The following is a 72089-nucleotide window of genomic DNA, read 5'->3' on the forward strand; positions in this document are numbered from 1 at the left end:
CATGGTTTGGCTAATTCCCTATCTTCTCTCATGAGCAGAATTTCTTGGCAAATTTCTTCTGCTTGCTCCAGCATGCTGTCTAGCTTCTGGTTTTGGTGCTCCAGCATAAACTCTGAACTTAGAGCCATCATTTCTGCTTTGTCTAGCACTCGCAAGACAGTACATTCCTCAAACATCCGCTGGGTATTTCATAGATTCATAGACCAAAATTTTATCTCTTGATCTTGCACCCTCATAATCACTTCGCCTTTTTTGCACATCTACCAGAGCCTTGCCTGTTGCTAAGAATGGTCTTCCCAGGATAATGGGCACTTCCTCATCTACATCAAAATCAAGGACAATAAAATCAGCAGGAAATATAAACTTGCCTACTTGTACCAGCACGTCCTGAATTTTTCCTTCCGGGTTAACAATGAATCGATTAGCTAGTTGTAAGGTGACTATTGTTGGCTTTACTGCCCCCATTCCCAGCCTCTTATACACTGACAACGGCATTAGATTAATGCTGGCCCCCAAGTCACATAATGTCTATCCAATTTTGTGCACCGATTGATACTGGAATTGTGAAACTTCCAAGATCTTTCATTTTCTCTGGTATTTTACTGGTCAAGATTGTGCTGCACTCTTTTGTTAGACAAATCATTTCAAACTTTCCTAGCCGATGCTTTTTCATGAGCACATCCTTCAAAAACTTCACATATGTAGGCATATGTTCTAATGCTTCCATTAAAGGGGTATTATTATGTATATGTTTAAGTACTTCAAGGAACCGTCTAAACTACCCCTCTTGATTCTTTTTCTGCAGTCTTTTGGGATAGGGCACCGTAGGAACATATTCTGCTGCCTTTGTTGGAGTTTTAGGCTATTCTGGATGTATCAGTTCGTCAACCTTTCTGTGTGTGGATACCCCAGCCTTACTTGCCTTAGCTGTTTTGGCTCTTTGGCTATTTCTTCCAACATTAGACTCTTCTGCTTCTATGGTATGCGTTCCACTATCTTTTCTTTGTCCTAATAGTTCTATGTCTAGGCTCACATCATCTCTTGTTAATTTAACTGGCCCTGTCACTTGCTCATCTCCCCTAAAAGCCTCAGATTTCTTTGTTTCTCCCTCAGTGTTTCCATATTGTTGATGTGCTGGAGGTACAGCTCGGCCACTTCGCAGTGTCAATTCCTTGCACTGTTCCTTGCCATCTTGTTTTGGTTGCTCAGTGTCACTTGGCAAAGCTCCTGACTGGGCGTTTATGCTGAACGCACGCACTAAGCGTGGTAACAATTATATAGATGCAAGCGCACACCTGTCAGAGTAATATAAAATGGATGGAGTATCCAAGTATCGATCCTCAAGGACTTCTAAATAATTTCCAAACTCTAAAGTTTAAAGAATAGTGAATGTTGAAACGAGTGATTCTTGTAAAATGGGAAGTGGTCACAAATAATGGTTTTGGATTTGGGATTTGGACTTATAATGATAAAACCTAGCTCGAATTACTTCAAGTTAGCCAACAAAGAATCAAGGACATGCTAAGGATAATATGCATTTTACTTTTGAAACCAACGACTACGCTTCTCACTTGACTTATGTCTAAGCAAGTTCAAAGTCCTAAGACATTCCCTAATATGTCTATTATGAGAGATATCTTAGTTTTAGGATGGAAATAGTCGCAACCTCGGGTCAAGGTCCTATGTCTAGGCTACTTAAGCGGAACCCTTATGTCTAAGGCGCTCCTCTCCTCGGTTTAACCACTCAACAATGCAAATAAGCAACCTTTTCAGTATTGACTTGTTAAGACTTACAGTGGCCTTCTCTAAATCCTAACTTTTTGGGAAAACATGTTGAGCAATGAATGGAAAGAAAAAACACTACTTCTTAGCAACCCTTTTTAGACATAAAAGGCTAACTATCCATAACCAGGCTAGAGACGGGAATTTAGAAAGACATATTGAAGAAAATACAGCAAGTAAAATGGTTGAATGTGGAATGCATGTGTGAAAAACAAAAGTTAACTAACGGAGAGTTTTTATCGGGATTGAGAGCTTCGCCCTTCTCTTTCAAGCAAGGGGGAGTGTCACGTGCTCTTTCCTCCAAAAACACAACTCTCTTAACTAAAAATAAAGTAAAGGCAAAGGGAAGATAAGCAAAGTGCTAGATTTTTATATATTTGAATAAGTAGAAAATAACTAAGTACAAATGGAAACAAAACGAAGCTCAATAAAAGAATGTAAAGTACTCGGGATTTAAAAACGAAAAATAACTAATGAAAGCAACTCAAAAGTACTTAGAAAGCAACAAAGAAACACTAAAAATGATCAAGAGAAGGAAGCAAGGCTTGATGAATTTGGTGGAGAAGTTGCTGGAATTTATAGCTGTGCAGAATTGGTTAGGTAGGTCCTAAAACGATGGTGAATCACCCATTTCCAACTCTTTTGACTGACCAAATCGTGCTCAAACTGATAGTGGAACACTTCTTCTACACGTATGCATCGGTTGGAACCACCAAAACGCATTGGAAGACGCGTTTCATTAAGGGCAAAGTTGGAAGAAAACCGTTTTTCTGCAGGCTTCCCAGGCGCCTGGCGCCTCCCATGATGCTTTTTCCGTCTTTTTGCTTCTTTTGATTAATTTGCACTCCCAAATGGTCCTAAAATGTCATAAATACAATATAAGCCAACCACAAACCATAATATATGAATTTTGCATGAATTGGAACTCAAACGATCGAGAAAAATCCGAAACAAAACTGAAACATTGTAAAAACAGCATCTAAAACCTTCTTTTTACGCATGTAAACAAGCGTAATCAGCTCCTTTGGGTCTATTTTCAATTTTGTGGCTAACTGACCAATCTGGACTTCCATGTTTTGCAAAGATGCTGCTTCACTCCAAAACAGTGCAACTTGGCTCTGCACATTGGCATCATTCTTTGTCATGTACACCTTGAACATATCTTCCAAACTCATTGAATCTGGAGGCTTTTGAGTAGATTTCTGGTTTTGTCCTGAGAAACCTTGTGGATATTGTGTGTTTTGCGGATACACTTGAGCGTTACTTGATCCAGCGTTGTGCCCTGCTTGGTTTCCCACCCAACTAAAGTTAGTGTTGTTTCTCCAACTTGGATTGTATGTATTCCCATATACATTATTCCTACTCTACTAAAGGTTACCCAAGTAAAAGACTGATGCAGGGTTACCCGAACAGTTTTTGAAATGGTGTTCACCTTCATAGTATGGGCGGAGGTTACTTTGCATAGTAGCCACCTTGGCCTTGGGAGTTATGGTCTCACCTGTGGTTACATTCTTCATAATGATATCAGCCAACCGCAAGATTTTTAAATTAAGATCTGCCACTACATTGTCTTTCACCAACCCATTAGGGCTTGTTGCTGAAGCTGATCGTGACTTTGACCATTAGTGCTTGTTTCGTAAAATCCTTTCCAAAATGTCAAAAGCTTCCGCGTATGGTTTTGACAATAAAGCTCCATTAGCTTAGGCATCTATCACCAGCTGCGTAGCTTCATTCAGACCATTAAAATAAGTTTCTATATATATGCAGTGCGGTATTCCATGGTGAGGACATTTCTACAGCAATCCCTTAAATCTCACCCAAGATTCGCTTAAGGATTCTCCTGTTAGTTGCTGAAAATTGTCGATCTTGCTTCGAAGTTCAGCATTCTTTGACGGTGGGAATTATTTCATCAAGAATTTTTCTTGTAAGTCGTTCCATAAGGTGATTGATTCGGCTGGTAGGGAATCCAACCATGATCCAATAGCTTCAATCGCATAGCCTCCTTACTGGCCCCAGCCTCTTTAAATGAATCTGCCCCTTGCATAAAATACCTTAGATGCCTATGAGGATCTTTTGACGCTCATCCATGAAACGGTCCCACAGTTTGTAACATTTGAAACATTGCCGGCTTCAGCTCAAATCTGCCTACTTCAATGATTGGATCTACTATCATAGGATTGAAATCATAAAAGGCTGGAGCCGCATAAGCTCTGATTTCCTGCTCTGTATCATCGACGAGCAAGACAACATTCAGGGGAGGCATGGAATAGCAGCTCCGGCCCCTGGTATCCTCATTACTCCATCTACATGTGGGTTTTGCTCATTATGATTCATTGCAACTTCTCTTCTTAGTACTTGTTGTTTAGCCAATCTTCTTCTCAAGGTGCTGTCTAGTTCTAGGTCAAAAGCGAATTCAAAGGTGGGGAAGTCGTTCATTCACTACTCAACACACCTGAAACAAAAGTAGAGGGACTCTTTAAACACCGTATTTCAAAATGGCTAACCACACTTATAAAGTCTAATTTCCCCGACAATGGCGCCAAAAACTTGTTCGCTCTCTCACAAATAAGAGAAACTTAGTGCAAGTGTACACTAAATATTCAATTGTAGTACCAAACAAGGTCGTCTCCTCAGGGAAATAACTTATAAAATTGTTAGTAATTTCGAAATACCACCAAAGTAAAACAAGAAAAATATATGTTGTGCGTTGCTCTGCTGAACTTAAAGTGCATAAAGATTAAAACAGAAACTAGTCAAATCTGCTTTGATTTACTCCTAAAAGCAACCACTAAAGACAACAAAATGATAAGGGATTACGATTGGTTATAAGATCGGGGACGGGAGGTTGGCATACTATTTTCCTTCAGACTGCTACCTAAAAGTTTCCTTAAAGCACTGATTACCCAAACCTCCACAGTTCTCTTCCGAGGTACCCAACACTTGCTCTAACCCAACCCCGTAGGTGCTATAGAGTGAACCTTATCCCTGAGTATTCACTGTGTTGTTTCATAAATAAAAAGGAAACTATAGCTAACAGAAATCAATCCACTCAAAAAGGACTCTCCCGAGCCTCAAGTAAGCTAGCACCCTAAACGAGTTGGCCACACAAGTTTAGTTAGAAAAAAAGTAAACATATTTATGTTAAATCAATACTTCAAAGTTCTAAAGTGTAGCAAATTCGAAATATTACAGAAACCTCCCAATCCCCCCCCCCCCCCCCCCAAAGTTGGGGTTAAGTTCATAATGGAAAGAAGAAAAAAGAAGAAAAATGAAATAGAAGAGATCATCGTTGAAGAGAATGAAAATAGAGCAGAAAGCTTCCAAAGGTGTACACTGCAAATTCTCAGCAATCTGTCACCCTTCACCTTCTTCGATAAAAATTCCCACGTCAACACTGGAACATTCCTGAAATTGATGCTAACAAAAACGAATGAATCAATCTGTCCTTATGTCTTCCTCCTTATCGGCACCGGCCCCCTTTTCCTTAAATACCAGGCCTTAAAACTTAGGGCACCCACAAGACGCTGTACGGACGTAGAAAAAGAGATGCTAATGCTGTAAGCTTCCAAGGTTTACGCTTCGTTTCATAGTGTTCCAGCAATACTTCTTTAACAAGGCAACATCATACTCGACCTAGGTGCCCTGCTACTCTTTTTGCACAAATCCTTAGTAATTTAGCATTAAATCATAAAATTGAGAGAATCTAAGAATTATACATGCAATTTAGGGCAACTCTCGAGATTCTCACATTCTTTTTGGCTATTTGGAATAGATTCTCACATTTCGCACATAAATGTCCCTTTTTAGCCCACAAAACACTATCTATTTGAGAGTTATCAAACATCTATATACCTTGCTCTCTACCACAACTTTACATCATCAACAAGATGCATCGTGGCTAATGTGACTTTCGATTCCTCTATCACCATGCTTGTCGCCTTGAAGTACTGCTCAAGGTCAAAGATGAAGTTCTCGAGAGCTTTGGCATCTCGGACCCCAAAGAAGGATTTGGGTCTCAAAAACTTTCACTTTGTTGAACTGAATAGGTCCTCTTGTAGGGGCCTAATTTCTCATTGCTCTCATAGTGAGATTAACTCTGGTGCTCAATTCAGCAATTTCCCCCTCACATCGTCGATGGCGGCTTTAAAATCTTCGGTCAGCTTGCTGGCCATCTGAACAATAGACTTTTAGGAGGTGTATAATTCTCCAACACGCTCATCCATGTGGGCAATCGAGCTCGACAATCTTTCGCGACGTTCAAGGTTGCCAGTTTGCTTAACCTTGTCTTCTAGGATCTCAACCTGAAGCACTAATTCACGTATAGCAAGACCATCTGTGTGGGCATTCACAACATAAATGGCATCAGCTTTGGTGGAGAACTCATCCAACCGAGATTCCACATATCGGAGATTGTCAGTGACTTATCTCAAGAACAGTAGTTGTTCTTCGATCTCAATGAGCCTGTCAACTTAGGACTTGCTCAACTGTTTTGTTGCAGACATTGTTACTATTTTCCAAATCGAGGAGCCAACTAGGCTCTGATACCAACTGTCACAATCGCAATTTATCGGGACTCACAAAGCGATTGTATGGCACTTACTTCCGCCCACAAGCAAGTTAGCCAACTAGAAAACGAATATCCAGTGGCACAATGGCTATATGTCGCAACCTCTACCCTCGTTCTCAAGAAAACAGTTTTAGAAAATTGGGTTAGAGAAAAGGTTTTGGAAAACATTTGAAAGCATTTTTGAAAGCTTGTTTTGTAACTTGAATGCAAAAGAATAGATTGGAGGCAAGACAAAAATACAATACAAGGTATGGAGGAGATTAGGTGTACCGCCCTATAGTACATTCTAAGACATATTTGGTCAGACATGCATGTATGCTAAAAGTGGTGAGGAGTCACTCGCCACCAAAACTAGGAGGAAAAGTAAACAACATACAAACTAAATACATGGCATAAAATTATGTGGAAAGAGGTTGTTATGGGCATGCGGCCATAGGCAACAGGCCGTGGTATGATAGCAGGCGTGCAAACAAGATGCGAGCAGGGGAGTAGACATGCACGTGCCACTGCAATTCTAACAAGGAAGCTATGTAACACTAGGTGGCTTCTCTACCAGGATTGTTGGCCAACCCAAGGTGGCTCGGAGGAAAAGACGAAATTTGTTGCTTCTTTTCTTCAGTTGGAGGCATGTTGGTTCATTCTTTGTCTTTTTTTTCAAGCGTACCAATTTAAAAATTTAAGGACTAAATCATTATTTTTAAAAGTCTAAGGTCCAAGTTATTACTTATAAAAAATAGAGCGACAGATGTGTTTTTTAACAAAAAAATTAAGCAAAAAAGCAATGTAGTTTAAAGATGAATATTAAAAAGTAAACCAAAAAAAAAAAGCAATGTATATTAATATTTGAAAATGGGAGAGACAGAGAGAGAGAGAGGGGATGAAAAGGGATGGGAAAATAAAAAGGGCGTATTGGACATTGGAGCGCACGCACTGACGAGACGACGCGCAGTGGGTGTGGAGTGCAGAATCACTCTCTCACTAGAAAGGGGGAAGAAGAGAAGGTTTGGAGGGTAGGAAGGGAATATGTCATCAAGAGCGAACGGTGAGCAGAGACAGGGCCCACCAAGCTCCGGCCAGCGCCACCCTCAGTACTACCCGAGATCGTCGTCCTCGGCGTCCTTCAAGGGCTGCTGCTGCTGCCTCTTCCTCCTCTTCTCCTTCCTGGCCCTGCTCGCGCTCGCGGTGGTACTCGTCGTCGTCCTCGCCCTCAAGCCCAAGAAGCCCCAGTTCGATCTCCAACAGGTGGGGGTCCAGTACATGGGCATTACCACACCCACCCAGAACCCGAACCCGAACCCGGCCACCGCTTCTCTGTCCCTCAACATCCGAATGATATTCATCGCCGTCAACCCCAACAAGGTGGGGATCCAGTACGGGGAATCCAGGTTCACGGTCATGTACCGCGGAATTCCTCTAGGCCGAGCCTCCCTCCCGGGTTTCTTCCAAGACCCCCACAGCCAGAGACAGGTGGACGCCACCATCGCCGTCGATCGCGTCAATTTGCTCCAGGCCGACGCCGCCGATTTGATCCGTGACGCTTCCTTGAACGACCGCGTCGAGCTCAGAATTCTCGGCGATGTCGCCGCTAAGATCCGCGTCCTCACCTTCAATTCCCCTGGGGTTCAGGTAATCAATCTATCTAATTAAATCTTTAATCCCCTTTCCCATTTCAATTGCTGCGCCTCCAAATTTTCCGGTTCGGTTTCCCGTTTTCCGGTTTGGTTTTATTCTGCGCCTACGACGGGGGATATAGATGTAATTAACTAATTTCACCCATACCCTTCTAGTCTTCCATATTCTAGTGTTTTTTTTTTAGGAAGACTCCATATTGTAGTGTTGCGCCCTTGTAGTTTTGCCTCTTGCATTTCTCAGCCTTTTCCCCTTTTTCTTTTCTCTCTTTTTCTCCGTCAAATATATTTAGGAAATTTGAATGCTGCCTTCAAACTGTAAGCAGATTTTCTTTTTTGTAAAATCTTATGAATAATTGAACTAATTTGGATTCATAATAATTTTGATATGCAGGAGCCTTTTTTCTTTCCTTTTTGTGAAAGAATATAGAGAAGGGAAAATAAATAACAAAATTAGTCTGCTTTTCTAGGAAGTCAAACAATAGGATAAAAGGAAGAAAAGAAAAGAAAATTTGAAAGGTTTTAAAAGTAAGTATCAAAATGGTTACTTTTGGCAAAAACAATTTTTTTTTTCTTACTGGGTTCCACTATTAGCACTGTGGCATACTTGTGTGCTAAGGATTTGGTTGGATCTGGATCATCTGAATCATCTGAATTTAGTTTATGAATGTATTTTTCCATTCATTGTTTTTTTATTTTATTTGTTGTTCAAATTATTTCATATAACAATTTTTTTAAAAGAAAATTGTGTTAGGCACAGAAATTGATTTCAAAGTAGTACCAAAGGAAGTCGAAAAATAGAGAGAGAAAGCGACAAGAGAAGTGGCATCGTTTTTTCATATTTGCTTTACTTTCACGCGCATTTTTGCAACGCAATAGACCAGGATGAAAAAAAAAAGGAAAAAAAAAGGGACTAAATAGCTTTAATTTGTTTTTCAATTTTTTTAGTTATATTTGGATATAGAACTAATTTAGATTTAGATTTAGATTTAGATTTAATTTTAAATTTCAATTTAGTAAGAATTTGGAATGAAGAAGAGTTTTGTTTGTTGAGTGGTGTGAAGAGAAACATTAAGAGAGAGAAGTAATGGTGACAGCTAACGTGAAAGCCCAAAGTTCCATTATTTAGGGTGAAAGGAACTTTTGGACCATTTCCCACCCCCATGTGATTTTTGGAATTATATATATATCACACATTCAATTACATATACTTTTTTTTTTTTTTTTGTGTGTGTGGAAATGTACAGGTTTCAGTAGATTGTGCAATTGTAATCAGTCCAAGGAAGCAGTCTCTCACATACAAGCAATGTGGTTTTGATGGGTTAAATGTATGACTTTCATCCCTCTTCATTCAACCTCTCTCTCTTCATCTACTCATTTAAATACCAAACTATTATTCTTTAATTAATTTCGTCGTTTCCATTATTTCTTTTTAGTCCCTCCACAGTTAAGTAACTCAGTTCTTATGGATTGGGAACTGAAATAGTTTTGTAGTAAGGGACTAAAATGAAATGATTGTTTTTTTTTTCCCCTCAGAAGATGAAATTAATTATTGGATTATAATTTGGAAAACTGATGTATAATTTGTAGCAGTGTATGATTTCTTGAGAGAGTTTAGGAGAAGAAAAATGTAGGAAATTTTTTTTTCTTTTTGAGAATTTTACATTTGGATCGGGGTGAAATTTTGAACTTACAATTTCTAAGAGAAGTTGTGAATATTTACATCAGTTGAGAGCTTATGTTTTTAACCAATGATAGCGTGACAATTTTAAATAATCGATAACATGATCATAGTTTAACAGTAACCGACATCTATCTTTATATTGAGGTCTACATCTTCTGTAGCCCCAATTTGTTATACTAAAATAAAATTTTTGAATAATCAAAAGTGAGAAGGGAGAAAAGAAATTTCATGCCTGTTTAGTAATGTTTTCTGGTCATGTTTCTAATTTTTAATAAACATAAGCGTTTGGTAACGGTTAGGATTTCTTTCTCATTTTTTGTAAGTTGCATTTCCAAAATTATATAGAAATGTTGGAAACAACAAAATCACCCTTGTTTGGTAATCTTTTTATTTTCTATTTTTTATTTCACATTGTCAACTTTTGAGAAACATAACCATTTGGTAATTGCTCATAATTATCGTTTCTCATTTTTTAGAAACTGTCTCCAAAATTGAGTATTGAGAGTCTATTTATTAACATTCTCATTCTTTATTTTGTTTAAAACATAAGCTTTTTATAACTGTTTTTGTTCCTTGTTTCTCAATTTCTAAGAAAGGATTTCAAAATTAAACAACAAAATTAAAATTCTTTCTTCATGTTTTGATTTCTAACATTTTTCGAAAACATAAACTAAAGTACTTTTTTAATATTCTTTATTTGTAAAATGCATCATAAATATTAAAAAGTAAATCTAATGTAACATTTTTGAATATTTAATTTAAAAATTAATTTTCATATATAATTTTCATTTTTTATTAATTTAAAATCATAGAAAACATGATACAATAAATGATTACCAAAATTTTTTTTATTTTTTAATTAAAAAGAAAGAACAAGAAATAAGAACATTTAATATTTAATTTGAAAATTAATTTTGAAATAAAAATTTAAAAAAATTAATTAAAAATTAATTTTGAACCAGAAATAAAAATTTTGAAATATTTAATTGAAAAATTAATTTTTATATAAAAAAAATTTACTTTTATTTATTTAAAAGTTTTAGAGAACTAAAAGTAGTTACCAAATATGTTTTTATTTCTATTCTCAATGAAAAAGAATGAACGAGAAATAGTTACTAAATATGTTTTATTTCTTTTTTCAATCAAAATCATGAAATAGTAGTTGGGTATAATTACTCGACAAATTCTCGACAACAACATGGGTCAAGCTGTTTCTGTTTGGATTAAACCAATTAGGCTGAACCACCCAACCAAACCAGACTTGACCAGACTTGAGTCGACCCAAATCTAGTCTAGTCGATTCACTCAAACCAACTTAAGGAGACTCCCAATATAAATAAGAAAAGAGATCTAAGATATAAGAGATACTCTCACAACTCTACTTTTAACTATTACTACTCAACAAAACCCTAACTTAGGCATGAGAGTAATTCTCAAAAATTCAATTATCATCCATGCAAAACTTGCTATAATACCATTTGTTGGAAAAATTAAAGAAATCGTAATTCATGATTATTCTAAAATAAAAACCATAAAATTCAAGAATAATCAAGATCAAGAATCTAAGTATGGGAGAAAACCAAAATCTATAAAAGATTGGAATTACCCGAAACCGTAGTGGTTTGTGGTCTTTCTCAACTATGCAACCCAGATCGAATATGAACAATTCTCTCCGTCTAATGGGGAACAGGAGGCCATATATTTATATATTAATCTAAGGTTTCCCATAATCCCCTAAGATTAATAGGCTAGTTTTTACTCAACAAGCTGACACACCACTAAATGTGAAGTCATAGGTCCATGATGAAGGCCATGTAATATACCCACTAAATAGCCTAAATATAATCACTTTTTAATTTGTTACCCACATATGAATTAATTATTTAATTAATTCCAACACATTTAGCTTAGCACCATGAATAATTTTTCTGTATGTAGGCGTTCATTGGAGTTATTCACGACAGACACCGAATCCATATTCCTACCTCAATAGTTACCAAACACAATTCTATTTTTATTTATTAAAAAATAATAAACAAGTAACAACAAACATTGCAAAACAAATGGCTCGTTTGTAACGTTCCAATTTCTTGATTTTTATAAAAGAAATATGAATTGTAGGGTCCTTACATTCATAAATTCAATTATGATGAAACAATCTTTTTATTTGTGTTTTGGAACAAATTGGAAATGGAAACAAGAAACAAGAAATTTATTTTTGATTGTTTATAAAAACTATATACAATTTCGAGAATGTTTCCAAAAAGAAGAGAAACAAGAAATGTAGTTAGGTTCAATATGTTTAGATTTCTTAAGAAAGTTGGAAATGAAAAAGAAGAAATCGAAAACATGGAGGGTAACTGTTTTAAACTTACTGATACGAAAACATGCATTGTTTTTTTTCTTCTAACCCTTTATGAAATTTATTTGAAAAATATTCCGTTAAAAAAAAAGGAATTATTAGGAAAGTTTGTGGAACATATTTTCCTTTTTCTTTTTTAACGTTGTTTTCTTCCGTTGGAAGAAACTTTCTTTTCCCCTTTCTCTTTTCTTCATGTGATGTATGGCCATGAGCTTGAGATTTTCTTTTTAATATTACTATTCATAAAACTTATTTTCAAAGTATTCTCAAAATTTAAATTTATTCTAAAAATAATGCTTCATAAATTCATCTACCAACCAAGTTATTTTGAGGAGACTGCATTCAGCCACCTTATTTTAAAGGAAAAAAAATCAAATACAACATACATCATTTTTAAATAACTAGTTAATATCACGTGCATTGCACGTGGTTTTAAATATTTTAATATAATGTCTTTAACATTTAACTTATAGAATGACAACTAAACCGAATTTTGAAATGGTACTAATATTTAGTTGTTCAAATAAAATATGTTAGTATTCGTTGATATTTTATATAAAAAATACAATATTCCGACTAAAAAATAAGACAATAAAATAAGATGTGTAGAAAACATTGAATATGATCTAAATCTGAAATAATAAATATGGTTATCAACTTTTAATCAAAAATATTTTTATAATTTTAAAAATAAGTAAATCTAAGACATGATACATTAAATCAAATTATGTAACTAAATATCCAAACAATCAAGTTATTTGTTAGATAGTCAAAATTATAATAGGAATAAATAAAATTGACCGTTTATTGCTCTTAAGCACTTTTTAAATTTGAAAATTGATAAATCAAATATCATTTTTTTATTTTTAAAATGATAAATATAAATGATAGTGTACTTTTTAAATATAAAAATAAAATCTCAAATAAGAGAAATTAAAGAATTAAAATTTTAGAAAGAAACTGAATAATGCGTACTGCCATAAAATCATTAAAAAATATATGGGATAAAAATCACACGACCAAGAAAAATAAAATAGGAACAAAATATATTAGTATAAATATGAAAAATAATACTAAAATATAACATGAATATATTTTAAAGTTTGAAAAAAGACTAACTGAAAAGAACTTTAACTAAATATTAAAAGAGGAACGTATCATGAATATATATAATTGAAAATAATCTACATAAAAAGATTAAAATAATCTAAAAAAAAAACTAAAAGTTAAATCCTAACAGGGATGTATAATTTTATACTCTACCTCAGACATTAAATAGATTTTGGAATTCAGATACTATCCGTGTACAAAATTAAAAAATATAAACACAGAATCTAAAAGTAGTTAACATAACAATAACTATACATCAATCTAGGAAACAGATACTCAATACAAAATTAACATCAATTTAGAAATCCAAAAATTAATAAAAACAATATATATATATTTTAAATCTCAGCATTCTCGACCCATGAAGATGGATGTTTTTTCAGCAGACGAAATAGACAAAATCATGAGAACAACTTAGACGAACTTGTAGTCTCCTTGGACAGAGGCATTGTACAATTGCTATGGCTGAATTGCAGAAAAAAGAATGTGTTATATAGTCAATTTTTCTATCTATTCTTAAATTCATCTCAACCTGAATCTTCATTTAGAGTTAAATGGAGAATGAAGAAGGGAGATGCTTGTATCTTGGACATGAAAGTGTACTGTCATGCTTATTCCTCTCCGGAAAAAAAATATAAACATAAAATAAAAAATTCAAAATATGATGAAAAGAACATACAAATACAAATATTAAATATAATTTTATAGAGATCCAAAAACAAATAATTAAAGAGAAAACAACCTTGTCAATTTATAAAAAATAATACTCAGAATAGGATAACAATACAATAATTTAAATAAATTTATAAAACATAACGCTCATAATTCACATCAATTTTTATACTTTACCTCTTCATTGGCTAAAATTAATTTTGTATTCGCAAATCTTGATTTTTGCATGCTTCAATGTTTCCCCTACAAAGAACAAAAACTTTTAATTTCCAATCATTTTGGAAATGTATGAGTTCTTTGATAAAAGAGATTTTTGTAGACATTTTCGAGAAAATAATATATGAGTTTTTAATTTACACTCTTTCTTTTTATAAATTGATTTGTCAAGGAAGAACAGTGATACCTCTTCATCAACGGAGTATTTCTATAAATGGTTTGTAAAGGAAGAATAGTCATACTTCAACATAATACTTCTCTAAACACACACCTCATTCAAATAATAACATCCAATAGAAAAGGTACATGGGATAATATATAATATAGATGAAGGTAAACTTGGTATATCTTAAAAAGTTGGGGGCAAAATGGGGAGGTAAAGATTCTCCTCATAGCCCCATTTAGATATAGTAAGTATAGAAAAAACAAACCTTCAATCATAGATGTATGACGCCAACGTCGTCTTCATAGTTGTTGATGGAGGTCTCTAATTTTCACAACTCTCGTTACTTTCATTTTCTTTCATCATTATCAATCACCTGCACCACTTGTTTTTGCCCAGCCACACAATTCACAAGGAAGTTTTACAGTGTCTCGAACATGAGTTTTGTGCAAAATAAAAAAATATTTGGATTTCTTTTCTTTTATAAGTGGTTTCAACCACACCTATACATGAATAGATGCATCGTCGCTTAATTTAACAATCGCATCTCTTTTAGATTAATTTATCTCAACAGACATCTTCGAATAGTCGTGTCCTATAGGAATTTCAAGGGTAAAATAGATATATATTAAAAAATGGGGGCAAAAATGGAACACAAAATTCTCCCCCATCACCTCATTTATATATAGTTTAGATTATACTAATTTGTTGGAGTGATTATATATCCACCCCACCAACCTAGAAATCCTAGGTTGAGTTCTCAATATTTTTCTTTTTTAGCAAATATAATTTTATATTGCAATTTTTTTCTTTCAAATAAATTTTACTAATTAAAATTTCTGAGTCTCTCAATAGCATAAAATATTTACTATTAAAAAACTAATTTCTTTTAAAAGACTATAATTATGTACTGAATCATCTATATTGCAATGTTTTTCCTACGCTATATAGTAATTTTTTCTCTTTTAAATAAACTAGTAATTTAACATGTGCATTGCACATGGTATCTTAATTTTATCGCATCGTATATTGACGTTAATTTTCGTTATAAAAAAGTTGAATCTATCAAATACTACCATCATTCTTATTTATAACAAAATAAATTATATATCAATAGTAAGTGATTTTTCTATGTTTTTTGATAATTATTTATTATTTTTAAAATTTAGTAACACTTATTAAAATAAATAGCTCACTATTTGATTGAATAAATTAATTTATATATATTTACAACAACTTCATGGTTGGATAAACGTACATTAACTGTTGATCAACTATGCTCTAGTTGGCCTTAAAAATGTTATTATTGTGTGTCTAACAATAAAATTTACTTTCAAACAAAGTTTTAATTATGAAAGATACATGTTACTTTTAACTTTTTATTTTAAATAAAATAACTTTAGATAATGGTGTACTTGTGTTAGTAAAATTATTTTTTTACATTACATTCGTAAAAGATATTATTTAATGTTCGTTGAAAGTATATCATAAAATAAAATGATAGGATGATTATTTTTTCTTCATGTATATAAGAAAATCAAAGATTAATCATGTCGTATTTAAATAAAACAAACAACCTAATAACTTTTAAATATGTAAAAATATTTTAAATAAAAAAATGATATTAAAATTAACTACAAAATAGTCCGAACTTAAAAATAGCAATATTGAAGAACAAAATCGAGACGATTATCCTATATTTTCATAAAATATATTTACTTCTTACCGATGCTTGAGATCAAAAAAAGAATATAGAAAATGTTATTATTCTATCACTAAATCTAGAAACCACGATGAACTAAAAGAAAAAAATTTGTATAAAAAAATAGAACAATTAGTGTGAAAATGAGGAGGAAGAGAACCACTTTTATAGTTGCATAAACTAGAAAAGTTAGAAAAACTTTGAGATTCCAACACTTTTCATATTCCATCATCCAACCTAATTAATTTTTTTTAAAAACATTTAATTTTAAAATTAATTTATATAAATAAAGGCAAAACTTTTGATATTCTTAACCCTTCATGTTTCATTTATTTAATCCATGTGCATTTAAATTTCAGTATTTAAAATAAAAAATAATGATATTAAAATTAACTACAAAATAGTCGAAACTTAAAAATAGCAATATTTAAGAACAAAATAAAGGCGATTATCGTATACGTACAATGTTTAAAAAATTTCAATATTTAAAATAAAAAGTAATGATATTTAAATTAACTACAAATAGTCCGAACTTAAAAATAGCAATATTTAAAAACAAAATCAAGGCGATTATCCTATATTTTCATAAATATATTTACTTCTTACCGATATTTGAGATCAAATTGACAAATGCTTGCAAGATAAATACAATGATCAACAATTGCTAAACAACGCCAATCTACAACATAAAAAAGAATATTGAAAATATCAGTATTCTATCACAAAATCTAGAAACCAAAATGAACTAAAGATAAAAAAAATGTATAAAATAAATGAACAAATTAGTGCGAAAATGAGGTAGGAAGTAAAAAAGTTACAAAAACCTTTGAAATTCTAACACTTTTCATATTCCACCATTCAACCTAATGAAATGTAAAAAATTTAATTTTAAAATTAATTTATATAAATAAAGGCAAAACTTTTGATATTCTTCAACCTTTCATGTTTCATTTATTGATCCACTTTGTGATGCATTTAAATTTTGTTCCCTAAAGATTTAATTATAATTAAATAAGGGAGAGATAAATGAAAAAAGATGGGAGAGTCTCACCTAAAAGAGAAGAGGGTGTTGGGTGTGTTGTCCTAAACTCGTAGTTTGTATTTATGTAGAAACAAATATATATTCAATAAAGTTGTATTCAATAAGTTTATTGTTGAATTCATAGCATTGCATTGTCCAACATCCAATAAACTAAACATCCAAGGTTATTATCATGTAATCGGGACAGTATATATACTGGTTATATATTTGATATACTAGGTATATATTTGATCTACCCTTGATATACGAAGTAGATATTTGATATACCCCTGATATACGAGTGGATAATGTCCAGTGAATAACCTAAAGGGTCTATAGTATATGGATAAGGCTGATTACCTTATCCTGACAACACTATGGATACGACCCACTTTATAAATGTTACAGACGACTCGATCCAGGTCGTTCATGTAACGCCCCGCGTTACTCAGGTTAGCTTGCCTCGAGTTCTGGGAAATTTTTATAACAAAATAGATTTTTTTTTATTTATTTATTTCATTTTATTTTGTTTGATTCATCAGTTATCTTTATTTAATTTAAGTGTGGCATCTCGGCTATTGTGTATTGCTACAGAATTAGTGGTGAGTTAGTAACGTGTAGTTATTTATCAAGTTATGGTTTAGTACAGATTCCGCTATGTGACACTTGTTTTGGGCCATTGGGCCAATTACGAAATTATATTATTGGCTTGTTTTAACAAGGTGGGATTGGGTAAGTGGGCCTTAAACAAAAGGAAAAGAACCCAAGCCCAAAGGAGTTAAAGTTTTAAAACAAAAAAAAACCCTAGCCCTTGTTCTTTTCCTCTTCTTCTTCCTCCCTTTCCCTCTCTTGTTGAAGCCGCCGGCCACCCCCACTCGGGTTCTTCTTCTCCGGCGAGCAGCTTCGTTCAGGCCACGCGACGAACAGCGGCGGCATCGGAGCAGCAGGTGCGGCGTCGGGACAGCAGCAGCGTCGGGCTCGGGCAGCAGCAGGCGGCGGCGCGTGGTCTCGGGCAGCAGCAGGAGCGGCGGGGCGGTGCGTGGTGGCTGTTCACGGTGTTTTCCCTCGATCCGACAAACTCCAACGACTCGAATAGCTTAGATCCGGGAAGCCCGGTAATTTTCTTTGACCCACCCTTGTTCGAAGTTAGATTTGGATTACCCACACCTAAACGAAATCGATTTGGAATACCCACACCTAAGCGAAATTGTTTTGTAGTAACGGACATCAAATCGAAGCTGTTGGAGGTCATTTTGGGCGTTTCTCGCTGCTGTAAAAACGTGGACAGCAGTGTTTTGGGTGGTGTCCGGTGATTAACTTCATCCGTTCGAAGCCCGATTTACGCTACCCACCCCTTTGCAAGCTAGATCTAATTTACCCACACCTACACGAAGTCGTTTTGCGGTAATGAGACCCGTTGAACCCTCTTAGAGTTGTTTTCGAAGGCTGAACAGTATATTTATATTGCTGTATTTTTTCTGTTTTTGTGCGTAGGTGTGAGTTTGACGCAAACTTAAGGACGTAGTTGTGTAAGTAGCACCAGGGGGCGAGTGCGTGCGTTATTTAGCGTTAACGGAATGGTTTTGATGCTGATTTTTTGCTAAAATAATTTAATTGAGCATGTAGGGATTGTTAGTTTGATTTGTGAACTTCTAGTGATTTTGTTGCCGTCTTTCTATTATTGAATACTTATGAGGAAGCATGCTTACTATTCTTATTGTTGTAGGTGACTAGTAGATTCTGAATTGTTGTGGTTAGAAGTAACTGGCTCATGACGTTTTGCAAATTTGTTGTAAATGAAGTGCTCGCGTTGTTAAACTGATAATTAGTTTATATTGTTTTAGTTGTGAGCTGTTGGGTGTGACTTGTTTATTACAAGGAAAAGCATGCTTGTGAACTGTGTAGTGAATTGGAATGTGGGAAATATACTTGTAGGTGGTCATGGGAGGGTTAGTGAAGTGGTGAAGGGTGAAGGGTGAAGGGACAGGTTGGCAGTCCGTTAAACTATGGGTGGTCTGATCTGAAAATGCATATAAATCGCTTGGAGGTTCAAAGCCTTGAGTAGTTGCCTTGGGAATAAATGACAAGGCCGAACGTCAAATTTCTATAAATGAGTATTGGCGTCTTGGGGATAAATGTCAAGGACCAATACGCTGGGAAGTCATCGGTACCTTGGGGATAAACGGCAAGGACCGGTGCACAGTTCAGGCCTTGAGAATAAATGGCAAGGTCGAACATTAAGTTTCTGTAGAGGAGTATTGAGGCATTGGGGATAAATGTCAAGGGTCAATGCGACTCGAGGAGTTAGGCTTGAAGGACTAAAGTGGAGTGGTGCTTGCGAAGTAGTGGTGCTAGGCCTTGGGAATAAATGGCAAGGTCGAACATCAAGTACTGTAAAAGGAGGAGGGGGGGCGGTATCTTGGGAATAAATGTCAAGAGCCGTCATGCCTCGAGAAGTTAAACGGGGAGTATCACGGTGGGTGTAGAGGGAGGTTTAGTACGGTGGGACAAGGGCTAGTGAATCATTGGTTGTAGTCTCGGTAGTTTCGACGCATGGTTGTTGTATGTAAATGTCAAGTTATTGTTTTTTTATCTCTCGCTGTCTATTTAACTGCCTTGCTATCGTTTTATTTTATATGCCGTGACTGTGAGCATAATTTTTGTGTTAGTTAGGAAGTGCTACTTACGGAGTACCTTATGTACTCACCCCCCTTTTTATCCTTATTTGTTTTCAGGTGTGAACAGGGTCGACCGCAGTGATGACGTGGAGAGGGCTTGACCGAGGAGGGATCACTAGTCGAGTTAGTGAGGATAGGGGGAAGGGTCGTTTGGTACGAGTAGCGTTGGGATTTATGTTATTGCTAGGTGTGGACCGAGGAGAAATTTTGTATTCTTTAGAACTACTTTTTTTTGTGGATGTTGTTGGTAAACGCGTCACTGTTGTCGTTGGAGTTTAGGTGTACGGTTGTTTTATTTATTTAAGAATTTTAGCCACTGAGGCGGATATGAGATGTCTTTGTTTTTAAATTGCCCACGGAGAGCGAAGTTTTGACAATTTATAAAATTCATATTTCTGGTGGAAATTATAGGAGTCGAAGCTTTATTTCATTTAAATTATTTTCCAGGGAGTTGATTATCTCGTGTTTAGAGTTAAGGCTAGACAGGTGAATTATTTAGCGTTGCCTAGGATGGTATATAACATCTTGGGGCGTTACAGTTCATGTGGAGACATACGAATAGGGGTATCCTATACAATGAGTTTGTATAAGATCGGACTGCGAAATAGGCAATCTTTAGATGTAACGCCGTTGACTAACAGATTGCTATTTCATAGGATAACCAAACAACTCATTCTCAATCCTAAGTGAGTTATGGACTCCTACCCTTGAGGGCTCGTCCTTTGATCTGTATGGGTAAGAGTGGCCCGAGTTGCCGACTCAATATTCCTACCATTTTGGGGACGAGACCGAGTGGGGAGCTGGAAACATAACTTCACAAGATGAAATCCACTCCTCCCCTACTTTAGGCGAGTATATGAGTGTTCACTTAAATGCTGACTTCGGGACTTGAACACAAGGCCTCACCCTCTCATTGGCCCGAGAGGGACTTCCTGTTATTGGTCGGACCATAACCGAGTTGTTCATTAGAGGAGCAATAGTATTTAAGGAGTAAGATGTAACTCAGGGGAAGATGTAACTCAGGGGTAAAACGGTAATTTGATCCAACTTGAGTTACGAGCACTCGTGAAGGATTGACTTGTCATTAATGGTCGTATATCCATGGACACGAAAAACTCTGCAGTGAGAAGAGTGCAACTGCGGGTCTTTAGTGGAGTGACCCGTAGTTAACGAATGTTGATTAACTCGGTCAATAAGTTTGACCGATTAATCTCGTATCGTTGGAGCTTCTGATCTGTAGGTCCATTAGGTCCCCTTGCTAGCTCATAATGAGTAAAACGAAGATCAAGTTTTTGGAAGAATTTGAACTATTCAAATTGCTCAAGAGAATATATGTATATTGATACATTACAATATATAGTTAATTCTAAATTGCAACTATATATTATGAGAGAAATTATTTGAATGAGATTCGAATAAAATTAATATGAATATGATTCATATTAAAACTATAGGTTAAAAAATTAATGCACATAAGATGTACATTAAATCTATAGGTCGGAGAAAAGAGAATATGATTTAAATAAATATGAGATATTTAATTAAATGTTAAATAATTAATTGTTAATTATTTAATATTACATTTAATTAATTCATTATTAATTAATATTAATTAATTATTAATTTGATTTTGGTTTATTGCAAAAGAGTTCTGCAAAAACTACCGAGAAAAAGAAATAGAACTCCCAGCATCTCTCTCACTCAATCTCTCAATTCTCCCACTCGTTCCAAAGAAACGTTCCCACAAGCGTGTTCTCGAGACCCAAGAGGATATCTCGGAAGATTCGATGGTGGTGTTCGAGTGGAAATTAACTTGAAGAAGAGTTCTTCAAAGCTAAAAACACTTTTCCCCTGTATTTCACATCTTTACACGTTTTTTTTTGTTTTCTAAAAAAAAAAAATCATGAACGATGATCCGCTTTCGCTCCGGGATTCACATCCCATCAATTGGTATCAGAGCCAGGTTGATGTTCTGATTTTTTGGGAGCAAAACCGGTGTTTTTGGTGGGTGTTTTCATATTTTCGAAATATGGGTTTGTGGGTTGGAAAATTTTCGATTTTTGGCTTGTAGAATGCAATTTAAGTCTTGATTTGATCATGTAAAGGCCTGGTGTTTTGGGCATTGAGTTTCTGTATCGAACCTATAAGTCCGGGTCGCTCGAAAGTTTTTGTGGTGTCGGATTTGGAAAAAATTTGCAGAAAACAGTGAAGAAGACGAAGCAGATTGCATAGACAGCGCAATGGCACTATGCAGCAGCGCCATGGCGCTGCTACTGCGGCTTTTTGCTGCAGTAGCGCCAGGTGTTGAGGCGTTGTCCCAGGTGTTATTCGGCGTGTTTCCGTGGCTCCAGTTCGCGGTTCGGGAGCGGTTAGCAGTCGTTTTCTTATTATTTCTTTTTTTTTTGTATTATTTTGCTCTCTTAAGGTGCCAAAAACTGGTCCAACTTTGCTATTTAATTATTTTATGCATTATGAATGTATATTTTAAATAAAAGCATATTGCATATTGTATGCCATATAGTTTTAAAATCCCACCATAGGTTATATGCATAATATGTATGTTTGATATATAGTATGTATGTATGATTGATTACGCTTGTTTACATTCGTAAAAAGAAGGTTTTAGATGCTGTTTTTACTATGTTTTAGCTTTGTTTCGGACTTTTCTCGGTCATTTGAGTTCCAATTCATGCAAAATTCATATATGATGGTTTGTGGTTGGCTTATATTGTATTTATGACATTTTAGGACCATTTGGGAGTGGAAATTAATCAAAAGAAGCAAAAAGTCGGAAATACCTACATAGGAGGCGCCAGGCGCCTGGGAAGGCTGCAGAAAACAGTTTTTCTTCCAACTTTGCCCTTAATGAAACGCGTCTTCCCATGCGTTTTGGTGGTTCCAATCGATGCATACGTGTAGAAGAAGTGTTCCACTATCAGTTTGAGCACGATTTAGTCAGTCAAAGATGTTGGAAATGGGTGATTCACCATCGTTTTAGGACCTACCTAACCAATTCTGCATAGCTATAAATTCCAGCAACTTCTCCACCAAATTCATCAAGCCTTGCTTCCTTCTCTAGATCATTTTTAGTGTTTCTTTGTTGCTTTCTAAGTACTTTTGAGTTGCTTTCATTAGTTGCTTTTGGTTTTTAAATCCCGAGCACTTTACATTCCTTTATTGAGCTTTGTTTTGTTTCCATTTGTACTTAGTTATTTTCTACTTATTCAAATATATAAAAATCCAGCACTTTGCTTATCTTCCCTTTGCCTTTACTTTATTTTTAGTTAAGAGAGTTGTGTTTTTGGAGGAAAGAGCACGTGACACTCCCCCTTGCTTGAAAGAGAAGGGCGAAGCTCTCAATCCCGATAAAAACTCTCCGTTAGTTAACTTTTGTTTTTCACACATGCATTCCAATTTCAACCATTTTACTTGTTGTATTTTCTTCAATATGTCTTTCTAAATTCCCGTCTCTAGCCCGGTTATGGATAGTTAGCCTTTTATTTCTAATAAGGGTTGCTAAGAAGTAGTGTTTTTGCTTTCCATTCATTGCTCAACATGTTTTCCCGAAAAGTTAGGATTTAGAGAAGGCCACTGTAAGTCTTAACAAGTCAATACTGAAAAGGTTGCTTATTTGCATTGTTGAGTGGTTAAACCGAGGAGAGGAGCGCCTTAGACATAAGGGTTCTGCTTAAGTAGCCTAGACATAGGACCTTAACCCGAGGTTGCGACTATTTCCATCCTAAAACTAAGATATCTCTCATAATAGACATATTTGGGAATGTCTTAGGACTTCGAACTTGCTTAGACATAAGTCAAGTGAGAAGCGTAGTCGTTGGTTTCTAAAGTAAAATGCATATTGTCCTTAGCATGTCCTTGATTCTTTGTTGGCTAACTTGAAGTAATTCGGGCTAGGTTTTATCATTATAAGTCCAAATCCCAAATCCAAAACCATTATTTGTGACCACTTCCCATTTTACAAGAATCACTCATTTCAACATTCACTATTCTTTAAAACTTTAGAGTTTGGAAATTATTTCGAAGTCCTTAAGGATCGATACTTGGATACTCCATCCATTTTATATTACTCTGACAGGTGTGTGCTTGCATCTATATAATTGTTACCACGCTTAGTGCGTGCATTCAACATAACCACCAGTCAAGTTTTTGGCGCCGTTGCCGGGGACTTTAGTTTTAAAATTATTTTAAAATTCTTTTAGTTTTTATTTTTGTGAATTGTTGTTGGGTGTAATTTCCATCCACCGTTTTTGTTCTATATTTTTGGTCGTTTATCTCACAAGGGTAAGTTAAAGTGCATGAGCACAAGATCTTTTCTTCTACCCCTTGACCCTGAGATTGAGCGGACCCTTCGAAAAACTCGAAAGGAGCAAAGACTTCGAAAACAACTAGAAAAGCAAAAAGAGAGAGAAGGTGAAATCAGTTCTGAAAGTGAGGTACTGAGTACGAGCACATCAATGGCAGATATTCCACCTCGTGATCCGGTTGATCCACCTGCTGTTAACGGTAATATGAGGGATCACGCAAGAAATGATGAATTCAACCATATCCAGATGGCAGACAACAAAGACGTGGCAATGCGAGAATATGCCGCCACAGCTTTTCAGAACTTTGATTCAGGGATAGTCAACCCTATTCCAGCCCACACAAACTTTGAGCTTAAACCAATGATGTTCCAAATGTTGCAGACAATTGGACATTTTGGAGGGCAGGAACATGAGGATCCACATGATCATCTGAAATCATTCATTCAAATTGCGACCTCGATGCAAAACGAGATGGTTACAATGAACATCATTGGTTTAGATCATCCTATTAAGATTATGCTAAACAATGCTGCCAATGGAGCCTTTACAAAGAAGACATTCAACGAGATAGTCGACATCCTAAATGACTTAGCTTCACACAACGAACTATGGTGTTCGCAAAGATCTAGGGTAGCACCAAAGAAGCAAGATCTAGCTGGAGTTTTGGCTCTGGACATTGCGACCTCGATGCAAAAAGAGATGGTTACAATGAACCAGAGGCGGAAAGAGATGGCATTGGGAATAAAAAATCCATTAGCCACACCGATACAACCTGTGCAGTCGGATTATTGCACTCCTGCCCCTGTTTGCCAAGTCAACGATCTCATTTGTTCATTTTGCAGTGAAAACCATATTTATGATAATTGTCCACATAACCCTGCTTCCGTTTTTTATGTAGGACATGGGAACAATAGGAACTTTAACCCATATTCGAACACCAACAACCCAGGTTGGAGGCACCACCCTAATTTCTCATGGGGAGGTCAAGGAGGTTCGAGCGGTTTTAATCAAGGGCAGAGCCAGCAGAACAAGCAGCCCTATGTTCCACCTACACAGCAATACATCCCGCCGCCGCAACAGCAGTACAATCAGAGAACACAGACTCCACCAGTTCAAAATAACAACTCAAATCTTGATAATATGATGAAGGAGTACATGGCCCGAACCGACGCAGTGATACAATCCCAAGCGGCATCAATGAGGAATTTCGAGACCCAATTGGGATAGCTCGCCAATGAATTAAAGAATAGACCACAAGGTTATTTTCCAGGCCATACTGAATTACCAAAACGAGAAGGGAAAGAACAGTGCAAAGCTATCACCCTTAGGAGTGGACTGGCATATGATGGACCAACAATGCCAACAACAGATGTACAGATTCCGTCCACTGAACCAACTGTAAAGATACCAGAAAATTCAACAACACCAGGAAAAGAAAATATTAGAAAAGGTAATGAGGACACCCCGAGTGTTTCTCCACAGGTAAGACCTTCTTTTACCCCTACTCCCCCGTTTCCACAAAGATTAGTTAAGAAAAATAATGATTCCCAGTTTAGAAAATTTTTAGATATTTTAAAACAATTGCATATAAATATACCATTAGTAGATGCTTTAGAACAGATGCCAAGTTATGCTAAGTTTTTGAAAGATATAGTTTCTAGGAAGAAAAAAATAGGAGAGCATGAATTGGTAGCCATGACAAAATGTAGTAGTGAACCTGTAGGCAGCCCGCTACCCATGAAGTGTAACGATCCTGGCAGTTTTACCATTCCATGTTCCATAGGAGGAAAAAACTTAGGCAGGGCATTATGTGATCTAGGCGCTAGCATTAATCTTATGCCATTATCAGTTTTCAAATATTTAGGCATAGGAGAAGCTAGACCTACTACGGTTACCCTCCAACTAGCAGATAGATCTATCATAAGACCTGAGGGAACGATAGAAGATGTTTTAGTTCAGGTGGACAAATTCATTTTTCATGCGGACTTTATCATTCTAGATTGCGAGGCAGACTTAGACGTTCCCATTATTTTGGGAAGACCATTTCTAGCCACTGGGGATACAGTTTTTAATGTAAGGAAGGGAGAAATTACAATGAGGGTAAATAATGAAGAAGTTAAATTTAACGTTCTAGACGCCATGAAATTACCAGGAGACTTTGAAGAGTGCTCTGCTATAACTAACTTGAATCCTGTTATGTTTGATGAGTTTTATGACTTGTTAGTTACAGAGATTGAAGAAGAGCTTGATAAGATAGCAGAAGGACCGGAAGATGTGATTAATCCTGTTGAAAAAATACAAAAAGAAGAATGCAAGTCGTTACTTCCGTCCATAGTGGAACCACCCACTTTGGAGCAGAAGCCATTGTCGTCGCATTTGAAATATGTGTATCTAGGGGATAACGACACTTTACCAGTTATTATAGCTTCCAATTTATCACCTACTAATGAATATTCTTTATTGCAGATTTTGGAGAAGCACAAAAAGGCCATTGGATGGACGATAGCAAATATCCGAGGGATAAGCCCAGCCTTTTGCATGCACAAAATTCTATTGGAAGAAGATGCTAAGAACTCTATTGAGAATCAAAGGCGGTTGAACCCGAAGATGAAAGAGGTTGTAAGGAAAGAACTTCTTAAATGGCTTGACGCCGGTGTTATATACCCAATATCCGACAACAGCTGGGTAAGTCCAGTACAGTGTGTACCAAAGAAAGGGGGTATAACCGTGGTGGCAAACGAGGAGAATGAGCTCATCTCAACTCGAACTGTGAGTGGGTGGAGAGTTTGCATTGACTATCGCAAACTCAACAAGGTAACGAAGAAGGACCATTTTCCTCTACCGTTTATTGACCAGATGCTCGACCGTCTGGCAAGTAAGGATTTCTATTGTTTTTTAGATGGATATTCGGGTTATAATCAAATTACTATTGCTCCAGAAGACCAGGAGAAGACAACATTCACGTGTCCGTATGGTACGTTCGCTTTCAGGCGAATGCCCTTTGGACTATGCAATGCACCCGCGACTTTTCAGAGGTGTATGATGGCCATCTTCTCTGACATGGTAGAAAATATTCTAGAAGTTTTTATGGATGACTTTTCTGTTTTTGGAAATTCTTTTGACGCATGTTTAGTTAATTTGGAGAGAGTATTGGAGAGATGTGAACAAACAAACCTAGTCCTAAATTGGGAGAAGTGTCATTTCATGGTACAAGAGGGTATTGTTTTGGGTCACAAAATTTCCAAGCAAGGAATAGAGGTAGACCACGCTAAGATAGACATCATTTCAAAGCTACCTCCTCCCACGAATGTTTAAGGCATTAGAAGTTTTTTAGGGCATGGGGGATTTTACCGCCGCTTTATAAAAGACTTTGCTAAAATTTCTAAACCCTTGTGTCAATTGTTAGAACATGATAGACCATTTGTTTTTGATGATGACTGTTTAAAATCATTTGAAATGTTGAAAGTTGCTTTAAGTTCAGCCCCTATAATTGTCGAACCTAATTGGGATTTACCTTTCGAGCTCATGTGTGATGCCAGTGATTATGCAATAGGAGCTATGTTAGGACAACGTAAAAACAAGATCTTGCATCCTGTGTATTATGCTAGTAAGACTCTGACCGGTGCACAACTCAATTACACTACTACTGAAAAGAAACTGTTAGAAGTTGTGTTCGCCTTTGATAAGTTTAGGTCTTACTTAATAGGCACAAAAGTCATTGTTTTTACTGACCATTCTGCTTTAAAATATTTATTTGCTAAAAAAGATGCGAAACAACGTTTGATACGGTGGATTTTGTTACTTCAAGAGTTTGATATTGAAGTTAGGGACAGGAAGGGTACTGAAAACCAAGTTGCTAATCACCTGTCTAGATTGGAATCCCCGCTCTGTGATGATGGAACTATCTATTTCCTTCGTTTATGTGATAAACTCATTCTCTTTTATGTCTTTTTGATCTTTACAGACTTTAAACTTTTTCATTGCCCCTATATAGGAAGTCCTTGTCCTTTTTTCTGTTAAGCCTTTTTCATCAGATGCAAAAGTCTTTTCCCAGTGAGGACACTGTCTCTCTTAAGTTTGGAGGGGACAGTCGTTGAGTCAATCATTGTTTCAGAAAGATAAAGTGTTATTATATTTGAAAAATCATGCTATTTTCTTTTGAAAAAGAATTAGTTGGAAAGAAAGACAGTGTTGAAAAGCACTTTGCTTAAAAAAAAAAAAGGACAAAAGTTGCAAAAGAGTAAAAAGAGTCTTGTTGAGAGAAAATAAGAGTGAGGAAAAGACTTGTGTTAGAAAGAAAAGAGTGGTAAAAACAATGAGAGTTAAAGAAAATGTATTTATGATTTCCAAGTCCTACTGTAGACACCCATTTAGTTTTAGGTTGGGTGTTGACTTTGAAAATAGCAGTAAGGATGGTGATAAGTGACTTCGTGTTTCTCATTGTCGTCGTCTTATGACCTAGCTGTTAGTTTCAAAGTTTTTCTACGAGTAGCTGTGGTTGAAATCGATGTTAGTGTGTGGAAACCTCAGGGGCTAGTAGCCGGTCATTCAGATGTAAAAGTCCTAACGTAAGAAGGGAGTGTGCAGATTCCTTAGGGGTATTTGAAAACGTTTTCTGTTTTTGAAAGGAAAAAGGATTTTGAAAGCGAAAGTTTTTATCATTTCAAACTTGGTTTATAGTGACTAAGCTTACAAAGGCAATAGAATGGTAGGCTTTGACATCTTTTCCTTGAGACAATTTATGATTGAACATCTCGGTTGCTTTTGCTTTTCCTTGTCCATGTGTTAGAAAGCTGATTAAAGTTGCTAAGTTTTGCTTGAGGACAAGCAAAAAGTTAAGTTTGGGGGTGTGATTACGCTTGTTTACATGCGTAAAAAGAAGCTTTTAGATGCTGTTTTTACTATGTTTTAGCTTTGTTTCGGACTTTTCTCGGTCATTTGAGTTCCAATTCATGCAAAATTCATATATGATGGTTTGTGGTTGGCTTATATTGTATTTATGACATTTTAGGACCATTTTGGAGTGGAAATTAATCAAAAGAAGCAAAAAGTCGGAAATACCTACATAGGAGGCGCCAGGCGCCTGGGAAGGCTGCAGAAAACATTTTTTCTTCCAACTTTGCCCTTAATGAAATGCGTCTTCCCATGCGTTTTGGTGGTTCCAACCGATGCATACGTGTAGAAGAAGTGTTCCACTATCAGTTTGAGCACGATTTAGTCAGTCAAAGATGTTGGAAATGGGTGATTCACCATCGTTTTAGGACCTACCTAACCAATTCTGCACAGCTATAAATTCCAGCAACTTCTCCACCAAATTCATCAAGCCTTGCTTCCTCCTCTTGATCATTTTTAGTGTTTCTTTGTTGCTTTGTAAGTACTTTTGAGTTGCTTTCATTAGTTGCTTTTGGTTTTTAAATCCCGAGCACTTTACATTCCTTTATAGAGCTTTGTTTTGTTTCCATTTGTACTTAGTTATTTTCTACTCATTCAAATATATAAAAATCCAGCACTTTGCTTATCTTCCCTTTGCCTTTACTTTATTTTTAGTTAAGAGGGTTGTGTTTTTGGAGGAAAGAGGACGTGACACTCCCCCTTGCTTGAAAGAGAAGGGCGAAGCTCTCAATCCCGATAAAAACTCTCCGTTAGTTAACTTTTGGTTTTCACACATGCATTCCAATTTCAACCATTTTACTTGCTATATTTTCTTCAATATGTCTTTCTAAATTCCCGTCTCTAGCCCGGTTATGGATAGTTAGCCTTTTATTTCTAATAAGGGTTGCTAAGAAGTAGTGTTTTTGCTTTCCATTCATTGCTCAACATGTTTTCCCAAAAAGTTAGGATTTAGAGAAGGCCACTGTAAGTCTTAACAAGTCAATACGGAAAAGGTTGCTTATTTGCATTGTTGAGTGGTTAAACCGAGGAGAGGAGCGCCTTAGACATAAGGGTTCCGCTTAAGTAGCCTAGACATAGGACCTTAACCCGAGGTTGCGACTATTTCCATCCTAAAACTAAGATATCTCTCATAATAGACATATTAGGGAATGTCTTAGGACTTTGAACTTGCTTAGACATAAGTCAAGTGAGAAGCGTAGTCGTTGGTTTCTAAAGTAAAATGCATATTGTCCTTAGCATGTCCTTGATTCTTTGTTGGCTAACTTGAAGTAATTCGGGCTAGGTTTTATCATTATAAGTCCAAATCCGAAATCCAAAACCATTATTTGTGACCACTTCCCATTTTACAAGAATCACTCGTTTCAACATTCACTATTCTTTAAAACTTTAGAGTTTGGAAATTATTTAGAAGTTCTTGAGGATCGATACTTGGATACTCCATCCATTTTATATTACTCTGACAGGTGTGCGCTTGCATCTATATAATTGTTACCACGCTTAGTGCGTGCGTTCAGCATAACCACCAGTCAATGATCATGCATCATATAGTTATAAATGTTATAATGTATGAATGCATGTTTTATTTTCATAATTCATATAAGTGTTGTATTAATTAGATGAAAATAAAGTTTCATTGAGCATACTATTACTTTGGTTAATATAATTGTTATATTAATGTATGCTTACAATGCATGATTATAGTTTTAATTTCTTCACTTTTATAAGAGTTATAAAATGTGGTAGATAAAATTAAAATCTATAATAAAGAATTGTATGCAAACATAGGGTCTAAGTTAATTAATTTTAAAGGGGTTTAAAATTAATTAGACCTTAAGTTATATCTTCTAATATGATTAGGGGTAGTATTTTATTTTGTTTTAACTAGGTTTAAAATGAAATGATAAAAGACTAAATATAAAATATTGCCTATAAGGAAACCCTGTTTAAAGAAGGTTCTGTCTAGGTTGAAGTATTTAAGCTAACCGTAAGGGAACGCCTTTACCTGGGAACCGACCTGAGGGTTGAATTAGTCAATATTTTATACATGCAATAATTTTGTTGGTTAATTAAAATGTTTAATGAACTAAAACATTAATGTACAACTACCAATATAATAGTTATATTGGGCCGACTAAAAATTCACTTAGTTAATTTCACTTAGCCGGAATTTATCTAAGTAATATACCCTAGTCTTAGAATACTAAATGGGAGCAAAAGCGAATGTGTAATATACAGCGTATATATTTGATATACAAAGTATATATAACATACTTTTCTCTCTCTCACACGTTCTCCTTTATATTCACATTATGAGTTCCATGCTCGGCCTCGTGTCGTCCTGGACGCGGCCTCTCTACGGAAGGTGTTTGCATGGTTTAATATCGAGGCGAATGGAGATAGTATTCATAGTAAGTGGGAGAAGGACGTGTGACAACACATCTTACGGTCTCTGCCATTGGTTTGCACCGTGAGGTTTCATACATGACCTGCGTATTGTCCTGGAGCGACCATCCGCACGGAGGGTTCATTGTATGGAATCAAAACCAAGGCAAACTTCAGAAATGGATAGGGGTCTCTTAGGTTTTGCTCCAATATTTTCCTTCCCTACGACAGGATTATTGGGGTGGACCTCTGAAGTCCGGAAATGATGGGTCACAGTTACAGGGAGTTTTTAAGTTAGTTAGCAATTTCCTGACCAAATAAACTATGATAAAGTTTATTAAAATAAGAGTTATTCTGGTGTAAAATTTATTTGATAACGTCTCAATTCAGTGAAGGAGTACCTGTCTGCCCTACGGTGGCTATTGTTCTAAATCACTGAAGCATCGTTGCAAAAAAATTTTGTTAGGGTGCTTAATTACTTTTGTTAAAATTTGATTGGGTTTAAAGGCTAATGCATGAAACTGATATAGGTTTGTTTTTACTTTCAGCATGTTTACTTCCATTATTGCACTCCTAGCAGCGCAAAAACTTAACGGCGAGAATTACAAACAATGGAAATCGAATCTAAACACTATTCTCGTGATAGATGATCTTAGGTTCGTCTTGCAAGAGGATTGTCCTCAAGCTCCTGCGCCTAATGCCACTGTGGCGGTGCGCAACGTCTATGACAGATGGATCAAGGCCAATGACAAGGCCAAGGTCTACATCTTGGCGAACATATCTGATTTGCTTGCTAAGAAGCACGAGGACACGATCACTGCTAAGGAGATCATGGACTCGCTGCAGAGTATGTTTGGACAACCGTCCTCACAGACTCGACATGAAGCCCTTAAGTTCATTTACAACTCCCGCATGAAGGAGGGCTCCTCAGTGCGAGAACACGTTCTCAACCTGATGGTCCACTTCAACGTGGCAGAGTCGAACGGTGTTGCCATAGACGAGCAGAGTTAGGTCAGCTCATTATGAAATCTCTTCCGAAGAGTTTCCTGCCATTTCGCAGCAATACGGTTATGAATAAGCTGGAGTACACTCTTACCACGCTCTAAAACAAGCTGCAGACCTACCAGTTTTTTATGAAAAGTAAGGGATAAGAGGGGGAGGCAAATGTTGCCACCTCAAAGAGGTTCAACCGAGGTTCGTCCTCTGGAACCAAGTCTGCACCCTCTTCTTCTAGAAGTAAGACTTTCAAGAAGAAGAAGGCTGCTGGTAAAGGGTCTAAACCTGACTCCACTGCTGCCGCTGCCAAGAAAGGCAAGGCCAAGGTTGCAGAGAAAGAAAAATGTTTCCACTACAATATGGACGGGCATTGGAAGCGCAACTACCCAAAATACTTGGCTGAGAAAAAAAAGCCAACGAAGGTAAATATGATTTACTTGTTTTGGAAACATGTTTAGTGGAGAACGACGACTCCGCCTGGATATTGGATTCAGGAGCCACTAATCACATTTGTTCTTCATTTCAGGGAATTAGTTCCTGGACGCAGCTTGACGCCGGAGAGATGACTCTCAAGGTCGGAATGGGAGAGATCGTCTCAGCTGTGGCGGTAGGGGAGCTCAAGTTGTTTACAAACAAGAATATGTATATATTATTAGATAATGTGTACGTAGTTCCTAAAATTAAAAGGAACTTAATTTCAGTTTAATGTTTGTTAGAATATTTGTATTTTATTTCATTTAATTTGAATGAAGCGTTCATTTCAAGAAATGGTGTTAATATTTGTTCTACTTTGCTTGAAAACAACTTGTATGTGCTAAGACCAACCATAACTAAAGCAGTTTTAAATACCGAGTTGTTTAAAAATGCTAGAACTCAAAATAAAAGGCAAAAAGTTTCTCACAAAGAAAATATCTTTATTTGGCACTTAAGATTAGGTCACATTAATCTCAATAGGATTGGGAGGTTGGTTAAGAATGACATTCTAAGTGAGTTAAAAGACGATTCTTTACCACCATGTGAGTCTTGTCTTGAAGGCAAGATGACTAAAAGACCTTTTAGTGGAAAAGGTTATAGAGTCAAAGAGCCCTTAGAACTTATACATTCAAACCTTTGTGGTCCGATGAATGTTAAAACTCGAGGAGGGTATGAATACTTCATCTCTTTTATAGATGATTATTCATGATAGGGTTATTTATACCTAATCCAACATAAGTCTGAAGCCCCTGAAAAGTTCAAGGAGTACAAGACTGAAGTTGAAAATCAATTAGGTAAAACCATTAAAACACTTTGATCAGATCGGGGTGGAGAGTATATGGACTTCAGATTCCATGACTATATGATAGAACATGGAATCACGTCCCAACTTTCAGCCCCTGGTACACCTCAACAAAAGGGTGTATCAAAAAGGAGAAGCAGAACCCTGTTGGACGTGGTACGATCAATGATGAGCTATGCTCAGTTGCCTAACTCGTTTCCGGGTTACGCAGTGGAGACTGCGTTTTATATTTTGAACATAGTTCCATCAAAGAGTGTCTCTGAAACACCATTTGAGATATGGAAGGGTCATAAAGCTAGTTTACGTCATTTCCGCATTTGGGGATGCCCGACACACGTGCTTATGACTAACTTAAAGAAACTGGAGTCTTGTTCAAAGTATGCCTATGCGTAGGTTACCCTAAAGAGACGAGCGGTGGTCTATTCTTCGATCCTCAAGAAAACAGAGTGTTTGTATCGACAAATGCAACTTTCTTGAAAGAAGACCACGTTCGAGATCATAAACCACGGAGTAAGGTAGTAATAAACGTGATTTCCGAAGAGGCTACAAACACGTCAACAAGAGTTGTTGATCAAACTGGCACTACAACAAGAGTTGTTGATGAAGCCAGTGCATCACGTCAGTTGACTGGGCGTTTATGCTGAACGCACGCGCTAAGCGTGGTAACAATTATATAGATGCAAGCGCACACCTGTCAGAGTAATATAAAATGGATGGAGTATCCAAGTATCGATCCTCAAGGACTTCTAAACAATTTCCAAACTCTAAAGTTTTAAAGAATAGTGAATGTTGGAATGAGTGATTCTTGTAAAATGGGAAGTGGTCACAAATAATGGTTTTGGATTTGGGATTTGGACTTAGAATGATAAAACCTAGCCCGAATTACTTCAAGTTAGCCAACAAAGAATCGAGGATATGCTAAGGACGATATGCATTTCACTTTAGGAACCAACGACTACGCTTTTCACTTGACTTATGTCTAAGCAAGTTCAAAGTCCTAAGACATTCCCTAATATGTCTATTACGAGAGATATCTTAGTTTTAGGATGAAATAGTCGCAACCTCGGGTTAAGGTCCTATGTCTAGGCTACTTAAGCGGAACCCTTATGTCTAAGGCGCTCCTCTCCTCGGTTTAACCACTCAACAATGCAAATAAGCAACCTTTTCAGTATTGACTTGTTAAGACTTACAGTAGCCTTCTCTAAATCCTAACTTTTTGGGAAAACATGTTGAGCAATGAATGAAAAGCAAAAACACTACTTCTTAGCAACCCTTATTAGAAATAAAAGGCTAACTATCCATAACCGGGCTAGAGACGGGAATTTAGAAAGACATATTGAAGAAAATACAGCAAGTAAAATGGTTGAATGTGGAATGCATGTGTGAAAAACAAAAGTTAACTAACGGAGAGTTTTTATCGGGGTTGAGAGCTTCGCTCTTCTCTTTCAAGTAAGGGGGAGTGTCACGTGCTCTTTCCTCCAAAAACACAACTCTCTTAACTAAAAATAAAGTAAAGGCAAAGAGAAGATAAGCAAAGTGCTAGATTTTTATATATTTGAATAAGTAGAAAAATAACTAAGTACAAATGGAAACAAAACAAAGCTCAATAAAGGAATGTAAAGTACTCGGGATTTAAAAACCAAAAGCAACTAATGAAAGCAACTCAAAAGTACTTAGAAAGCAACAAAGAAACACTAAAAATGATCAAGAGAAGGAAGCAAGGCTTGATGATTTTGGTGGAGAAGTTGCTGGAATTTATAGCTGTGCATAATTGGTTAGGTAGGTCCTAAAACGATGGTGAATCACCCATTTCCAACTCTTTTGACTGACCAAATCGTGCTCAAACTGATAGTGGAACACTTCTTCTACACGTATGCATCGGTTGGAACCACCAAAACGCATTGGAAGACGCGTTTCATTAAGGGCAAAGTTGGAAGAAAACCAATTTTTCTGCAGGCTTCCCAGGCGCCTGGCGCCTCCCATGATGGTTTTTCCGTCTTTTTGCTTCTTTTGATTAATTTGCACTCCCAAATGGTCCTAAAATGTCATAAATACAATATAAGCCAACCACAAACCATAATATATGAATTTTGCATGAATTGGAACTCAAACGATCGAGAAAAATCTGAAACAAAGTTGAAACATTGGAAAAACAGCATCTAAAACCTTCTTTTTACGCATGTAAACAAGCGTAATCATCAGTCATATCCACCTCAAGTATTGAGAGTGCCTCGATATAGTGGGAGGATTGTGTCACAATCTAACCGCTACGTGGGTTTAACTGAAACTCAAGTTGTCATACCTGGTGATGGCATCGATGATCCATTGACCTACAAAAAGGCAATGGAAGATACTGACAAGGACAAATGAGTCAAAGCAATGGACCTGGAAATGGAGTCAATGTACTTCAATTCCGTTTGGGAACTTGTACATCAACCTGACGGGGTAAAACCCATAGGGTGCAAATGGATCTATAAGCAAAAACGAGACGTCGAAGAAAAGGTACAGACCTATAAGGCGAGACTTGTGGCAAAAGGCTACACACAAAGGGAAGGGGTGGACTATGAAGAAACCTTCTCCCTTGTAGCTATGCTCAAGTCCATTAGAATACTTTTGTTCATTGACACATATTATGACTATGAGATATGGCAAATGGACGTCAAGACTGCTTTTCTGAATGACGATCTTGAAGAAAGTATTTATATGCCTCAACTTGAAGGGTTCATAGCCAAAGTCAAGAGCAAAAGGTTTGCAAGCTTAAACGATCCATATATGGACTGAAACAAGCATCTCGATCTTGGAACATAATGTAACGCCCCGAGTCCCTCAGGTTAGTTAGTCTCGAATCAGGAGATTTTTCATTTAATTCTAAATTAATTGTTAATTAAATTTATACATATTTATCAGGCTCTAAACTCCAATTAAATTTATATTTACCGGACTTCGTGTAGTGGGTCTTGTTTTAAGATGAAATGGATTTCTTTTCTCTTGGGCTTGGACTTGTTGGGCCTTTATTGCGTTAAGTTGGTTTTAAAACAAAGGAAAAGAGAAAAAAAAAAAAAGAAAACAAACTTCATCTTCTTCTTCTCTCCTCCCTTGTTGCCTTAGCTGTCACCCACCCCTCTTCTTCTTCTTGTTCACCGGCGACCACACCTCACGGCGGCGACGGAAGCAGCGGCGCCTCCTCGAAACAGCAGCAGCGGCGGCCGGCGACCACACCCGTAGCAGCAGCAGCGGCGGCATCTGTAGCAGCAGCAGCGGCGGCGCGACTTCCCCGACGTCTCGGCGATCTACAGCAGCGGCGGCGCGTTCCCCGGTGGTCTGCAACGAACCAGCACCGCTCGCTGCAGCATTCCTCTAGGCGCCACACGGCGACGGGTCAGATCCGCGGCGGCGAACGGCGAACGGGTCGTTACAGCGGCGAACTAGCGGCGCACGACGAACGGGTCAGATCCGCGGCGAACCTCGACGACCTGCTGCTACGATCCGACGAACAGCAACTCCAGCAGCGGGATTTGTTCGTTACAGCAGCGATTAGGACGTTTGGCAGTGACCCACACCTATACGAAGTCGGTTTTGGTGGTAATGAGTCATTTGAACCCTTTTAGAATTGATTTCGAAGGCTAAATAGTGTACATAACTTGCTGTATTTTTCTGTTTTAGTGCTTAGGTGTGAGGTCGACGCAAAACTTAAGGGCGCGTTGTGAGTAAGTAGACAAGGGGCGTGTGCGTGCGTTGATGTATGTTAAATGGTCTTTAATGTGCTGGTTTTATGGCGTTTAATATTAATTTTGTTACGTCATTGTGCTAAATAACTCTCGTTGTGTTAATCGGTATACTTGGAGTAGTGTTGGATATATGTCGGTGAAAATGGTGAGGTTTCCTACAGACCAACACGAGTCCTTGCAGCATGCTTTGTCCTCACTCACATGCTTCTAAGATTGCTCGACTAGGAGGTCACCCAACCTAAGATTGCTCCAAGCCAAGCACGCTTAACTTTGGAATTCTTTAGGAACCTCTCCCAGTAGGATGTGGTTCGGGGACGAACCAAGGCGGAAGCTGGTGGGCATGTGACGCCCGAGAGGAGGGGTACATGAATAAACCGATACCACATCCGAATGAGAGGGATCCTGAGATTATTGAAGAATGGTCAAGAAAGGGTTAAAAAGAATTGATAGTCACTACCTATACCAATAAGGTGCACCTCCCTTTTCGGTGGCTAAATAATTGTAAGAACTCCAAAGTTAAGCGTGCTTGGCTTTGAGCAATCTTAGGTTGGGTGACCTCCTCCTTGCTTTACTAGGAAGCATGCTCTTCTAAGTGACTTAGAACATGACGGTGGCGCAGCCAGGTCGCAGGGGAATGCTGGGGCAGAGAGGTGCCGGAACCGGATTCCGAATCCTGGGCCTGGGGCGTTACAGATGGTATCAGAGCGGAGTTGCTCCTATAGACTGTCCTAGAATCTAGGTCGTTAGTGTACGGTCCTTGTCATCACCAGGTACGTTTCCGAGTTCTGGATGTTCGATCATGAATGTCTTACATGCTTATGATTGAGATATTATTATTGACTGATACTAGATAGGTCGGTGTGTTCCTTTGATTCATTATGTAGACCTTGCTTGAATTTTGCACTTGTGTTGCGCCCCGGTTAGTGTGTTATTGACCTTGGTTTTCTGTTCTCTGTTCCTTTAGACAATGGCTTTTCGACGGAACACGAGAGCTCACAACTACGAGGATCCGAACCCTAGGGGTGAGGAGGCAGCGGATCTGACTGGGTGTTTATGCTGAACGCACGCGCTAAGCGTGGTAACAATTATATAGATGCAAGCGCACACCTGTCAGAGTAATATAAAATGGATGGAGTATCCAAGTATCGATCCTCAAGGACTTCTGAACAATTTCCAAACTCTGAAGTTTTAAAGAATAGTGAATGTTGAAATGAGTGATTCTTGTAAATGGGAAGTGGTCACAAATAATGGTTTTGGATTTGGGATTTGGACTTATAATAATAAAACCTAGCCCGATTTACTTCAAGTTAGCCAACAAAGAATCAAGGACACGCTAAGGATAATATGCATTTTACTTTAGAAACTAACGACTACGCTTTTCACTTTACTTATGTCTAAGCAAGTTCAAAGTCCTAAGACATTCCCTAATATGTCTATTATGAGATATATCTTAGTTTTAGGATGGAAATAGTCGCAACCTCGGGTTAAGGTCCTATGTCTAGGCTACTTAAGCGGAACCCTTATGTCTAAGGCGCTCCTCTCCTCGGTTTAATCACTCAACAATGCAAATAAGCAACCTTTTCAGTATTGACTTGTTAAGACTTACAGTGGCCTTCTCTAAATCCTAACTTTTTGGGAAAACATGTTGAGCAATGAATGGAAAGTAAAAACACTACTTCTTAGCAACCCTTTTTAGACATAAAAGGCTAACTATCCATAACCGGGCTAGAGACGGGAATTTAGAAAGACATATTGAAGAAAATACAGCAAGTAAAATGGTTGAATGTGGAATGCATGTGTGAAAAACAAAAGTTAACTAATGGAGAGTTTTTATCGGGATTGAGAGCTTCGCCCTTCTCTTTCAAGCAAGGGGGAGTGTCACGTGCTCTTTCCTCCAAAAACACAACTCTCTTAACTAAAAATAAAGTAAAGGCAAAGAGAGAATAAGCAAAGTGCTAGATTTTTATATATTTGAATAAGTAGAAAATAACTAAGTACAAATGGAAACAAAACATGCTCAATAAAAGAATGTAAAGTGCTCGGGATTTAAAAACCAAAAGTAACTAATGAAAGCAACTCAAAAGTACTTAGAAAGCAACAAAAAAACACTAAAAATGATCAAGAGAAGGAAGCAAGGCTTGATGATTTTGGTGGAGAAGTTGCTGGAATTTATAGCTGTGCAGAATTGGTTAGGTAGGTCCTAAAACGATGGTGAATCACCCATTTCCAACTCTTTTGACTGATCAAATCGTGCTCAAACTGATAGTGGAACACTTCTTCTACACGTATGCATCGGTTGGAACCACCAAAACGCATTGGAAGACGCGTTTCATTAAGGGCAAAGTTGGAAGAAAACCAGTTTTTCTGCAGGCTTCCCAGGCGCCTGGCGCCTCCATGAAGGTTTTTCCGTCTTTTTGCTTCTTTTGATTAATTTGCTCTCCCAAATGGTCCTAAAATGTCATAAATACCATATAAGTCATCCACAAACCATAGTATATGAATTTTTGCATGAATTGGAACTCAAACGATCGAGAAAAATCCGAAACAAAGCTGAAACATTGTAAAAACAGCATCAAAAACCTTCTTTTTACGCATGTAAACAAGCGTAATCACACCCCCAAACTTAACTTTTTGCTTGTCCTCAAGCAAAACTTAGCAACTTTAATCAGCTTTCTAACACATGGACAAGGAAAAGCAAAAGCAACCGAGATGTTCAATCATAAATTGTCTCAGGGAAAGGATGTCAAAGCCTACCATTCTATTGGCTTTGTAAACTTAGTCACTATAAACCAAGTTTGAAATGATAAAAACTTTTTCTTTCAAAATCTTTTTTCTCTTTCAAAAACAGAAAACGTTTTCAAATACCCCTAAGGAATCTGCACACTCCCTCCTTACACTAAGACTTTTACATCTGACAGACCGGCTACTAGCCCCTGAGGTTTCCACACACTAACATCGGTTTCAACCACAGCTACTCGTAGAAAGACTTTGAACTAACAGCTAGGTCATAAAACGACGACAATGAGAAACACGAAGTCACTTATCACCATCTTTACTGCTATTTTCAAAGTCAACACCCAACCTAAAACTAAATGGGTGTCTACAGTAGGACTCGGGAATCATAAATACATTTTCTTTAACTCTCATTGTTTTTACCGCTCTTTTCTTTCTAACACAAGTCTTTTCCCCACTCTTATTTTCTCTCAACAAGACTCTTTTTACTCTTTTGCAACTTTTTTTTTCTTTCTTTCTTTCGTTTTTTTTTTCTTTTTTTTTTAGCTAAGTGCTTTTTCAACATTTTCTTTCTTTCCAACTGACTCTTTTTCAAAAGAAAATAGCATGATTTTTTAAATATAAATAACACCTTATCTTTCTGAAACAACGACTGACACAACGACTGTCCCCCCCAAACTTAAGAGAGACAGTGTCCTCACTGGGAAAAGACTTTTGCATCGGATGAAAAAAAGGCTTAACAGTAAAAAGGACAAGGACTTCCTATATAGGGGCAAAGAAAAAGCTTAAAGTCTGTAAAGATCAAAAAGACATAAAAGAAAATGAGTTTATCACATAAACAAAGGAAAAAGCTCAAAGCTTAGTCAGGCATAGAACAGAAAACTCAACAATCTCTTATAATCATCATCGACATGAAATCACATGCACAGCACAGATGCTTCAAAATAGGCATGTGAAAAGCTAAACTAAGGTTACGTGAAGGCATACTTTAAGTGATCAGAAGATAAACGATACTAATTTATTCATGCTTCAACTGAGCTCGAAACATAATCAATACAAAAAAAACATGCGTTGTAATGCTAGAAAACTACGTCATTAACCAAAAAGAATAAAACACAAAAAATAGCAAAGAAGGAACCTCCCCTTCATGAAGTCGGAGGTTGTGGACTAGGATCAGTGTCAGTACTGGGAGATGGATGACCAAGGATAGTAGCTAGCGCTGGAGGCCATGAAGGTAAAACCGCAAAATCCAATGAAGCCCTTAAGTTGCAGATATGTTGCACGACTTCTCGAACCTGATCTCGCAGCTGTTGGTTCTCCTCTCGAAGACGACGGATCTCCGATGTAGGAGACATCCCAGTACCTTCCCTTCTTTGTAACGCATGGGCGATAATACGCCGAATATTCTTCTCTTCCACAATTGGGGCATCTCTCTTAATTTGATCCTCAGGGAGCTGTACACCTTGTCGCAAGCATAAAGAAGTGACCAAACGGGGGTGATAAAGCTTACCACGTGTTCGGTGGGCACACTCATGGATACTAGTATTGATCAATTCTCCATAATTCACATCTATGCCCTTTAGCATGGCATAAACCAGCAGTGCCCTATCCTGAGTGACATGCTCATCATGCTCCGTTGGCAGAATTCTGTTTTTGACTATGTATAACCATCCTGCAGCAGTTAGGGAAACATCCTCGGGTTTTAGTCGTACCTTGCCATGAGTAGTCAAATCCCAAGTGGCAGAGGGCTTCCCAACACATTCTAGAGCCTCATCAAGCTGTTCCAGAGTCGGAGTTACTAACATCTTATTGCCCACAGCATCTCTGATATTCTCAATGTTGAAGGTGTAGTTGATCTGAGTGGCATCAAAACGTATTTCCTTCCCGCGCACTATGGCTATATGTGACTGGGGATGGACTGCAGCATAGAATTCTCTGACTAACTCCAAAGCCTCACATTGTATGGGCTGAATGAGTGGTCTCCATTCTTTGTCTCTGGCGGTCTCCCTCCAATCATCAGGCACATCTCCTAGGGTGAGATCAAATCCCAATTCTGTCATAATCTTACGGGATTTCATTAATGAAGTTCGAGTGGCTAAATTTGCTGCGTTCCATTTCGTCTCGACCTCCTCTCCTTCAGACAAGTCTAGTTCAATTGTATCAACTGGCCCAGGTGCCACTACCTTCTTCTTAGCTTCAGCTGCTTTAGCTTTCGCAGCTCTCGTTTTAGGTTCATTCACGGGCACTGTTGGCTTCTTAGCCTGAACTGCACGTCGTTTTGAACTCTTTTTCTCCCGCCTCTTGTATTGAAACATTTCCCTTATCGTCTGCGTGTCCTCAGGATCTTCTTCGCTGGTAGGTTCTTGAGTACTATTCTCCCCAACCTTGGATCTACCTATATCACACCCAAGTGGGTTAACTGTATTAGAAGGAATAGTGTGAGCATCCCTTACCCCTGGTAGAGTGGCCATCGGTGTGACATACTCATCCGTTGCCAATGGAGTAGATCCAGTTGCCCCAGTAGGCAACTCTTGGTGACTACAAAATGCTTCTTCTGTAGCTGTATCCAATGGGGAAGGTTCCTGAGTATCTGTTCTCACCACTTCGTTCTCGGTATCCTCTGTTTCTGGCATATTTGAACAATGTCCTCGTGAAACCAGTAGAAAATCATCATTACCATCTTCCGGTGTAATAATCAATGGAGATGAATAAAACTGCTCCTCGTCCCTATTCTCCATAGATGAATCCTTAGGCGTCAGACGCCTACTACTCCCATCTTCCTCAATTTCTGGGTCTATCATCACCTCCTTGCCCTTCCTCTTTTGCCCTATCGAAACCCCGGGCTCTAGCCTATGGCTGTGGCTCTTCTCTTGCTCTCCTCCATGCTCATCTCCTGCATCCATTGGCATATTGGTTGGGGTTGGCATCCTAGGAGGCTCTAAGGGTTTTAGTTGTCCCATGTTGAAAGTACTCGATATGTTAGGGTTCAATTGGGGTGCTTGAGGTCCTCTTTCTAGGAATGGAAGTTGAGCTGGTGGGGGAACTCTAGGTGAAATCATCCCATAATTATGTGGAGGTACCCAATGACCCATTCCATAATAAGGTGGAAGGCTAGGAAATAGAGTAGATGGGTTTGGCATTCCATAAGGATGAACACTAGCTGGAATTTGCATTTGAGACAAGGGAAAATGATAGGAAGGAACCGGGTTAAACATAAACGGTTGGTACATACCCGGATTGATCATTGGAGGAAGTTGTTGAGGATTTTCAGCCCTAAACTCACTGTTTTGAGGTATATTAAAGGTGGGTAGTTGCTGAAAATTAACATAACCATGTGGGCTCATTATAGGATGTTGTGTAGGAGCTTGGGATGGAGGACATTCAAATGTTTGAAGTGGGTTTCCTCCCCTAACAGCAGCTAGCCTAGAATCTGAACACATGTGGTGTTGGAAGTTCTCCAATGGTGAAAAAGGAATGCTTGTGGCATTTGGAGCTTGAGTGGAAGAGGTAGGAAGTGAAGTATGTTGAGAAGAAGAAGCCATAGATGTAAGCAAATGCTGGAAATTTCTTCTTCTCTTTGGTGGTGGCTGAAAATCGAAAACAAGGGTGATGAAGGGAGTGGGTTTTTGCCGAAAAAAACAAGGGGAAGAAGAGAGTTGTGTGGGTTTTGGTGGAGTTGTAAAGCTTAGGCAATGGGTCTATTTAAAGCTTTCCCCAAACTAAATCCGAAATGGAAAGGGATTGACATTTAAGTTCAACCAAGTTTTCCTAAACCTAAAAGGAAAAGAAAACAAATTTGAATACAAAATAGGATTACGGAAACAAAATTTTGAGTTTGAAGAGAAGTTCTTAAAGCTAAATCATAGAGGATTAATGTTTGACCCAAAATAAAGCCCATGCTATCGAAAATTAAAACCCAAACTGTGAAGGAAAACGAAACTCGAACTGCTGGAAAACAGGGCAGGCGCCAGGCGCCTGCGTAAAATTTTTTCAATGTTTTTTTTTTTTTTTTTTTTCATTCTTTCTTTTTGTTTTTCAACGTTTTCCAAAAACATTCTTAATAAGCAAAACTTTTTATAATTAGACAAAAAAAGAATGTAAGATACAAAAATTTCCTTCCTTTACTTTTGTTCTTTCCAAACGGATAAGAAGGAAAAACATTTTTCGCAAACATTTATTGACCTGAAAGTTGAATAGAGGTTTTTCCTCTATCCACTGGTTCTCCAAAATACGGCTTAAGTCTCTGCCCATTTACTTTAAAAACATTTCCTTTAGAGTCAACTAGATCCACTGCCCCATATGGGTAGACTTTAAAAATTTGAAAGGGACCAGACCATCTAGACTTAAGTTTTCGAGGGAAAAGTTTCAACCTAGAGTTGAATAACAGAACCAGATCACCTTCTTGAAGATTGTTCGGCCGAAGATGCCTATCATACCACTGTTTAGTTTTTTCCTTAAACAAATTAGCATTCTCATAAGAAAAGTGTCTGTGTTCTTCTAATTCCAACAATTGTAACTTCCTCGCTTCACCTGCAGCCAACAAATCAAAATTTAATTTCTTAGTAGCCCAAAATGCTTTATATTCTAGCTCAAGAGGCAAATGACATGCTTTTCCAAAAACTAGCCTATAGGGGGACATGCCGAGGGGAGTCTTAAATGCTGTCCTATATGCCCAAAGTGAATCATCAAGCTTAAAAGACCAATCCCTACGGTTAAGATTTACAGTTTTTTCTAAAATGTTTTTTATCTCCCTATTAGATATTTCGGCTAACCCATTCGACTGAGGATGATATGTTGTTGCAACCCTATGACGCACATTGTATTTAGTCAGCAACTTTTGCATAGACCTATTCACAAAATGAGCCCCCCCATCGCTTATCAGACAACGCGGGGTTCCATAACGCGTAAAAATGTGCTTTTGCAAAAAACGAATGACAACTTTGGAATCATTGGTAGCAGTTGCAATGGCTTCTATCCATTTCGAAACATAATCTACTGCTAACAATATATAAAGCTTACCATTAGAAGATGGAAATGGACCCATAAAATCTATACCCCACACATCAAATATTTCAATCTCCAGGATCGGGGTTTGAGGCATTTCGTGGCGTTTAGATATATTACCTGTCCGTTGGCATTTGTCACAAACCTGGGCAAACTTATGTGCATCTTTGAACAGAGTGGGCCAAAAGAACCCACTTTGCAAAACTTTGGCTGCGGTTTTGTGTCCTGCAAAATGTCCTCCATATGGTCACATATGACAAGCGTCTAATATCGCCTCGTGCTCTTCTTCTGCGACACACCTGCGTAAGATATTGTCAGGTCCTAGCTTATATAAAAAAGGTTCATCCCAACGATAACATCGAACTTCATTTAAAAATTTCTTTACCTGTTGCTTGTTGAACTCATAAGGAACTATTCGACTTACCAAATAATTTGCTATATCGGCATACCACGGAACTGAATCAACTCGCAAGAGTTGCTCGTCAATAAACTGTTCACGTATAACAGTTCCATCATCACAGAGCGGGGATTCCAATCTAGACAGGTGATCAGCAACTTGGTTTTCAGTACCCTTCCTGTCCCTAACTTCAATATCAAACTCTTGAAGTAACAAAATCCACCGTATCAAACGTGGTTTAGCATCTTTTTTAGCAAATAAATATTTAAAGCAGAATGGTCAGTAAAAACAATGACTTTTGTGCCTATCAAGTAAGACCTAAACTTATCAAAAGCGAACACAACTGCTAACAGTTCCTTTTCAGTAGTAGTGTAATTGAGTTGTCCACCGGTCAGAGTCTTACTAGCATAATACACAGGATGCAAGATCTTGTTTTTACGTTGTCCTAACATAGCTCCTATTGCATAATCACTAGCATCGCACATGAGCTCAAAAGGTAAATCCCAATTAGGTTCGATAATTATAGGAGCTGAACTTAGAGCAACTTTCAACATTTCAAATGATTTTAAACAGTCATCATCAAAAACAAATGGTCTATCATGTTCTAACAATTGACACAAGGGTTTAGAAATTTTAGCAAAGTCTTTTATAAAGCGGCGGTAAAATCCCCCATGCCCTAAAAAACTTCTAATCCCTTTGACATTTGTAGGAGGAGGTAGCTTTGAAATGATGTCTATCTTAGCGTGGTCTACCTCTATTCCTTGCTTGGAAATTTTGTGACCCAAAACAATACCCTCTTGTACCATGAAATGACACTTCTCCCAATTTAGGACTAGGTTTGTTTGTTCACATCTCTCCAATACTCTCTCCAAATTAACTAAACAAGCGTCGAAAGAATTTCCAAAAACAGAAAAGTCATCCATAAAAACCTCTAGAATATTTTCTACCATGTCAGAGAAGATGGCCATCATACACCTTTGAAAAGTCGCGGGTGCATTGCATAGTCCAAAGGGCATTCGCCTAAAAGCGAACGTACCATACGGACACGTAAATGTTGTCTTCTCTTGGTCTTCTGGAGCAATAGTAATTTGATTATAACCCGAATATCCATCTAAAAAACAATAGAAATCCTTACCTGCCAGACGGTCGAGCATCTGGTCAATAAACGGGAGAGGAAAATGGTCTTTCTTTGTTACCTTGTTGAGTTTGCGATAATCAATGCAAACTCTCCACCCGCTCACAGTTCGGGTTGAGATGAGCTCATTCTCCTCGTTGGCCACCACGGTTATACCCCCTTTCTTTGGTACACACTGTACTGGGCTTACCCAGCTGCTGTCGAATATTGGGTATATAACACCGGCGTCAAGCCATTTAAGAATTTCTTTCCTTACAACCTCTTTCATCTTCGGGTTCAACCGCCTTTGACTCTCAATAGAGTTCTTAGCATCTTCTTCCAATAGAATTTTGTGCATGCAAAAGGTCGGGCTTATCCCTCGGATATCTGCTATCGTCCATCCAATGGCCTTTTTGTGCTTCTCCAAAATCTGCAATAAAGAATATTCATTAGTAGGTGATAAATTGGAAGCTATAATAACTGGTAAAGTGTCGTTATCCCCTAGATACGCATATTTCAAATGCGACGGCAATGGCTTCTGCTCCAACGTGGGTGGTTCCACTATGGACGGAAGTAACGACTTGCATTCTTCTTTTTGTATTTTTTCAATAGGATTAGCCACATCTTCTGGTCCTTCTGCTATTTTATCAAGCTCTTCTTCAATCTCTGTAACTAACGAGTCATAAAACTCATCAAACATAATAGGATTCAAGCTATTTATAGCAGAGCACTCTTCAAAGTCTCCTGGTAATTTCATGGCATCTAGAACGTTAAATTTAACTTCTTCATTATTTACCCTCATTGTAATTTCTCCCTTCCTTACATTAAAAACTGTATCCCTAGTGGCTAGAAATGGTCTTCCCAAAATAATGGGAACGTCTAAGTCTGCCTCGCAATCTAGAATGATAAAGTCCGCAGGGAAAATGAATTTGTCCACCTGGACTAAAACATCTTCTATCTTTCCCTCAGGTCTTATGATAGATCTATCTGCTAGTTGGAGGGTAACCGTAGTAGGTCTAGCTTCTCCTATGCCTAAAGATTTGAAAACTGATAATGGCATAAGATTAATGCTAGCGCCTAGATCACATAATGCCCTACCTAAGTTTTTTCCTCCTATGGAACATGGAATGGTAATACTGCCAGGATCATTACATTTCATGGGTAGCGGGCTGCCTACAGCTTCACTACTACATTTTGTCATGGCTACCAGTTCATGCTCGCCTATTTTTTTCTTCCTAGAAACTATATCTTTCAAAAACTTAGCATAATTTGGCATCTGTTCTAGAGCATCTACTAATGGTATATTTATATGCAGTTGTTTTAAAATATCTAAAAATTTTCTAAACTGGGAATCATTATTTTTCTTAACTAATATTTGTGGAAACGGGGGAATAGGAGTAAAAGAAGGCTGTACTTGTGGAGGAACACTCGGGGTGTCCTCATTACCTTTTCTAATATTTTCTTTTTCTGGTGTTGTTGGATTTTCTGGTATCTTTACAATTGGTTCAGTGGACGAAATCTGTACATCTGTTGTTGGCATTGTTGGTCCATCATATGCCAGTCCACTCCTGAGGGTGACAGCTTTGCACTGTTCTTTCCCTTCTCGTTTTGGTAATTCAGTATGGCCTGGAAAAGAACCTTGTGGTCTATTCTTCAATTCATTGGCGAGCTGTCCCAATTGGGTCTCGAAATTCCTCATTGATGCCGCTTGGGATTGTATCACTGCGTCGGTTCGGGCCATGTACTCTTTCATCATATTCTCAAGATTTGAGTTGTTATTTTGAACTGGTGGAGTCTGTGTTCTCTGATTGTACTGCTGTTGCGGTGGTGGGATGTATTGCTGTGTAGGTGGAACATAGGGCTGCTTGTTCTGTTGGCTCTGCCCTTGATTAAAACCGCTCGAACCTCCTTGTCCTCCCCATGAAAAATTAGGGTGGTGCCTCCAACCTGGGTTGTAGGTGTTCGAATATGGGTTAAAGTTCCTATTGTTCCCATGTCCTACATAAAAAACGGAAGCAGGGTTATGTGGACAATTATCATAAATATGGTTTTCACTGCAAAATGAACAAATGAGATCGTTGACTTGGCAAACAGGGGCAGGAGTGCAATAATCCGACTGCACAGGTTGTATCGGCGTGGCTAATGGATTTTTTATTCCCAATGCCATCTCTTTTAGCCTCTGGTTCATTGTAACCATCTCTTTTTGCATCGAGGTCGCAATGTCCAGAGCCAAAACTCCAGCTGGATTTTGCTTCTTTGGTGCTGCCCTAGATCTTTGCGAACACCATAGTTCGTTGTGTAAAGCTAAGTCATTTAGGATGTCAACTATCTCGTTGAATGTCTTCTTTGTAAAGGCTCCGTTGGCAGCATTGTTTAGCATCATCTTAGTAGGATGATCTAAGCCTCTAAAGAAATGTTCTATCTGGATGCATGCCGGCAAGCCATGGTTCGGACATTTCCTGATTAGTTCTTTAAATCTCTCCCACGCCTCGTGAACAGGTTCACGATCATACTGTCTAAAGGAGATGATCTCCTCTCTGATATCAGCGTGGCGAGTAGGTGGGAAGAATTTTGTTAAGAACTTCTCCACTAACAACCCCCATGTGGTGATGGATCCCGGTGGAAATGCATTGAGCCATGCTCTAGCTTGGTCCTTCAAAGAAAATGGAAAAAGTGTTAGTCTCAGAGCATCGTCTGTTATACCAGGTAATCGAAATGCATTTGCAATTTGAATGAATGATTTCAGATGATCATGTGGATCCTCATGTTCCTGCCCTCCAAAATGTCCAATTGTCTGCAACATTTGGAACATCATTGGTTTAAGCTCAAAGTTTGCGTGGGCTGGAATAGGGTTGACTATCCCTGAATCAAAGTTCTGAAAAGCCGTGGCGGCATATTCTCGCATTGCCACGTCTCTGTTGTCCGCCATCTGGATATGGTTGAATTCATCATTTCTTGCATGATCCCTCATATTACCGTTAACAGCAGGTGGATCAACCGGATCGCGAGGTGGAATATCTGCCATTGATGTGCTTGTACTCTCTACCTCACTTTCAGGACTGATTTCACCTTCTCTCTCTTTTTGCTTTTCTAGTTGTTTTCGAAGTCTTTGCTCCTTTCTTGTTTTTCGAAGGGTCCGCTCAATCTCAGGGTCAAGGGGTAGAAGAAAAGATCTTGTGCTCATGCACTTTAACTTACCCTTGTGAGATAAACGACCAAAAATATATAACAAAAACGGTGGATGGAAATTACACCCAACAACAATTCACAAAAATAAAAACTAAAAGAATTTGAAAAAAATTTTAAAACTAAAGTCCCCGGCAACGGCGCCAAAAACTTGACTGGGTGTTTATGCTGAACGCACGCGCTAAGCGTGGTAACAATTATATAGATGCAAGCGCACACCTGTCAGAGTAATATAAAATGGATGGAGTATCCAAGTATCGATCCTCAAGGACTTCTAAACAATTTCCAAACTCTGAAGTTTTAAAGAATAGTGAATGTTGAAATGAGTGATTCTTGTAAATGGGAAGTGGTCACAAATAATGGTTTTGGATTTGGGATTTGGACTTATAATAATAAAACCTAGCCCGATTTACTTCAAGTTAGCCAACAAAGAATCAAGGACACGCTAAGGATAATATGCATTTTACTTTAGAAACTAACGACTACGCTTTTCACTTTACTTATGTCTAAGCAAGTTCAAAGTCCTAAGACATTCCCTAATATGTCTATTATGAGATACATCTTAGTTTTAGGATGGAAATAGTCGCAACCTCGGGTTAAGGTCCTATGTCTAGGCTACTTAAGCGGAACCCTTATGTCTAAGGCGCTCCTCTCCTCGGTTTAATCACTCAACAATGCAAATAAGCAACCTTTTCAGTATTGACTTGTTAAGACTTACAGTGGCCTTCTCTAAATCCTAACTTTTTGGGAAAACATGTTGAGCAATGAATGGAAAGTAAAAACACTACTTCTTAGCAACCCTTTTTAGACATAAAAGGCTAACTATCCATAACCGGGCTAGAGACGGGAATTTAGAAAGACATATTGAAGAAAATACAGCAAGTAAAATGGTTGAATGTGGAATGCATGTGTGAAAAACAAAAGTTAACTAATGGAGAGTTTTTATCGGGATTGAGAGCTTCGCCCTTCTCTTTCAAGCAAGGGGGAGTGTCACGTGCTCTTTCCTCCAAAAACACAACTCTCTTAACTAAAAATAAAGTAAAGGCAAAGAGAGAATAAGCCAAGTGCTAGATTTTTATATATTTGAATAAGTAGAAAATAACTAAGTACAAATGGAAACAAAACAAGCTCAATAAAAGAATGTAAAGTGCTCGGGATTTAAAAACCAAAAGTAACTAATGAAAGCAACTCAAAAGTACTTAGAAAGCAACAAAGAAACACTAAAAATGATCAAGAGAAGGAAGCAAGGCTTGATGATTTTGGTGGAGAAGTTGCTGGAATTTATAGCTGTGCAGAATTGGTTAGGTAGGTCCTAAAACGATGGTGAATCACCCATTTCCAACTCTTTTGACTGACCAAATCGTGCTCAAACTGATAGTGGAACACTTCTTCTACACGTATGCATCGGTTGGAACCACCAAAACGCATTGGAAGACGCGTTTCATTAAGGGCAAAGTTGGAAGAAAACCAGTTTTTCTGCAGGCTTCCCAGGCGCCTGGCGCCTCCATGAAGGTTTTTCCGTCTTTTTGGTTCTTTTGATTAATTTGCACTCCCAAATGGTCCTAAAATGTCATAAATATCATATAAGCCATCCACAAACCATAGTATATGAATTTTTGCATGAATTGGAACTCAAACGATCGAGAAAAATCCGAAACAAAGCTGAAACATTGTAAAAACAGCATCAAAAACCTTCTTTTTACGCATGTAAACAAGCGTAATCAGGATCCAAATGTTCCCCCGGTAGTTCCTGGAGGGGTAGCACCCCCGGTCCCGCAGGCAGCACCTCAGGGAGTTCCTCAGGTGAATCCCCAGGTGGCGTTACTAGCCAAGGCATTACAAGTATTGCTGGATAATGCGAATAGAGTCGGTGGGGCTCAGGCGCAGTAGCCTCGCCGGGCACAGATTCAACAAGAGGAGGTCCAGTTCATCAGGGATTTCAAACGCTTCGGACCACCCGTTTTCAACGGGGTGAGTGAGAGGCCTACTGCGGCCGAGGAACGGGTCAGGGAGTTGGAAGCCCTTTATGTGTATTTGGGATGCTCCGACGAATTCAAGGTCCGGGGAGCAGTGTTTATGCTTTGGGGAGAAGCAGTAAACTGGTGGGAGTCGGTGGCGGCAGCGGAGGATCACGCCAACGCACCCGTCACATGGGCGAGGTTTAAGGACCTACTCTATGAGTACTATTTCCCCATGACTGTCAGGAACGAAAAACGGGCAGAGTTTCTCCGTCTCACTCAAGGGAGCCTAACTGTGGCCCAATATGAGAGGAAGTTCACTGAGCTGTCCCGTTTTGGAATGCAATATATTCCTACTGAAAATTAAAGATTGACAAGTTCATTGACGGTTTGCGTAGGGAGATCAAGGGGCTACTGGTTCTCAAGGAACCAACTACTTATGCAGCAGCAGTCAGGTGTGCGTTGGTTATGGACAAATGTCTCGAGGAACCTCAGTCTCAACAGGTGATGGGCTCCAGCTCGGGGGTCAAGAGGAAATTTGCATCGTTCTCCTCCAGTCAACCTTCGAGGGGACACCAGTAGCTTGTGCAAAGGCAGACTGTTTCTCCGGGATGCCCTTCTTGTAAGAGGAGCCATGCTGGCCTGTGTTGGGCGGGAAAGAGAATATGTTACAGGTGTCAGAAGGAAGGACATTTTACGAGGGAGTGTCCAATGACCGACTCGAATACCCAAGCTTTAGGCCAGAGGATCCCTGCGACGGCGGCAACTCAAGGTGGAACCCATAAGGCGCGCGTCTTCGCTCTTACCAGGCGGTGGTCACAGGTACCTTCTCTTTGCGAGTCTTGAGCTGTGTGTATATGCTTGTGCTTTATTGCATGCGTGTTACTTTTTCAGGGACTGTTTTAGTACTCAGTATGCCTACTTACGCTTTATTTGACTCGGGGTCTAGTCATTCTTTCATTGCTTCTACTTTTGTTCGGCATGCGGACCTAGAGCTAGAATCGTTAGGCTTTTTGCTGTCGGTATCCACTTCGTCAGGATCTGTGTTGGTCACTAGTAAAGTGGTGAAAGGAGGCCAGCTCTCTTTTGATAGTCAGACCGTGGAGGCGAAGTTAATCCAAATGGATATGCAGGATTTCGATGTGATACTAGGCATGGATTGGTTAACTGCCAACTGGGCTAACATTGATTGCTCGAAGAAGGAAGTTAGCTTTTGCTTGCCCTCCGGACAAAACTTTACCTTTAAAGGAGTCAAGGCCGGGGTCCCGAGGGTGGTGTCGGCATTGAAGGCCAGCCATCTTATCCAGCGTGGTGCCTGGGCCTATTTGGCTAGCATTGTGGATACAAGGAAGGTTATGCCGATCATTGAGGCGGTTCGTGTGGTCAATGAGATCTCTGACGTGTTCCCTGAGGACCTCCCCGGCTTGCTTCTGATTACGCTTGTTTACATGCGTAAAAAGAAGGTTTTAGATGCTGTTTTTACAATGTTTCAGCTTTGTTTCAGATTTTTCTCGGTCGTTTGAGTTCCAATTCATGCAAAATTCATATATTATGGTTTGTGGTTGGCTTATATTGTATTTATGACATTTTAGGACCATTTGGGAGTGAAAATTAATCAAAAGAAGCAAAAAGACGAAAAAAGCTTCATGGGAGGCGCCAGGCGCCTGCGTGCCTGCAGAAAAACAGTTTTTCTTCCAACTTTGCCCTTAATGAAACGCGTCTTCCAATGCGTTTTGGTGGTTCCAACCGATGCATACGTGTAGAAGAAGTGTTCCACTATCAGTTTGAGCACGATTTGGTCAGTCAAAAGAGTTGGAAATGGGTGATTCACCATCGTTTTATGACCTACCTAACCAATTCTGCACAGCTATAAATTCCAGCAACTTCTCCACCAAAATCATCAAGCCTTGCTTCCTTCTCTTGATCATTTTTAGTGTTTCTTTGTTGCTTTCTAAGTACTTTTGAGTTGCTTTCATTAGTTGCTTTTGGTTTTTAAATCCCGAGTACTTTACATTCTTTTATTGAGCTTTGTTTTGTTTCCATTTGTACTTAGTTATTTACTACTTATTCAAATATATAAAAATCTAGCACTTTGCTTATCTTCCCTTTGCCTTTACTTTATTTTTAGTTAAGAGAGTTGTGTTTTTGGAGGAAAGAGCACGTGACACTCTCCCTTGCTTGAAAGAGAAGGGCGAAGCTCTCAATCCCGATAAAAACTCTCCGTTAGTTAACTTTTGTTTTTCACACATGCATTCCACATTCAACCATTTTACTTGCTGTATTTTCTTCAATATGTCTTTCTAAATTCCCGTCTCTAGCCCGGTTATGGATAGTTAGCCTTTTATGTCTAAAAAGGGTTGCTAAGAGGTAGTGTTTTTCCTTTCCATTCATTGCTCAACATGTTTTCCCAAAAAGTTAGGATTTAGAGAAGGCCACTGTAAGTCTTAACAAGTCAATACTGAAAAAGTTGCTTATTTGCATTGTTGAGTGGTTAAACCGAGGAGAGGAGCGCCTTAGACATAAGGGTTCCGCTTAAGTAGCCTAGACATAGGACCTTAACCCGAGGTTGCGACTATTTCCATCCTAAAACTAAGATATATCTCATAATAGACATATTAGGGAATGTCTTAGGACTTTGAACTTGCTTAGACATAAGTAAAGTGAGAAGCGTAGTCGTTAGTTTCTAAAGTAAAATGCATATTATCCTTAGCATGTCCTTGATTCTTTGTTGGCTAACTTGAAGTAAATCGGGCTAGGTTTTATTATTATAAGTCCAAATCCCAAATCCAAAACCATTATTTGTGACCACTTCCCATTTTACAAGAATCACTCATTTCAACATTCACTATTCTTTAAAACTTCAGAGGAAATTATTTAGAAGTCCTTGAGGATCGATACTTGGATACTCCATCCATTTTATATTACTCTGACAGGTGTGCGCTTGCATCTATATAATTGTTACCACGCTTAGTGCGTGCGTTCAGCATAAACACCCAGTCAAGTTTTTGGCGCCGTTGCCGGGGACTTTAGTTTTAAAATTATTTTCAAATTCTTTTAGTTTTTATTTTTGTGAATGTTGCTGGGTGTAATTTCCATCCACCGTTTTTGTTCTATATTTTTGGTCGTTTATCTCACAAGGGTAAGTTAAAGTGCATGAGCACAAGATCTTTTCTTCTACCCCTTGACCCTGAGATTGAGCGGACCCTTCGAAAAACTCGAAAGGAGCAAAGACTTTGAAAACAACTAGAAAAGCAAAAAAGAGAGAGAACGTGAAATCAGTCCTGAAAGTGAGGTAGAGAGTACGAGCACATCAATGGCAGATATTCCACCTCGTGATCCGGTTGATCCACCTGCTGTTAACGGTAATATGAGGGATCATGCAAGAAATGATGAATTCAACCATATCCAGATGGCGGACAACAGAGACGTGGCAATGCGAGAATATGCCGCCACGGCTTTTCAGAACTTTGATTCATGGATAGTCAACCCTATTCCAGCCCACGCAAACTTTGAGCTTTAACCAATGATGTTCCAAATGTTGCAGACAATTGGACATTTTGGAGGGCAGGAACATGAGGATCCACATGATCATCTGAAATCATTCATTCAAATTGCAAATGCATTTCGATTACCTGGTATAACAGACGATGCTCTGAGACTAACACTTTTTACATTTTCTTTGAAGGACCAAGCTAGAGCATGGCTCAATGCATTTCCACCAGGATCCATCACCACATGGGGGTCGTTAGTGGAGAAGTTCTTAACAAAATTCTTCCCACCTACTCGCCACGCTGATATCAGAGAGGAGATCATCTCCTTTAGACAGTATGATCGTGAACCTGTTCACGAGGCGTGGGAGAGATTTAAAGAACTAATCAGGAAATGTCCGAACCATGGCTTGCCGGCATGCATCCAGATAGAACATTTCTTTAGAGGTTTAGATCATCCTACTAAGATGATGCTAAACAATGCTGCCAACGGAGCCTTTACAAAAAAGACATTCAACGAGATAGTTGACATCCTAAATGACTTAGCTTCACACAACAAACTATGGTGTTCGCAAAGATCTAGGGCAGCACCAAAGAAGCAAGATCCAGCTGGAGTTTTGGCTCTGGACATTGCGACCTCGATGCAAAAAGAGATGGTTACAATGCACCAGAGGCTAAAAGAGATGGCATTGGGAATAAAAAATCCATTAGCCACGCCGATACAACCTGTGCAGTCGGATTATTGCACTCCTGCCCCTGTTTGCCAAGTCAACGATCTCATTTGTTCATTTTGCAGTGAAAACCATATTTATGATAATTGTCCACATAACCCTGCTTCCGTTTTTTATGTAGGACATGGGAACAATAGGAACTTTAACCCATATTCGAACACCTACAACCCAGGTTGGAGGCACCACCCTAATTTCTCATGGGGAGGACAAGGAGGTTCGAGCGGTTTTAATCAAGGGCAGAACCAGCAGAACAAACAGTCATATGTTCCACCTACACAGCAATACATCCCACCACCGCAACAGCAGTACAATCAGAGAACACAGACTCCACCAGTTCAAAATAACAACTCAAATCTTGAGAATATGATGAAGGAGTACATGGCCCGAACCGACGCAGTGATACAATCCCAAGCGGCATCAATGAGGAATTTCGAGACCCAATTGGGACAGCTCGCCAATGAATTGAAGAATAGACCACAACGTTCTTTTCCAGGCCATACTGAATTACCAAAACGAGCAGGGAAAGAACAGTGCAAAGCTGTCACCCTTAGGAGTGGACTGGCATATGATGGACCAACAATGCCAACAACAGATGTACAGATTCCGTCCACTGAACCAATTGTAAAGATACCAGAAAATCCAACAACACCAGAAAAAGAAAATATTAGAAAAGGTAATGAGGACACCCCGAGTGTTCCTCCACAGGTACAGCCTTCTTTTACCCCTACTCCCCCGTTTCCACAAAGATTAGTTAAGAAAAATAATGATTCCCAGTTTAGAAAATTTTTAGATATTTTAAAACAACTACATATAAATATACCATTAGTAGATGCACTAGAACAGATGCCAAATTATGCTAAGTTTTTGAAAGATATAGTTTCTAGGAAGAAAAAAATAGGAGAGCATGAACTGGTAGCCATGACAAAATGTAGTAGTGAAGCAGTAGGCAGCCCGCTACCCATGAAATGTAATGATCCTGGCAGTTTTACCATTCCATGTTCCATAGGAGGAAAAAACTTAGGTAGGGCATTATGTGATCTAGGCGCTAGCATTAATCTTATGTCATTATCAGTTTTCAAATCTTTAGGCATAGGAGAAGCTAGACCTACTACGGTTACCCTCCAACTAGCAGATAGATCTATTATAAGACCTGAGGGAAAGATAGAAGATGTTTTAGTCCAGGTGGACAAATTCATTTTCCCTGCGGACTTTATCATTCTAGATTGCGAGGCAGACTTAGACGTTCCCATTATTTTGGGAAGACCATTTCTAGCCACTGGGGATACAGTTTTTAATGTAAGGAAGGGAGAAATTACAATGAGGGTAAATAATGAAGAAGTTAAATTTAACGTTCTAGACGCCATGAAATTACCAGGAGACTTTGAAGAGTGCTCTACTATAAATAGCTTGAATCCTATTATGTTTGATGAGTTTTATGACTTATTAGTTACAGAGATTGAAGAAGAGCTTGATAAGATAGCAGAAGGACCAGAAGATGTGGCTAATCCTATTGAAAAAATACAAAAAGAAGAATGCAAGTCGTTACTTCCGTCCATAGTGGAACCACCCACGTTGGAGCAGAAGCCATTGCCGTCGCATTTGAAATATGCGTACCTAGGGGATTGACTGGGCGTTTATGCTGAACGCACGCGCTAAGCGTGGTAACAATTATATAGATGCAAGCGCACACCTGTCAGAGTAATATAAAATGGATGGAGTATCCAAGTATCGATCCTCAAGGACTTCTAAACAATTTCCAAACTCTAAAGTTTTAAAGAATAGTGAATGTTGGAATGAGTGATTCTTGTAAAATGGGAAGTGGTCACAAATAATGGTTTGGATTTGGGATTTGGACTTAGAATGATAAAACCTAGCCCGAACTACTTCAAGTTAGCCATCAAAGAATCAAGGACATGCTAAGGACAATATGCATTTTACTTTAGAAACCAACGACTACGCTTCTCACTTGACTTATGTCTAAGCAAGTTCAAAGTCCTAAGACATTCCCTAATATGTCTATTATGAGAGATATCTTAGTTTTAGGATGGAAATAGTCGCAACCTCGGGTTAAGGTCCTATGTCTAGGCTACTTAAGCGGAACCCTTATGTCTAAGGCGCTCCTCTCCTCGGTTTAACCACTCAAGAATGCAAATAAGCAACCTTTTCAGTATTGACTTGTTAAGACTTACAGTGGCCTTCTCTAAATCCTAACTTTTTGGGAAAACATGTTGAGCAATGAATGGAAAGCAAAAACACTACTTCTTAGCAACCCTTTTTAGACATAAAAGGCTAACTATCCATAACCGGGCTAGAGACGGGAATTTAGAAAGACATATTGAAGAAAATACAGCAAGTAAAACGGTTGAATGTGGAATGCATGTGTGAAAAACAAAAGTTAACTAACGGAGAGTTTTTATCGGGATTGAGAGCTTCGCCCTTCTCTTTCAAGCAAGGGAGAGTGTCATGTGCTCTTTCCTCCAAAAACACAACTCTCTTAACTAAAAATAAAGTAAAGGCAAAGGGAAGATAAGCAAAGTGCTAGATTTTTATATATTTGAATAAGTAGAAAATAACTAAGTACAAATGGAAACAAAACAAAGCTCAATAAAAGAATGTAAAGTGCTCGGGATTTAAAAACCAAAAGCAACTAATGAAAGCAACTCAAAAGTACTTAGAAATCAACAAAGAAACACTAAAAATGATCAAGAGAAGGAAGCAAGGCTTGATGATTTTGGTGGAGAAGTTGCTGGAATTTATAGCTGTGCAAAATTGGTTAGGTAGGTCCTAAAACGATGGTGAATCACCCATTTCCAACTCTTTTGACTGACCAAGTCGTTCTCAAACTGATAGTGGAACACTTCTTCTACACGTATGCATCGGTTGGAACCACCAAAACGCATTGGAAGACGCGTTTCATTAAGGGCAAAATTGGAAGAAAAACTGTTTTTCTGCAGGCACGCAGGCGCCTGGCGCCTCCCATGAAGCTTTTTTCGTCTTTTTGCTTCTTTTGATTAATTTGCACTCCCAAATGGTCCTAAAATGTCATAAATACAATATAAGCCAACCACAAACCATAATATATGAATTTTGCATGAATTGGAACTCAAACGACCGAGAAAAATCCGAAACAAAGCTAAAACATTGTAAAAACAGCATCTAAAACCTTCTTTTTACGCATGTAAACAAGCGTAATCACACCCCCACACTTAACTTTTTGCTTGTCCTCAAGCAAAACTTAGCAACTTTAATCAGCTTTCTAACACATGGACAAGGAAAAGCAAAAGCAACCGAGATGTTCAATCATAAATTGTCTCAAGGAAAAGATGTCAGAGCCTACCATTCTATTGCCTTTGTAAACTTAGTCACTATAAACCAATTTTGAAATGATAAAAACTTTTTCTTTCAAAATCTTTTTTCTCTTTCAAAAACAGAAAACGTTTTCAAATACCCCTAAGGAATCTGCACACTCCCTCCTTACACTAAGACTTTTACATCTGACAGACCGGCTACTAGCCTCTGAGGTTTCCACACACTAACATCGGTTTCAACCACAGCTACTCGTAGAAAGACTTTGAACTAACAGCTAGGTCATAAAACGACGACAATGAGAAACACGAAGTCACTTATCACCATCTTTACTGCTATTTTCAAAGTCAACACCCAACCTAAAACTAAATGGGTGTCTACAGTAGGACTCGGGAATCATAAATACATTTTCTTTAACTCTCATTGTTTTTACCGCTCTTTTCTTTCTAACACAAGTCTTTTCCCCACTCTTATTTTCTCTCAACAAGACTCTTTTTACTCTTTTGCAATTTTTTTTTTGTTTGTTGTGTTTTTTTTTTCTTTTCAACACTTTCTTTTTTTAATAGCATTTGTTTTTCCAACTGACTCTTTTTCAAAAGAAAATAGCATGATTTTTCAAATATAAATAACACCTTATCTTTCTGAAACAACGACTGACACAACGACTGTCCCCCCCAAACTTAAGAGAGACAGTGTCCTCACTGGGAAAAGACTTTTGCATCAGATGAAAAAAAGCTTAACAGTAAAAAGGACAAGGACTTCCTATATAGGGGCAAAGAAAAAGCTTAAAGTCTGTAAAGATCAAAAAGACATAAAAGAAAATGAGTTTATCACATAAACAAAGGAAATAGCTCAAAGCTTAGTCAGACATAGAACAGAAAACTCAACAATCTCTTATAATCATCATCGACATGAAATCACATGCACAGCACAGATGCTTCAAAATAGGCATGTGAAAAGCTAAACTAAGGTTAAGTGAAGGCATACTTTAAGTGATCAGAAGATAAACGATACTAATTTATTCATGCTTCAACTGAGCTCGAAACATAATCAATACAAAAAAAACATGCGTAGTAATGCTAGAATATGCAACTACGTCATTAACCAAAAGAATAAAACACAAAAAATAGCAAAGAAGGAACCTCCCCTTCATGAAGTCGGAAGTTGTGGATTAGGATCAGTGTCAGTGCTGGGAGATGGATGACCAAGGATAGCAGCTAGCGCTGGAGGCTATGAAGGTAAAACCGCAAAATCCAATGAAGCCCTTAAGTTGTAGATATGTTGCACGACTTCTCGAACCTGAGAGTTTTCGAAATGCTGGAAAAACAGGGCAGGCGCCAGGCGCCTGCGTGATTTATTTTCGCAAAGGGCAGGCGCCAGGCGCCTGCGTAATTCTCTTTTTTTTTTTTTTTTTTTTTCTTTCAACGTTTTTTTTTTTTCTTTCTTTTTTGTTTCTTTTTTTTTTCAACGTTTTCAAAAACATTCTCTTAATAAGAAAAACTTTATAATGAAACAAAGAGAAAATACAAGATACAAAGACTTCCTTCCTTTACTTTTGTTCTTTCAAAAACGGATAAGAAGGAAAAAACATTTTTCCCAAAAATTTATTGACCTGAAAGTTGAATAGAGGTTTTTCCTCTATCCACTGGTTCTCCAAAATACGGCTTAAGTCTCTGCCCATTTACTTTAAAAACATTTCCCTTAGAGTCAACTAGATCCACTGCCCCATATGGGTAGACTTTAAAAATTTGAAAGGGACCAGACCATCTAGACTTAAGTTTTCCAGGGAAAAGTTTCAACCTAGAGTTGAATAACAGAACCAGATCACCTTCTTGAAGATTGTTCGGCCGAAGACGCCTATCATGCCACTGTTTAGTTTTTTCCTTCAACAACTTAGCATTCTCATAAGAAAAGTGCCTGTGTTCTTCTAATTCCAACAATTGTAACTCCCTCGCTTCACCTGCAGCCAACAAATCAAAATTTAATTTCTTAGTAGCCCAAAATGCTTTATATTCTAGCTCAAGAGGCAAATGACATGCTTTTCCAAAAACTAGCCTATAGGGGGACATGCCGAGGGGAGTCTTAAATGCTGTCCTATATGCCCAAAGTGAATCATCAAGCTTCAAAGACCAATCCCTACGGTTAAGATTTACAGTTTTTTCTAAAATGTTTTTTATCTCCCTATTAGATATTTCGGCTAACCCATTCGACTGAGGATGATATGCTGTCGCAACCCTATGACGCACATTGTATTTAGTCAGCAACTTTTGCATAGACCTATTCACAAAATGAGCCCCCCCATCGCTTATCAGACAACGCGGGGTTCCATAACGCGTAAAAATGTGCTTTTGCAGAAAACGAATGACAACTTTGGAATCATTGGTAGCAGTTGCAATGGCTTCTATCCATTTCGAAACATAATCTACTGCTAACAATATATAAAGCTTACCATTAGAAGATGGAAATGGACCCATAAAATCTATACTCCACACATCAAATATTTCAATCTCCAGGATCGGGGTTTGAGGCATTTCGTGGCGTTTAGATATATTACCTGTCCGTTGGCATTTGTCACAAACCTGGGCAAACTTATGTGCATCTTTGAACAGAGTGGGCCAAAAGAACCCACTTTGCAAAACTTTGGCTGCGGTTTTGTGTCCTGCAAAATGTCCTCCATATGGAGACATATGACAAGCGTCTAATATCGCCTCGTGCTCTTCTTCTGCGACACACCTGCGTAAGATATTGTCAGGTCCTAGCTTATATAAAAAAGGCTCATCCCAACGATAACATCGAACTTCATTTAGAAATTTCTTTACCTGTTGCTTGTTGAACTCATAAGGAACTATTCGACTTACCAAATAATTTGCTATATCGGCATACCACGGAACTGAATCAACTCGCAAGAGTTGCTCGTCAATAAACTGTTCACGTATAACAGTTCCATCGTCACAGAGCGGGGATTCCAATCTAGACAGGTGATCAGCAACTTGGTTTTCAGTACCTTTCCTGTCCCTAACTTCAATATCAAACTCTTGAACTAACAAAATCCACCGTATCAAACGTGGTTTAGCATCTTTTTTAGCAAATAAATATTTTAAAGCAGAATGGTCAGTAAAAACAATGACTTTTGTGCCTATCAAGTAAGACCTAAACTTATCAAAAGCGAACACAACTGCTAACAGTTCCTTTTCAGTAGTAGTGTAATTTAGTTGTGCACCGGTCAGAGTCTTACTAGCATAATACACAGGATGCAAGATCTTGTTTTTACGTTGTCCTAACATAGCTCATATTGCATAATCACTGGCATCACACATGAGCTCAAAAGGTAAATCCCAATTAGGTTCGATAATTATTGGAGCTGAACTTAGAGCAACTTTCAACATTTCAAATGATTTTAAACAGTCATCATCAAAAACAAATGGTCTATCATGTTCTAACAATTGACACAAGGGTTTAGAAATTTTAGCAAAGTCTTTTATAAAGCGGCGGTAAAATCCCCCATGCCCTAAAAAACTTCTAATCCCTTTGACATTTGTAGGAGGAGGTAGCTTTGAAATGATGTCTATCTTAGCGTGATCTACCTCTATTCCTTGCTTGGAAATTTTGTGACCCAAAACAATACCCTCTTGTACCATGAAATGACACTTCTCCCAATTTAGGACTAGGTTTGTTTGTTCACATCTTTCCAATACTCTCTCCAAATTAACTAAACAAGCGTCGAAAGAATTTTCAAAAACAGAAAAGTCATCCATAAAAACTTCTAGAATATTTTCTACCATGTCAGAGAAGATGGCCATCATACACCTCTGAAAAGTCGCGGGTGCATTACATAGTCCAAAGGGCATTCGCCTAAAAGCGAACGTACCATACGGACACGTAAATGTTGTCTTCTCTTGGTCTTCTGGAGCAATAGTAATTTGATTATAACCCGAATATCCATCTAAAAAACAATAGAAATCCTTACCTGCCAGACGGTCGAGCATCTGGTCAATAAATGGGAGAGGAAAATGGTCTTTCTTCGTTACCTTGTTGAGTTTGCGATAGTCAATGCAAACTCTCCACCCACTCACAGTTCGGGTTGAGATGAGCTCATTCTCCTCGTTGGCCACCACGGTTATACCCCCTTTCTTTGGTACACACTGTACTGGGCTTACCCAGCTGCCGTCGGATATTGGGTATATAACACCGGCATCAAGCCATTTAAGAATTTCTTTCCTTACAACCTCTTTCATCTTCGGGTTCAACCGCCTTTGACTCTCAATAGAGTTCTTAGCATCTTCTTCCAATAGAATTTTGTGCATGCAAAAGGCCGGGCTTATCCCTCGGATATCTGCTATCGTCCATCCAATGGCCTTTTTGTGCTTCTCCAAAATCTGCAATAAAGAATATTCATTAGTAGGTGATAAATTGGAAGCTATAATAACTGGTAAAGTGTCGTTATCCCCTAGATACGCATATTTCAAATGCGACGGCAATGGCCTCTGCTCCAACGTGGGTGGTTCCACTATGGACGGAAGTAACGACTTGCATTCTTCTTTTTGTATTTTTTCAATAAGATTAGCCATATCTTCTAGTCCTTCTGCTATCTTATCAAGCTCTTCTTCAATCTCTGTAACTAATAAGTCATAAAACTCATCAAACATAATAGGATTCAAGCTATTTATAGCAGAGCACTCTTCAAAGTCTCCTGGTAATTTCATGGCGTCTAGAACGTTAAATTTAACTTCTTCATTATTTACCCTCATTGTAATTTCTCCCTTCCTCACATTAAAAACTGTATCCCCAGTGGCTAGAAATGGTCTTCCCAAAATAATGGGAACGTCTAAGTCTGCCTCGCAATCTAGAATGATAAAGTCCGCAGGGAAAATGAATTTGTCCACCTAGACTAAAACATCTTCTATCTTTCCCTCAGGTCTTATGATAGATCTATCTGCTAGTTGGAGGGTAACCGTAGTAGGTCTAGCTTCTCCTATGCCTAAAGATTTGAAAACTGATAATGGCATAAGATTAATGCTAGCGCCTAGATCACATAATGCCCTACCTAAGTTTTTTCCTCCTATGGAACATGTAATGGTAAAACTGCCAGGATCATTACATTTCATGGGTAGCGGGCTGCCTACAGCTTCACTACTGCATTTTGTCATGGCTACCAGTTCATGCTCTCCTATTTTTTTCTTCCTAGAAACTATATCTTTCAAAAACTTAGCATAATTTGGCATCTGTTCTAGAGCATCTACTAATGGTATATTTATATGCAATTGTTTTAAAATATCTAAAAATTTTCTAAACTGGGAATCGTTATTTTTCTTAACTAATCTTTGTGGAAACGGGTAGGGGTAAAACAAGGTTGTACCTATGGAGGAACACTCGGGATGTCCTCATTACCTTTTCTAATATTTTCTTTTTCTAGTGTTGTTGGATTTTCTGGTATCTTTACAATTGGTTCAGTGGACGGAATCTGTACATCTGTTGTTGGCATTGTTGGTCCATCATATGCCAGTCCACTCCTGAGGGTGACAGCTTTGCACTGTTCTTTCCCTTCTCGTTTTGGTAATTCATTATGGCCTGGAAAAGAACCTTGTGGTCTATTCTTCAATTCATTGGCGAGCTGTCCCAATTGGGTCTCGAAATTCCTCATTGATGCCGCTTGGGATTGTATCACTGCGTCGGTTCGGGCCATGTACTCCTTCATCATATTCTCAAGATTTGAGTTGTTATTTTGAACTGGTGGAGTCTGTGTTCTCTGATTGTACTGCTGTTGCGGTGGTGGGATGTATTGCTGTGTAGGTGGAACATAGGGCTGCTTGTTCTGCTGGCTCTGCCCTTGATTAAAACCGCTCGAACCTCCTTGTCCTCCCCATGAGAAATTAGGGTGGTGCCTCAAACCTGGGTTGTAGGTGTTCGAATATGGGTTAAAGTTCCTATTGTTCCCATGTCCTACATAAAAAACAGAAGCAGGGTTATGTGGACAATTATCATAAATATGGTTTTCACTGCAAAATGAACACATGAGATCGTTGACTTGGCAAACAGGGGCAGGAGTGCAATAATCCGACTGCACAGGTTGTATCGGCGTGGCTAATGGATTTTTTATTCCCAATGCCATCTCTTTCAGCCTCTGGTTCATTGTAACCATCTCTTTTTGCATCGAGGTCGCAATGTCCAGAGCCAAAACTCCAGCTGGATCTTGCTTCTTTGGTGCTGCCCTAGATCTTTGTGAACACCATAGTTCGTTGTGTGAAGCTAAGTCATTTAGGATGTCAACTATCTCGTTGAATGTCTTCTTTGTAAAGGCTCCGTTGGCAGCATTATTTAGCATCATCTTAGTAGGATGATCTAAATCTCTAAAGAAATGTTCTATCTGGATGCATGCCGGCAAGCCATGGTTCGAACATTTCCTGATTAGTTCTTTAAATCTCTCCCACGCCTCGTGAACAGGTTCACGATCATATTGTCTAAAGGAGATGATCTCCTCTCTGATATCAGCGTGGCGAGTAGGTGGGAAGAATTTAGTTAAGAACTTATCCACTAACGACCCCCATGTGGTGATGGATCCCGGTGGAAATGCATTGAGCCATGCTCTAGCTTGGTCCTTCAAAGAAAATGGAAAAAGTGTTAGTCTCAGAGCATCGTCTGTTATACCAGGTAATCGAAATGCATTTGCAATTTGAATGAATGATTTCAGATGATCATGTGGATCCTCATGTTCCTGCCCTCCAAAATGTCCAATTGTCTGCAACATTTGGAACATCATTGGTTTAAGCTCAAAGTTTGCGTAGGCTGGAATAGGGTTGACTATCCCTGAATCAAAGTTCTGAAAAGCCGTGGCGGCATATTCTCGCATTGCCACGTCTCTGTTGTCCGCCATCTGGATATGGTTGAATTCATCATTTCTTGCATGATCCCTCATATTACCGTTAACAGCAGGTGGATCAACCGGATCACGAGGTGGAATATCTGCCATTGATGTGCTCGTACTCTCTACCTCACTTTCAGGACTGATTTCACCTTCTCTCTCTTTTTGCTTTTCTAGTTGTTTTCGAAGTCTTTGCTCCTTTCGAGTTTTTCGAAGGGTCCGCTCAATCTCAGGGTCAAGGGGTAGAAGAAAAGATCTTGTGCTCATGCACTTTAACTTACCCTTGTGAGATAAACGACCAAAAATATAGAACAAAAATGGTGGATGGAAATTACACCCAACAACAATTCACAAAAATAAAAACTAAAAGAATTTGAAAATAATTTTAAAACTAAAGTCCCCGGCAACGGCGCCAAAAACTTGACTGGGCGTTTATGCTGAACGCACGCGCTAGGCGTGGTAACAATTATATAGATGCAAGCGCACACCTGTCAGAGTAATATAAAATGGACGGAGTATCCAAGTATCGATCCTCAAGGACTTCTAAACAATTTCCAAACTCTAAAGTTTTAAAGAATAGTGAATGTTGGAATGAGTGATTCTTGTAAAATGGGAAGTGGTCACAAATAATGGTTTTGGATTTGGGATTTGGACTTATAATGATAAAACCTAGCCCGAACTACTTCAAGTTAGCCAGCAAAGAATCAAGGACATGCTAAGGACAATATGCTTTTTACTTTAGAAACCAACGACTACGCTTCTCACTTGACTTATGTCTAAGCAAGTTCAAAGTCCTAAGACATTCCCTAATATGTCTATTATGAGATATATCTTAGTTTTAGGATGGAAATAGTCGCAACCTCAGGTTAAGGTCCTATGTCTAGGCTACTTAAGCGGAACCCTTATGTCTAAGGCGCTCCTCTCCTCGGTTTAACCACTCGACAATGCAAATAAGCAACCTTTTCAGTATTGACTTGTTAAGACTTACAGTGGCCTTCTCTAAATCCTAACTTTTTGGGAAAACATGTTGAGCAATGAATGGAAAGCAAAAACACTACCTCTTAGCAACCCTCTTTAGACATAAAAGGCTAACTATCCATAACCGGGCTAGAGACGGGAATTTAGAAAGACATATTGAAGAAAATACAGCAAGTAAAACGGTTGAATGTGGAATGCATGTGTGAAAAACAAAAGTTAACTAACGGAGAGTTTTTATCGGGATTGAGAGCTTCGCCCTTCTCTTTCAAGCAAGGGAGAGTGTCACGTGCTCTTTCCTCCAAAAACACAACTCTCTTAACTAAAAATAAAGTAAAGGCAAAGGGAAGATAAGTAAAGTGCTAGATTTTTATATATTTGAATAAGTAGAAAATAACTAAGTACAAATGGAAACAAAACAAAGCTCAATAATAGAATGTAAAGTGCTCGGGATTTAAAAACCAAAAGCAACTAATGAAAGCAACTCAAAAGTACTTAGAAAGCAACAAAGAAACACTAAAAATGATCAAGAGAAGGAAGCAAGGCTTAATGATTTTGGTGGAGAAGTTGCTGGAATTTATAGCTGTGCAGAATTGGTTAGGTAGGTCCTAAAACGATGGTGAATCACCCATTTCCAACTCTTTTGACTGACCAAATCGTGCTCAAACTGATAGTGGAACACTTCTTCTACACGTATGCATCGGTTGGAACCACCAAAACGCATTGGAAGACGCGTTTCATTAAGGGCAAAGTTGGAAGAAAAACTGTTTTTCTGCAGGCACGCAGGCGCCTGGCGCCTCCCATGAAGCTTTTTTCGTCTTTTTGCTTCTTTTGATTAATTTGCACTCCCAAATGGTCCTAAAATGTCATAAATACAATATAAGCCAACCACAAACCATAATATATGAATTTTGCATGAATTGGAACTCAAACGACCGAGAAAAATCCGAAACAAAGCTGAAACATTGTAAAAACAGCATCTAAAACCTTCTTTTTACGCATGTAAACAAGCGTAATCAGCTAGCACATAACGGCTAAAACGAGGATCAATTTTTTTTTTGGAAGAATTTGAATTGTTCAAATTACTTAAGGGATTATATGTATATTGATACATTATAATATATATAGTTAAATGTAAATTAAAACTATATATTATGAGAGATATTATTTGAATGAGATTCAAATAAAATTAATATGAATCAGATTCATATTGAAACTATAGGTTAAAAATAATGTGCAGAAGATGTACATTAAAACTATAGGTTATACGAGAGAAATGTTTTAGAATATGATTCTAATTTTATAATAAATAATTAAGTGTTAACTATTTATGTATATATATATTTATTAATTATTAATTGGATTAATAATTAATTATAATAATTAATTTGATTAATTAATTATATATATATATATTAATTATTATATATATATTATTATATTTTTTTTAATTATTATTATATATTATATATATATTGTAACACCCCGCGTTACTCAGGTTAGTTTACCCTTGAGTCTCGGGGTCTCCTTTCTAAGAAATTTCTTTTTATTTAATTTAATTGTTCCATTTCATTTTATTTCGAGCTGCTGCGGTAATTGTTATGAGTGTTGACGTGTACTTACATATCTAATTATTGTTTAACGAGGAAATTGTTTTCTCTACAATTGTTCTGGTTCGTTGGGCCCAAATTAAGTATCTAAGTAAGTGGGCCTTCCTTGTTTTAAAACAAAAGGGAAAAGGAAAAACCCTAGCCCAAGGAAAAACAAAAGAAAGGTAAGGACAAAACCCTAGCCCCCAAAACCACTCCCACTCGTGAAGCACCTCTCCCCCCCCCCTCGTTTTAGTTTTCGTTTTTTCTTCTCCTACCGGCGCCTCAACCCTCCCCGAAGCACACGACGGACAGCGACCTCCGACATAGCGGCTTACCTTCTCCGATTGACAGCAGCAGGCAGCGCGGCAGGCTGCGGCGGGGGCGACTCCGGGCAGCGGCGGTGCACGGCATCGGGCAGCAACAGGTGCACGGTTTTCCGGCAGCAGCAGGCATGCGCGGGTGTCGGGCAGCAGCGGTGCGGAGACGTCGGACAGCAGCGGTGCGCGGGTGTCGGGCAGCAGCGGTGGTGCGCGGATTCCGGTAGCAGCGGGTCGTGGCGCGGGTCCTTGCTGCACACAGCGTCGTGGGTATCGTTTTGGTGAGTTTTTACTACTAAAATAGTCCGAACAGCAGCAGTTTCCGATCTCGGCACCTACCCATAACCATTAGAGGCTCGATATACGCAACCCACATTTATTCGAGTTAGGCCTGAGTTACCCGCACCTATACGAAGTCGATTTTTGCTGTAATGGACATTACAAGATCTCTTAGAATGAATTTAGACGGCTGGAAATTTTGTATTAATTATTTCGTTTGTCGATTGTTGGTTAGGTGGTGAATTGACGCAAGATATAGGAGCATAGCAGTGGGTAAGTAGCACCAGGGGGCGAGTGCGTGCGTTATTTAGTGATAACAGAGTAGTCTTGTGCTGATTTTTAATTAAAATAATTTATTTCATGCATGTAGGAATTGTTAGTCGTGGTTTTGAGGGCTTCTAGCGATTGTGTCAAGTTTCGTGTTACTATTTTCATTGTTAGACATTATAAAAATGCATGACTTGTTATCGTTGGATGGGACTGGTCTTTGGAAGTAATTGGCCTATGACGTTTGTGCACAGGTCGAAGACGAAATACGCGTGCTGAAAGCCTGTTATATAGTTTTTATTGTTTTGTTATTTTGTTGGGAGCTGTTGTGTTAGTGATTTTGTTTGGTATAATGAAAAGCATGCTGGTAAATTGTGCTGTGAATGAAGTACACGTGTTGAAAGCCTGTTACATAGTTTTATTGTTTTGTTATATTTTGTTGGAAGTTGTTGTGTTAGTGATTTTGTTTGGTATAATGAAAAGCATGCTGGTAAATTGTGCTGTGAATTTAAGGGTGGAAGACGTGCTTATGGGATTGTCTTGGAAGGATTAGTGGAAATTGCCAGGTGTGATGTGCTGGGTTAGTGGTTCGTTAACCTGGGGTCCTTTGAAGAGAGATTGTACATTAATCGCTGGTTACGCAAAGCCTTGAGCGAGGCCTTGGGAATAAATGGCAAGGCCGAAGCTCAGTTTTTGTATAGGAATATTGGGGTCTTGGGGATAAATGTCAAGGACCAATACGCCGGGCAGTCATCGGTACCTTGGGGATAAATGTCAAGGATTGGTGCACAGTTCAAGGCCTTGGGGATAAATGGCAAGGCCGAACGTCAAGCTTCTGTAGAGAAGTATTGGTATCTTGGGGATAAATGTCAAGGGCCAATACAACTCGAAGAGTTAGACTTGGGGGACTAACGTAAGGTGATGCTTATGAGTGATAATTCAAGGCCTTGGGAATAAATTGCAAGGTCGAGCACCAAGCGTGGTAGAGGAAGGTCGGTATCTTGGGAATAAATATCAAGTGCCGATACGCCTCGAAGAGTTAGACCTGGGGTACCAACATAGGGGGGTAGAGCTAGTGCTTGCTTAAGTGGGGCAGTGGCTAGTGAGTTGTGGGGTTGGAATCCAGGCAATCCCGGCGTTAGGCCGCTTGTACGATAAGGTTAATCTGCTGTTATCATTCCTTGCTGCCTATCTGTTGTTTCTGCTATTGTTTTGATGTGGTTGTGATTACGAGCATGCTGTTGTGTTTAGTTAGGGAGGGCTACTTACAGAGTATTTTATGTACTCACCCCCCCCCCCCTCTACCTTATTTGTTTCAGGTGTGAACAGGGTCTACCGTGGTGATGACGTGGAGGAGGTTTGATTGATGAGGGATCACTAGCTGTGTTGGTTAGGATAGTGAATAATGTCGTGCATTGCAGACATCGTTAAAATCTTATTGCTATGAAATAACAGGGGAATTAGACATTGGGTTAACTCATATGACACTTTCTTTTATCGTTTTACGGATATTTTTACTATTCGAACTACTGATGTATTTTGGATTACTAGACAAAAGGATTATTTTCTTTTGATTGGATTCCTGACCACTGAGGCGGGTATTATTGTAACGCCCCAGAACTTCCCACACACTTCTAGGTTACGTTAACTACCCACCTGTCTAAACTTAACTCCAAACACGAGATAACAACTCCCTGTGAAATAATTATATAAAATAAAGCTTCAACTCTCATCAATTTACCAATGAATCAACTCTATAGAATATCAATCAAACATCATCCGTGGACAACCCCATGAGGCAACTTCATTATTCCAACTAGGCAAACTCAATGAATGGAAGAAAACTAAAATAAACACCTATTCCGAAATAAAGTAGACAACGAGTGGGAACCTCTCAATTATTCAAATAAGAAGAAGTAGTTTATTGACCAAACCATAAAGTCTTAACCATCTAAACCTAAGCTAAGCAAAAGTAACTACGCAGCCTATGGTCCTCGCTCGTCATGTTCCTCCGTTTCATCACCATGGTCGCCAATGAATCCTCCGCCTGAAACAATAATTGTAGAGGGGGGGGGGGTGAGTATATAAAATATACTTCGTAAGTAGCCCTCACCAACAACACCCAAACATCATGCTCAAACAAAAATCATGAAACATTCATAGTCATGCTCTTCATCACATTATGCAATCAAAACATAGACACGCTCTATAAGATCCAGCGATAACCACAACCATGGACAATTTAGTTACCAACCTCAAGTCTCCTTAACATCTCAAGCACCTCTACGCTTATCACATCTATCCTAGCTTTCCAAAGCTAACTTTTTCGAGTAGAGTCGGCCCCTGACCATTTTTACCCAAGGCCCCGATGACTTCACCATCTATCGGCCCTTGACCATTTTTACCCAAGGCCCCAATAGTTTTTCTTCCAAAAGACTCCTCGCATCGACCCTCGACCATTTTTACCCGAGGCCTCGATACTCAATTAGTGACGTATCAGCCCCCGACCATTTATACCCGAGGCCCTGACACTCAACCATTCACTTTCCCCAAGAATCCAACGTTCCTTATCATAACCAACTCCACATCAGCCCCTAGCCTGCGAACAGGGTCCGAAAATATGCTTCAATAACACCCACATCTCATAAGAAAATAATATGACTCAGACCAGCACGCTCGCATCATAAATGAACATTTATAT

The 72089-nt window shown here is 38.4% G+C and overlaps 1 protein-coding gene, 1 long non-coding RNA gene and 4 other non-coding genes across 6 annotated transcripts; 5 read left to right on the forward strand and 1 right to left on the reverse strand.

The window, feature by feature from the left end:
- Positions 1-3555: 3555 nt before the first annotated feature.
- Positions 3556-3662, forward strand: LOC148211855 (small nucleolar RNA R71). The gene has a single exon (XR_015790633.1). It is a non-coding gene; the product is annotated as a small nucleolar RNA R71 (small nucleolar RNA).
- Positions 3663-7170: 3508 nt separating this feature from the next.
- LOC148211856 (Late embryogenesis abundant (LEA) hydroxyproline-rich glycoprotein family) lies at positions 7171-9704 on the forward strand. The gene is made up of 2 exons (XM_088122365.1): positions 7171-7975; positions 9225-9704. The coding sequence occupies exons 1-2, from the start codon at positions 7373-7375 to the stop codon at positions 9309-9311; spliced, it is 690 nt and encodes a 229-aa protein (XP_087978491.1). The 5' UTR covers positions 7171-7372; the 3' UTR covers positions 9312-9704.
- Positions 9705-17730: 8026 nt separating this feature from the next.
- Positions 17731-19951, forward strand: LOC148211857 (uncharacterized). Its single transcript, XR_015790515.1, has 3 exons — positions 17731-18022; positions 18126-18311; positions 19643-19951. It is a non-coding gene; the product is annotated as an uncharacterized LOC148211857 (long non-coding RNA).
- A 28917-nt stretch (positions 19952-48868) lies between these two features.
- Positions 48869-48975, forward strand: LOC148211858 (small nucleolar RNA R71). Its single transcript, XR_015790649.1, has one exon. It is a non-coding gene; the product is annotated as a small nucleolar RNA R71 (small nucleolar RNA).
- A 6392-nt stretch (positions 48976-55367) lies between these two features.
- Positions 55368-55474, reverse strand: LOC148211859 (small nucleolar RNA R71). The gene has a single exon (XR_015790650.1). It is a non-coding gene; the product is annotated as a small nucleolar RNA R71 (small nucleolar RNA).
- Positions 55475-65479: 10005 nt separating this feature from the next.
- Positions 65480-65586, forward strand: LOC148211860 (small nucleolar RNA R71). The gene has a single exon (XR_015790590.1). It is a non-coding gene; the product is annotated as a small nucleolar RNA R71 (small nucleolar RNA).
- Positions 65587-72089: the final 6503 nt, after the last annotated feature.

The sequence above is a fragment of the Momordica charantia genome (assembly GCF_013281855.1).
Source record: "Momordica charantia cultivar OHB3-1 chromosome 4 unlocalized genomic scaffold, Mcharantia_2.0 BLBB01000004.1, whole genome shotgun sequence".
In the NCBI taxonomy this organism is placed as follows: Eukaryota; Viridiplantae; Streptophyta; class Magnoliopsida; order Cucurbitales; family Cucurbitaceae; genus Momordica; species Momordica charantia.

What these genes read in the sequence shown, in the direction of transcription:
- LOC148211856 (XM_088122365.1), top strand. Translation starts at nt 7,373, where the DNA reads ATGTCATCAAGAGCGAACGGTGAGCAGAGACAGGGCCCACCAAGCTCC. An exon ending in TCAATTCCCCTGGGGTTCAG is followed by an intron (nt 7,976 to 9,224) that starts GTAATCAATCTA and finishes GGAAATGTACAG; the next exon opens with GTTTCAGTAGATTGTGCAAT.